This window comes from Protomyctophum parallelum (assembly GCF_964188405.1).
Source record: "Protomyctophum parallelum genome assembly, chromosome: 7".
Classification (NCBI taxonomy): domain Eukaryota; kingdom Metazoa; phylum Chordata; class Actinopteri; order Myctophiformes; family Myctophidae; genus Protomyctophum; species Protomyctophum parallelum.
In genome coordinates this window covers 5,153,422-5,225,510 of record NC_139705.1, presented here as the reverse complement: position 1 = coordinate 5,225,510, position 72,089 = coordinate 5,153,422, and the positions used below count along the sequence as shown (strand labels likewise).

The 72,089-nt window shown below is 43.5% G+C and overlaps 2 protein-coding genes across 6 annotated transcripts in view; one reads left to right on the top strand and one right to left on the bottom strand.

Annotated features, from left to right (window-relative positions):
- Positions 1-22,533, top strand: part of spryd3 (SPRY domain containing 3) — a 63,494-nt gene extending 40,961 nt beyond the window's left edge. The window contains exons 8-10 of the mRNA XM_083768848.1: positions 14,503-14,622; positions 17,888-18,033; positions 22,244-22,533. Of these exons, the coding sequence (XP_083624974.1) occupies positions 14,503-14,622; positions 17,888-18,033; positions 22,244-22,378 (401 nt within the window). The 3' untranslated portion in view covers positions 22,379-22,533. The remainder of the gene's footprint in view (positions 1-14,502; positions 14,623-17,887; positions 18,034-22,243) is intronic.
- A 17,212-nt stretch (positions 22,534-39,745) lies between these two features.
- On the bottom strand, positions 39,746-70,156 carry lima1a (LIM domain and actin binding 1a). Of its 5 annotated transcripts, none has more exons than XM_083769603.1 (11): positions 70,032-70,156; positions 67,694-67,892; positions 65,691-65,736; positions 60,373-60,813; positions 51,677-51,746; positions 48,306-48,400; positions 46,989-47,054; positions 45,449-45,497; positions 44,735-44,802; positions 43,401-43,534; positions 39,746-41,695 (listed from the first exon to the last, which is right to left on the bottom strand). In XM_083769603.1, the coding sequence occupies exons 2-11, from the start codon at positions 67,816-67,818 to the stop codon at positions 40,591-40,593; spliced, it is 2,199 nt and encodes a 732-aa protein (XP_083625729.1). In that variant the 5' UTR covers positions 67,819-67,892; positions 70,032-70,156; the 3' UTR covers positions 39,746-40,590. The 5 variants fall into 5 exon arrangements, with proteins under 5 accessions (XP_083625729.1, XP_083625730.1, XP_083625731.1 ...); XM_083769605.1 differs by having other exon boundaries at positions 39,802-41,695; positions 44,735-44,796; positions 45,446-45,497; XM_083769604.1 differs by lacking the exon at positions 70,032-70,156 and having other exon boundaries at positions 67,694-67,979.
- Between the last annotated feature and the right edge of the window lie 1,933 nt (positions 70,157-72,089).

Sequence of the window (72,089 nt, the reverse complement as noted above, 5' to 3'; positions counted from 1 at the left end):
ATCGTCAATAGATCAAATTCTATGTACCAAGGTCACTCGGTGCAGGTATAGTGCAGGAATATACACAATAATATAGTCACAGACACACACAGCTCCCCTCTACAGTCACAGACACACACAGCTCCCCTCTACAGTCACAGACACACACAGCTCCCCTCTACAGTCACAGACACACACAGCTCCCCTCTACAGTCACAGACACACACAGCTCCCCTCTACAGTCACAGAAACACACAGCTCCCCTCTACAGTCACAGACACACAGCTCCCCTCTACAGTCACAGACACACACAGCTCCCCTCTACAGTCACAGACACACACACAGCTCCCCTCTACAGTCACAGACACACACAGCTCCCCTCTACAGTGCTCTACTACTGAAAGTGACTATCATTTCTCTCCAAATCACTTGAATATGATGGAATATGACTAAAGCTCACATTCCACACCACACAATTCAATTTCAATTCAAAGGACTTTATTGGCATGAGAAAACATACGTTTACATTGCCAAAGCAGAAAGAACAATACAACAATACAACAATACAATCAAAACAAAAATGATGTACTTTGTCAGAATCTTCAATAGATCAACTTCTATGTACCAAGATCACTCGATGCAGGTATAGTGCAGGAATATACACAATGATTAGTCTTTACGGTGGTTGTGTTCCATTTGATATCCTTCTCCTATCACAGCAACTCACAAATCTTGCTGCTGTGTTTGCACATTGTTGTACTTCCCCCAGCAGATATGGGAGTTTTTTGTTATTGGTCATGTTTTCAAAATCTCCGTGTGTGGTTGTAATCTGTGGGAAGTATGTGTCTCTGATGTCTTGGTACAATGGACAGATGGTTAGGAAGTGTAGCTCGGTTTCCACTTCATTTAGTGTGCAGTGGGTGCATAGTCTGTCTTCTCTCGGGATACAGGTCTGCCTATGACGGCCTTTCTCGATCGCGAGACTGTGCTCACTGAGTCTGTACCTAGTTAAGATTTTTCTTTGTTTTGGGTCGGTCACAGTGCTCAGGTATTCTGCCACTGTGTATTCTCTGTTTAGGGCCAGATAGCATTCTAGTTTTTTTTTTTTTAAGATATTTTTTTGCGGCTTACGCCTTTATTGATTTTTTAAGGGATAGAAAGTAGGCTGACAGGAAACGGGAGAGAGATGGGGGGATGACATGCGGTAAAGGCCGTGTCGGGTCCGGGAGTCGAACCCGCGGCACACCGCGACTGGATCACCAGTCCGGTGCCCAGACCGTTACGCTACGGCCTGGGCCGATAGCATTCTAGTTTACTCTGCTTTTGTGTTGCTTCTTTCCAGTGTGTCAGATAGTTTTCCTTTTGCTGTTTTATAATTTGGTTTAGTCCAATGGGTTTTCTATCTCGTGGCTCTGTTTGTGTTTGTGCCCGGAGTTCCAGGGCCAGATGGCTGAGGGGGCATCTCTCTAGAGTTTCACTGTGTGTGAGTGCCTTGTTATGGAGTGCATCTAGGTCACTTTCTTTTAGGTGGTTGTAGAACTTAAGTGCTCTCTTTTTTATTTTGATTATGAGTGGGTATCGTCCTAATTCTGCCTGGCATGCATTATTTGGTGTTTTTCGCTGGGTACGGAGAATGGATTTGCAGAATTCTGTGTGTAGGGTCTCGGTTTGGTGTTTATACCATTTTTCAAGGTCATGGTTTGCTAATGGTCCCCAGATCTCGCAACCATAGAGGGAAATTGGTTCCCTCTATGAGTCCAGTATTTTAAGCCATGTTTTAATTGGGATGTCTAATTTGATGTTTCTTTTGATGGCATAGAATGCCCTTCTTGCCTTGTCTCACAGGTCCTTTACAGCTTGGTTGTAGTTCCCTGTGCTGCTGATGTTTAGGCCAAGGTAGGTATAGGTTTTTAGTTTGTTCTAGTGGGATTGTATTTAGGAAAAATTGGTGGTTTTGGCGGCTGGGCCTTTTTTGAAATATCATGACTTTAGTCTTGGTTAGGTTCACTGTCAGGGCCCATGTCTGGGAGAATTTGTGTAGGAGATCAAGTTGCTGCTGTAGTCCTTCCTTGGTTGGGGACAGCAGCAGCAGGTCATCTGCGTAAAGTAAGCATTTGATTTCTGTGTTTGCCAAGAGGATGCCTGGAGCTGTAGACTGTTCTAGCGTTTTTGCTAATTCGTTGATATATATGTTGAAGAGTGTTGGACTCAGGCTGCATCCCTGTCTAACTCCACGGCTTTGGGGGAAAAAGTCTGTGTGCTTTTCGCCTATTTTGACTGCGCATTTGTTGTTAGTGTACATTGATTTTATGATGTCATAGGTTTTCCCCCCAATGCCACTTTCCAACAGTTTGTACATCAGACCCTCATGCCAAATTGAATCGAATGCTTTTTTGAAGTCGACAAAGCAGGAGAATAATTTGCTTTTGTTTTTGTTTATTTGGTTGTCAATTAGGGTGTTGAGAGTGTAAATGTGGTCTGTTGTGCGATATTTTGGTAGAAAGCCAATTTGTGATTTGCTCAGAACATTGCTTTCTGTCAGGAAATTTAGAATTCTGTGGTTGAGGATCATGCAGAGTATCTTTCCGAGGTTGCTGTTTACACAAATCCCGCGGTAGTTATTTGGGTCATATTTGTCTCCACTTTTGTGGAGTGGCGTTATCAGCCCTTGATTCCATGTGCTGGGGAAAATCCCAGAGCTGAGCACGATATTTAGGAGTTTTAATATGGCCAGTTGGAATTTGAGGTCGGTGAATTTTATCATTAAAAAGGTTTAAAGGACCACTTTTCAACCTAGCTTCATATAATAGGTCCTCACACACTAGCCCCCCTAAAAAAAGTTTTTTTTATTTTTATTTTTTATTTAATTTATTTCAATGAATCGATTCATATCGTCGGGAATAATATCGATATACGATATATCATTACATGCCTAATCATTAGTCTTAAATACCTTTGAGGGGGGTACCAGAGACAGGCCAGACCAGCATGAAAGGTCTTAGTAAGTGTTTGAGTAGAGCCAAATTGACAAATCAAATTTTCAAATCACTTCAAATAAAGAGTTTTCCAAATGATGTGTACAACAAACAAAAACCCTTTCCAAACATGTAAAAATAAACAAACTTTGATTGTCAAACAAGAGAAATGACCTATGACCTTGAAACCCCAAAGGAGCAGTGGTTTAAAGGACCACTTTTCAACCTAGCTTCATATAATAGGTCCTCACTAATAATAATAATAATAATCATAATTGATCATCATCAATAATCAGCCCTCTCATATAGGAGGGCTGTAGGCAGTTCAGAAACCGTCTTCCAGTGACATCATCCATGGGGAATACAAGCTAATAAAAACTGCAGGCTTTCTAGTCCTGAAAAGTTGCGTTGCAAAAATGGAAGCCATCGTTCTCACGATAATAAAAATCTAAACATTTTTGTAAAAAAAAATTGTTTAAAAAACAATCTGCCTAATGATGATGTCACTGGAAGACTAACCGTCTTCCAGCCCTTAGTCAGGAGGTCTACCATTCTTTCCTCCCACCTTAGCATCATTTAAAAGCATCCCTCTTTTCCTGTGCTCCTTGACATTTTGTGTTTTCCTTCCTTTGTGATGGTTTTCCATTTAGTTCCTGATTTTATTTCCTTGATGCTTCCACTTTCGTTTCCTTGCATTTGAAGGCCCTTTGTCTTTCTTGTTGCCTACTCTCTTGGGTCTCTTGGTGGACTTCTTCTGGCCATAATTAGCTGCTACTTTCTTGGCATCGGGTTTCTTGGCTTTCTGTGATTTCTTTGTGGTTGCAGGCTTCTTGGCTTGCCACCTTCTTTGGCTTCTTAGCCGTTGCACGGTTGCACGTTTCTTTCCTGCAACAGGCTTCTTTGCTTCAACTGCTTCCGGAGCAACGGGTTTCAACCCTTCTGCCTCCTTGTTTACGTTGAAAGAGTCAGCAACACCGGTGCCCTTTGAGCTGAACCAGGGCACCTTCAGCGTCCAGGCTCACCATGGCGGGTTCCAGTTGCTGACATGGTTGCGAACGCAGTGAGCACTAACTATGAGACCTAGCAGAACATGTCTGTGTGTGTGTCTGTGTGTCACGCTGTAATACCACCCGCCCGACACCAGAGGGTGCAGCTGTATCACACACACACACACACACACACACACACACAAAAAAACTTAACTTAAAAAACTTTAAAGTAAAAAGAATTACAGAAAAAAAAAGCATGCACGCACGCACACACTAAAAAAAGGACTTAAAAAACCGTAACTTTAAAAAACCTTAACTTAAAAAAATATCTTTAAAAAACACAGGAGAACTTAAAAAAACCTCCTTAAAAGTAGGTAATTTATTGCAATTTACGAGCTGCGTTCTCTTCCCGCGTTCGCGCGTCTTACTTGTATGGTGTACGTATAGGCAGCAGAGCCTGTGTAGCAGCCAACCCTTTTTGAGCACCTTCCAAATGCTCAAGTTCCTGCCTGATTCTCTCCGTAGACTGTTGACCGGAGACACTCTCCGCTTCCGGCTGCTGCAACCTCTCTTTGTGTTGCTCTTGCTCTGCCACAATCATTAACCCATTCTGACCTGAGATCAGATTCTAAAAAATGTCTTCTACATCCTGACCGTTTTCTGAAAAAGCCATGTTTCTATGTCAGTCGTTCTTCGATTTTTCAAAAATAGCAGACCTACAAGCTCGTAGCGCGCCACTCGGTGGCGCGCTACGAGCTTGTAGATCTGCTATTTTTCAATAGCTAAAGCATAGCATAATGCTAACACCAAAAGGGGTTAAGTGCTCGTGTGGCTGTGAACTCTGCCGCAGCTTCGTTCTGCCACTTCTCTTCCTTTGCACGTCTTGGACGACATTTCTGTGTGACCTGCACACATGTGGCCATTTTGAGACGCGGGTCACTCGTAGGAGTTTCAATGGAATCATGAATGTCCTTTTAAAAAAATGTCTAAATCCGTTTCTACAGCATCAACATATTCTTGGAAGTTACAGTACACACTGGAGCCTTGTTTTAGAACGACACCTTGTTTTGCTCTTTTTGCTTGGCTTTCCCAGTGTGCAAAAGTTGTACAACAACCTCTCTTTGCACTCATTAATGAATTGGTTCCATTGTTGGACTGGTTCTCCAATCTGCCTGTGCAGGTTCCTTATTTGTGCAGGTCCCTTTTTAGATGCCCTTTGTCTTCTTTTGACACCGTTACCTTTTGACCTACACACACACACACACACACAACATTTTCCTTTTGGTGACACAAACACAACTTGTGCTTGTCCTTAACTCATTTGAGAGGAGGAATCCAAAACATCTGTGTCAATTTTTCCCTAAATTAAATTGGCGCTGAGGCGGTCTTTTAGTTTGCGCTGGTTCCTGGTTGTGCTTCTGGCCCTTTTTTTAGATGCCCTTGTGGCTTAAATTACCCGGCTTTGACATCTTTTCAACTGGCTCACGCACTTATTAACCACACATTTAAAACCCATTTAAAACGGTGCCATTAAGATACACACGTGCATTTCATTTAACACAGTATGCAATGAACCCTTAAATCAAACCAACAAAAAAATAAACGCTTCATCCGTTTGTTTTATAATTGCCGATTTCCTTCATTTTCCTTTTTGTTTCAAAGTCTCCTGATGTTAGCAGTAGCGCCACAGTCTTTGTTCCATTTGGAACGCTTAAAGTGTCGTGTGTGCAATGTTTACCCGTCGTATAGGCGACAAACAAACGTGTCCTTTCATCAGCAAGCATGGTTTCTTTTCTTAGTTCAATGGGTGGTTGACCAAGCAGGCAGCAGGTGGAGTGTAAAACACGGAACGCGGCGCGAGTCGCTGTGCCGGATCGGTATGCCGTCGTCTTGGTCGTAGCGTGCCACTCGGTGGCGCGCTATGAGCTTGTAAGATCTGCTATTTTTCAATAGCTAAAGCATGACATAATGCTAACACCAAAATGGGTTAATCACGTATGGTAAATTCAGGACTGCACAGAAAGTAGTAGTGTGGAATATAACTTACTTTTAATTCAAAGTTATATATATATATATATATATATATATATATATATATTTTTTTACTTTCCCCCAACACGGCTCCTCGCATCTCCTCCAACGCAGCCTTGGTTTTTCATGGAGCAGCTCGAGAACCTCAGAAATTGCACTCCTTGGCAGACCGTGAATACAAAACGTACACACACCCCAAACATTATATATGGCAAGGCAACGTAACCACAGGCAGGATCTGTTAAAGGAGGAACGCTTTAAGTTTATTACCTTACTTTTCCAATGCTTGGCACATGAGCCAAAGAATGCGAAAGCGAAAAAGGTGTTTCTATGCAGTTTGTTAGCTGACTTTTTATGGGTGGTTTTTTTTAGCTCTGTATCCATAGGTCTAAAAGGTCTGCCAGACTATCCCTTAGTATGGAATTTATCTATGTTGACCAAATCTCACAGGACACGTTTTTGTCATATGCTAAATGCATGACACTGCTTTTTGTCCAGGTATAGCTCTATCATACTGGCTTTTAAAAATAAAGGGTTGGTCTTTTATCCCATTTAGGCCTGACGTCGAAAAAAAAAAAAAAAGAGTCTTACAAAACCTGACAGTTTTCTGAAATACCTATGTTTCTATCTCAGTGGTGCTCAGCATTTCATGTCAAGGACCCCAAAAATTATATGTAATTGGCCACCGACCCCCATCTGAAAATATGTAGTCACAGGGACCCCCCCAGAAGCAAATATTTTAGTTAAAAATGTTCGCTCTGAAATATATATTCAATGATTTGTGCCACAAGCTCATAGCGCGCCACCGAGTGGCGCGCTATGAGCTTGTAGATCTGATATTTTTCAATAGCTAAATCATAACAATGTTTAAAACACCAAAAGGGGTTCCCGCCAAAAATGGGTTAAATGTATTTATTTTTTTATTATTATTAAATATATTATATTATATTATTGACTTCTAAGGCTATCATTTGACTCACAATAATATTCCAGATATACAGAACGCAAATGTCCTGCCAAGCATATCCGTGTGTTCTCTTATAGCTTCTGTAGTTTGAGCTTTTGTGGGCCTCTGGCTATTGAAAAATAGCAGATCTACAAGCTCATAGCGCGCCACCGAGTGGCGCGCTATGAGCTTGTAGATCTGCTATTTTTGAAAAGATCAAATAACGACTGACACAGAAACATAGCTTTTTCAGAAAACTGTCGGGATGTAGAAGACATTTTTTTAAATCTGATCTCGGGTCAGAACGGGTTATATTGGGAGCTTGGCCCAGTGAGGACCTCTAGTCTGTCCCCCGTGTGGCGGTGGTGGTGCTGTGGGTTGTGTTTCTACTGGTCAAATGGGCCGTGGTGCCCTGTCAGGAGCAGACAGACAGACAGACAGCCGTCCGGGCAGTGAGTGGTGGTGCTGTGGGTTGTGTTTCTACTAGGGGTAGCACCGATGTATAGGCCGACAATAGGTATAGAGCGTCGCAGTCCCTCCCCCTTTCAGAACGACGAGTGGCCCAGGAAATAAATCCCAATGCATTTTTCCCCATAGGCTTTTCTTAAAGTATTTATTTAAAGACGGTTACGCCGCAGACAAAGCCAACTCGGATCGTGACAAATCATGACAATGAACACAATGTCACAATGTCCCCCCCTCACAGGCTCACACACAGGCAGCGGGCACCGTTTCAACCAGGGGGGCAGTCAGCCAGATATTTCGTGAAGCCTCTTTTGAAATCGGGACTTCCTGAAAGTTCATATAATGGCCTGTTGTGGCGCGGGACTGTACCCAAAAAGCCCCATAGCTCCATAGAGGCCCATGTATTTGGGCCCAACTTCACCTAGACTGTATTACCTTAATAAACATGGTCATGAATACTTTCTGCTTCCAGTCACTAGTTTAAAGTCTCATTTCTAATGTCATAATATTCTTTTTGGAAAATTATGGTCCCATTTATAAAATAAATGACCATAAAGTCGCGCATGTTCTGAGGGGCGTGGCTACCGTTACAGTCTATGATCGGGATCCCCCACCCACTCGAGTCAAAATAAAAAACAACGGAGAAGAAGGGGGGAGGTCCCGCCTCGTTGTCTGGGCCAGCCAATGGCCAACTGGACCAGAACGGATCAAGAAAGATGGCGACTTACAGTGCATTAGAGTGCAAGGAATTTCAGGCTTCATTTTACGTTCATGTTAGACCCGGGGAACGCTTTGTCCATATTCTTTACAGTCTATGGTTTCAACTCGAGACAGGACAGACTTTTTTTCTTTTCTTTTTCTTTAGTTTCCAAGTTTACCAAACTATATAATCCACAAGTTAGTGACGGTGTGGGGGCGCTATAGTGAATAATACCCTTGCGCAGCGCGAAGGTAATTAACGCCAGCTGCAAACGATCAACGGTCTTTAATTGTGTGATTAACAGGATTATATATATATATATATATAAATCATTTTGGGCCAAATAAATTCAATACTGTTTCTACAGACAGGCCGTGGGCTCTGTCAGGAGCAGACAGACAGACAGACAGACATCCAGGCAGTGAGTGCTCCTTCCAGCAAGCATTAACCCTATCAACTTCCTGGCAAAAGGTCCCTTTTAGAATGCCCCCACCCCCCCCCCCCCATCAATGACTCACACATTGTGACTCAACACCCTTTAGCTCAGGGCTGGTGCACTGACTGCCACCGGCATGACGTGACGGCCACACAATCTTTGTTGCTCAATTTAGCGTATACAGTGTGTACGGTACAACAGTGGTTTCACCTGATCTTAAAGGTATATTCAGTGATTTCACTTAATTCAAATATCACTTATTTTTTTGTTTTGTTGTGATAATCCTCCCTACTATAGAGTGTGCTGACCATATAAGGAGTTTCTCCCTGTCCCCAGTTAACCCCTGGGGGTCAAAAAACCTTAGGTTTCGGTTTTTTACTCTATATCCTGATTGGACGAAAGGCTGGGTCCCACAGCCAAAAACGAAACCTAAGGTTTTTTGAGTGAAATCACTGAATATACCTTTAATTGAGTCACTGTCAAAGCAATGTCTCAGTGACTAAACCATTGTACTGGCAGCATACTGTACATGGTAAGATCCAAGAGTCTTGATTTGACTCTTGAATTACAAAATGGACCTGTATACAGACGGTACAGTAGGCTGACAGGAAATGGGGAGAGAGATGGGGGGTGGGGGAGGGGGTTGACATGCAGTATAAAGGCCGTGGGGATCGGGAGTCGAACCCGCGGCACACTGCCAGACTGGATTACCAGCCAAGGTAGCCTGGACCGCTGAGCTGTATTTTACAGCTAGGGCCTCCCAGCCATTATGGGCCCAAAAATGGCCGTCATTAACTCGGCTCGAATCTTTGATTGCAGTTTAAATCATATGGCAGCCGCACCATGGACTCTATAGTAAAGTGTTAAGAACATGTGCAACCTCTTGTGTGGTATTCTGGAATCATATATATTTTTATATTTCATGTTTTAGGAGTCTGTGAAGTCGACGTTCCCTGGGCAGGGAATGGGAAGCACAGTCTTTTCCAGACAAAACTCTCATGTTACGAAGGCCGGTGCATTTCCCCCCCCCCCCCCCCCCCATTCCCTGTTTTAGTCCATCCGCAGCCAGGTTTCTGTAACGGCTCAGGAGCCAGAGGGCCTGCCCTCCCTCTCCACTCCCCAGCCGGTGTTTCCTCCAGCCCTGGCTGGCCCCCAGCTCCAGTTCTAGCCCTCTATAGAGCGTCGCAGTCAGAACGACGAGTGGCCCAGGAAATGAATCTCCGTTAAAACCCATTCTGACCTGAGATCAGATTCATACAAGGTTTCCACTGGACAACACACTGGTCTGATTAACCCATTCTGACCTGAGATCAGATTCTAAAAATGTCAGTCGCTCTTCGATTTTTCAAAAATAGCAGACCTACAAGCTCGTATCGCGCCACTCGGTGGCGCGATATGAGCTTGTAGATCTGCTATTTTTCAATAGCTAAAGCACGACATGATGCTGACACCAAAATGGGTGCCCGTTCAGAATGGGATAATTTTCTCCATAGGCTTTTCAAAAAGTATTTATATAAAGACGGTTATACGCCGCGGACAAAGCCAACTCGGATCGTGACAAATCATGACAATAATTACAATGTTTTGGGCCGATCAAATGATTAGTAAGAAGAAAAACAAAACAAATAGTGTTGTATCCTGCATTTATTTCCTTCTTTCAAATTATTTGATCGGCACAAAATATTGTGTTTGTTGTCATGATTTGTCACGATCTGAGTTGGCTTTGCGCCAGGCCCAGGAAATAATAATAATAGCCTTGCATCAAACCCCTAGCAAAGTAGTTAACGTCATCTTCAACACCAGCTAGACATGCATACAGTCAAATGTTGTTTGTGTTAAATTTGTAAAATGTTACATTTAAACTCCAAATGTTACCTTTCCATGCCCACAGAGCAAACATTTTATCCCCATAATGATTTTCCTGTTTCCATTTTGGGCGGGAACCCCTTTTGGTGTTAGCATTATGTATGCTTTAGCTATTGAAAAATAGCAGATCTACAAGATCATAGGCCCATGAGCTTGTAGGTCTGCTATTTTTGAAAAATCGTTAAAATGTGCCTAAAATCTTTCCGAAAATGTTCATGATTTAGAAGACTTTATTTTTATTTCGACGTCAGGCCTGAATGGGTTAAGTCTAGTTCAACCACCTGGCTCCAACTTTTAAAGGGGTATTTCACTTTAACACTTCTGGGGTAATTTCTTTACGTTGTTTGATTCAATGTTTGGATATTTCATGTTTATTTTGTCAGACACCTTCCCTCCTATAAGCCCATCAAACCATGCTAGATTCATTTATTATATTATATGCATTTTTTTAGTAAGTCACCAGCACCTGGAATGTGTGTTTTCAATGAGGTTGAAGTTAAATGGGTTTGTATAGGCCTGTCTGATGAAGTAAATATTGAATGAGCAATGTAAAACTTGTCTGGTGTACAACTGTACATTAAACTAGATAAAGTGCCCCTCGGGGCACAGGTCTCCACCAGGGCAGGTCAGGTTGTGGCCTCCTGGTGGCGCTATAATAGGCCTATAATTGCCTTGGATGGCAATTGGATGATTTGAGACATTTTGTTCCAAAAATGTGTTTTGCAAAAATCCACCTGTTGGTGGCGCTATAACAGGCCAATGTGAAAAGGGTGGGATATATTCCACAGCCTAGTAGGAAAGTCTGTGAAAGATTTCACGTAAATTGCACGCTGCGTTCATGATTTCAGGCTTTTTGTTCAATCCTGCAAACTTTGATAGCCAAAGTTAGCCAATTAGGATGGAAATATAGGACCGATCCGGCTTAAACAACAATTTTTTTTTTCAAAAGTCGGCCCCCTTCTGGTGGCGCTATAACGGACCGTTCTGGAAAACCTGGGGAAGAGGTTCATCGTTGGCATCCAGGGAAGTGCGTGTGTACAAAAAGTTTGGCATCGACCGGGGGTTATAGGTGCGAGTAAACGTTAAAAATGATCCCATGCAGTAATCCTGGTCTCTAAAAATACCTCCCCCTGGCCAGCCGGGGCGCCTGATGGAGGGGAAAGGAACTGGTCGGAATAACGTGTCCCTTCCACGCGCTACGTCCGGCCGGGGAAATTCCCCCCTGTCAGGAGAAAAGAAGCAGCTTGGACTCCTCATGCATAGAAGGAGGCATGAGGTCAGTCCGCTGCCCCCCCCCCCCCAGGTTGGCAGAGGAAGTGTAGCGCCCAGGATTACATTAGATAATTGGCACTGGGTGAAAAGAAAAACTGGGTTACAAAATCGTGGGATAAGAATTTAAGAAAAAAAAAAAAAGATCCCAGAAGCGTTGTAAGTGAAATAAGAATTTCATTGTGTATTCTCAAAAACTTGTTTTGTATTGATTGATGAAGTGTCACTAAAAGTCTTGTCTGATACAGTGCCAGCCAACGTTGAGCTGAAGGCGCTTCAGCTCAAGTGATTACATCACCTTAGGCTACATGGAGAGTTAGCAAAAGATGTTCATCATTTCCTTTCAGTTTTAACGGTGTAGAGACAGAATTGGATATAAAGTGCAGAATGACACATCAATAACAACAAAGGGGACGTCTAAAAAAACTCACGCCGCTCTAATCCACCCCCTGACTTGACCCTCTGCTCTGCATTACTATCCAGTGAGTGCAATCATCTAAACTCACACACCTGCCTTAACTAGGCCAAATGTCACAGTGACCTCTTCTAATCAAGGAGGCCTTTTGATATAGGGGTCCTTAAATCTTTCAAAAATAAAGCCTTTCAAACATTTTAACACACAAACACCCTCCCCGATACTGCACATTTTAACGTCTGCGGGTGTCCCAATTATTGTATATTTTCCAAGCACGTGAAGTATTATTCTTAGGGCTGTCAAAGTTAACGCACTATTAACTAGTTAACTCACAATCCTTTTAACGGCCCTTTTTTTTTTGATGCGCGATTAATGCACTGTGAAGTTTGACAGAATGGTTGAGAGATGCATGGCAATTTTACACTGAAGAGTTGAATAATTGTTAAACAGCTGAATCACTTAAGTTAATTTAAGTCTACACAATTAGAAAATTTAGAAAACATGTTATTTTGATCAACATGGCCTGTTATCTCTAGTAATGGTACCATTGGCCAACATCAATACAGTTCTTTAGTTTGGGTCTGGAAGGCTAAATGTCATCAAATGGTGGTCCGTGGCTCAAATGCAGAATAAATAATGGGCCTTGATAAGAAAAATCTTGAAAACCACTGATTTAAGGTATATTTAGAACGGATAAAAAATATGCGATTAATTTGCGATTAATCACAGTTAACTATGGACAATCATGCGATTAATCAGATTAAATATTTAATCGATTGACAGCCCTAATTATTCTAAAAAAAAAAATTTATTGTACCGGTTACCTTCCAACGCTAAACACGTTTTAGACTCCAAAGCCCCGAGCGACCCGACTCGGGCTATTTTTACCCCGCACACAACCCGCTCCTGTGCTGGTGTGGCTCCAGTGTTTGCCTAGTGTGTGGTGGTGTTGTGACAGGGCCCCGCATGGGAGCGAGTAATGATACAGTGTCTCCGTCTCCCCCTCCCCCCGTGCTACAGATAGAGATTGTTTAAACAGTATCCTGAGCCGGTGGACGGGTCCCATGACAACTCCATAAATATTTACCACGACGCCGCTGCGCTCGAGGAGAGCAGTGTCTGCAGGCTACCTTCGGCAATGTTTTTCTTTTGCCTTTTTTTTCCCATCTCCTCCTCCATTGTTGTCTCTCGTCGCAACTCCTACGGTGTGTGTTGTTTTCGATGTGTTCCCACTGGATGATGATGATGATGATGTTGGTTTTTTTTTTGGAGGGGATGTCCTTGAGAGATGTTATACTGTAGGAAACCGGAGGTGTTTGTAAAAGAATATATATGGAATAGTGTTTTCACCTTTTTTTTTGGTAATTGGGAGTGTGAGGTTGAACGATTGTATTGTAAGTGCATTCAGGTAAATAGTTTTCAAGATGGGGGGGGGGGGGGGAATGTGTCTTATATACTCACCATGTCATGTTCAGTTGCGTTGGGAGTATTTTCTAAGCATGGAGAAATGCCCTCCATTGGAAAACCAAAGTAGTGATCTTGACGCTTGCCTGAAGAAACCGCTTCCAGACGCCAGAGTTCAAAATATTTTAGCTTTCGGGCAGGCAGGGGGAAAAGTGCTGCACATGGCGAGCACACGGGTAAAATTGCCAACGCAACACCAAAGCAGCCGAGTTTCCCCAAAACGCAGCACTCACCGTTATCCCATTTTTGGGGGGCGGGGAACCCCTTTTGGTGTTAGCATTATGTTATGCTTTAGCCATTGAAAAATAGCAGATCTACAAGCTCATAGCGCGCCACCGAGTGGCGCGCTACGAGCTTGTAGGTCTGCTATTTTTGACAAATCGAAGAACGACTGACATGGAAACATGGCTTTTTCAGAAAACTGTCGCGATGTAGAAGACATTTTTGGAATCTGATCTCAGGTCAAAATGGTTATAAGCAGGGGCTTAACCCATTTTGGGGGCGGGAACCCCTTTTGGTGTTTTAAACATTATGTTATAATTTAGCTATTGAAAAATAGCAGATCTACAAGCTCATAGCGTGCCACCGAGTGGCGCGCTACGAGCTTGTAGGTCTGCTATTTTTGAAAAATCATGAAAATGTGGCGCAAGTCTTTGAATATATATTCTTTCAAAAGTGAATGTTGGCCCAGGCCGTAGCGTAACGGTCTGGGCACCGGACTGGTGATCCAGTCGCGGTGTGCCGCGGGTTCGACTCCCGGACCCGACACGGCCTTTACCGCATGTCATCCCCCCATCTCTCTCCCGTTTCCTGTCAGCCTACTTTCTATCCCTTAAAAATCAATAAAGGCGTAAGCCGCAAAAAAAATAATATCTAAAAGTGAATGTTTTTATTTAATTCAGGTCTAAATGGGTTTAAAATCTATCTTATTATCTCTGTCTCTGTCTTTCTTTTTCTCTTCTGACAGACGACGGGAAGATCTTCCACGGTAGCGGCGTCGGAGATGCTTTCGGGCCCCGGTGCTTCAAAGGGGACATCATGGGCTGTGGGATCATGTTCCCGAGGGACTACATCCTGGACGGTGAAGGTGAGGACATTTTCCTTAAATGTTTATTCCCACGATTCTGTAACCCATTTTTCACCCCCTGTGTCAATCATCTAATGTGATCCTGGGCTCTACACACCCTCCACCAACCTAGTCCCCATTATATGGGGGACAAGGGGAGAGCAACGGACTTGAACTCATGCTTCCTTCATGCCTGAGTGTCCAAGTTGCTCCTTTAAGGAACTGTTATTCCAACCAGTTCCTTTCCCCTCCATCAGGCGCCCCGGCTGGCCAGGGGGAGGCAGTTTAGTGACCAGGATTACTGCATGTTTTTTTGTGAGGGTACCTACCCTAGGGGACACGGGGACGTCGGGGAGAACATGCAAACTCCACACAGAAAGGCCTGGATGGTGAAGTTGAGTACAGTTGGGTTCAGTTAGAGTATAGCCGGTTGGCACCACCTCACACCAAAGTTCAAACTTAGCTTAGTTAACCCATTTAGGCCTTTTTTCTGAAAAACCTCATGTTTCTATATCAGTGGCTCTCAATATTTCATGTCAAGAACCCCAAAAAATGTATGTAATATGCCACCGACCCCCCCCCCCCCCCCCCCCATCTGAAAATATTTAGTCCCAGAAGCAAAGATTTGAGCTAAAAAACCTTCACTCTGAAAGAATATATATTCAAAGATTTACGCCACATTTTCACGATTTTCAAAACTAGCACGCTATGAGCTTGTAGATCTGCTAATTTTCTATAGCTAAAGTATAGTTATAGCATGAATGGCCTTTATGTCAAGACTTTCCACGTTATTAAAATGAAAGCCGTTGCACTACTCCAATTAGTTGTAACGTATCTCTGAGTAACAACCAAATATTTACGCGAGCCTTTACGCTTCACTCACTCCTTACTTAACAACGGAAGACCGCTTTGATTGATTCTATCATTGAATTAGTTGAATATAACAAATGACCTCACTTCTCACTTCTATGCACATTGTGAGATCACGACGTTTGCGATTGATGTCATTGTTGGCATTTGTGCAAGACTCCGCTTCAAGAGAGAGAGAGAGAGATGGCATAGTGAAGAGAACAGCGGTAGGGCTTCTCCCAAGCCCTTTGTACCGCGCAAAATGGGTTAATGTGACTTAACCCATTCTGACCTGAGATCAGATTCTAAAAAAGGTCTTCTACATCCTGACAGTTTTCTGAAAAAGCCATGTTTTCTAGGTCAGTCGTTCTTCAATTTTTCCAAAATAGCAGACCTACAGCTATTTTTCAATAGCTAAAGCGTAACATGATTGCGCAATGTAATTGGTGATATCATACAAATCCGCCACGTTTTGGGCATCGCACAGGGTTGTGACGCTCGCACTGCAAGTGCATTGACAATTTTCTATACAAGCATAACCACTAGTATGATTATTTTTTTGTGATACTTGCTGCCTGTCCTGCACCTGATCTACGGAAAGTGCAACAACTCTAACCCTAACCCAACAAACCCTTTTAAAAACAGAGATGGGCAGTATTTGAAATACATGTATTTGAAATACGTATTTGAAATACTTTTTTGTATTTTGTCATTTGTATTTTGCTGGGATGGAAGAAATGAGATGTATTTTGTATTTAGATAAAAAAATTTACCCAGTATTTGTATTTTGTATCAAAATACATTTTCAATATATTTTGCCCATCAGAGATGGGCAGTATTTGAAATACATGTATTTGAAATACGTATTTGAAATACTTTTTTGTATTTTGTAATTTGTATTTCGATGGGGATGGAAGATGTATTTTGTATTTTGTATTTAGATAAATTTTTTGACCCAGTATTTGTATTTTGTATCAAAATACATTTTCAATGTATTTTGCCCATCTCTGTTTAAAAAACACTTCACTTCTTCACGACTGAACCCAAACAATTATTTTTAGCGACACGTTTTGACGTCTAAACACTCACACGTACACGCACGGGCATCTCGCATAAGCATTTAGTACGGAAAGCCTCAGTACTCTGCTCCAGCTTTTAACATTTTTAGTACAGTGTAGGTTAGGTATTAACTTAGAAGACATTTGTATTGGCCGCGTTATTAAACGTCCCTGTTCTCCCTTTGAGCTTCTTCGGTAGTGGGTGGGTACTGTATGTATGAGCATTGTATGTCTGTCCTGTTTTTTTGTTGTGTATTTTCTTTTGTTACTGGCAGAGCTGTGTCACTTCTTTTGCCTCTTGTCTTGGCCAGTTCACACTTGTAAAAGAGACTACAGTCTCAATGTGGTTTTTTTACTGGTTAAATAAAGGTTAAATAAAAACAAATAGTGTCTATAACTAGCTAGGCTATAACTAGCTAGGCGTCAGTGTGAACTTGGTGCCGGGTGGTGAAGTTACCCGAGGGCTCGGGGGAGACTGATTTCCTGGACGGTGAAGGTAAAGGCAGGGAGTTCAGGAGACATTACATTCTGCAATAGCGGAAGGTGAGGTCAGAGGGTTCAGCATCATCGGCAATTACATCGTCACTCATTTAGAGCGTTATTGTTGGCTTGGCTTTGCATGTCTGTGGGAGGTTTCACTCTTAAACCTGCTTAGAGGGGTTTAGCATCAGACAACTGTAGCAACATCTCACTTTTGGAACGTTAAAGGACCAGTTCACCACTTTTCAACCCATCTTCATATAATAGGTCCTCACTAATAAAATCATGATAAAATGGCACGATTTTTTTCTACTCAGTCTGTGTCTCATAGGAGGGCTGTGGGCAGTTTAGAAACCGTCTTCCAGTGACATCATCATTAGGCAGATTCTTTTTTTAAACAATTACATTACAATTACATTTTCATTATCGTCAAAACGATGGCTTCCATTTTTGCATTGCAACTTCTCGGGACTAGAAAGCCTGCAGTTTTTATTAGCTTGTATTCCCCATCGATGACGGTTTCTGAACTGCCCACAGCCCTCCTATGAGACACAGACCGAGTAGAAAAACATTTCACCATTTTTTCATGATTATTAGTGAGGACCTATTATATGAAGATAGGTTGAAAAGTGGTGAAGTGGTCCTTTAAAACCCATTTTGGGGTGGGAACCCCTTTTGGCGTTAGCATTACGTCATGCTTTAGCTATTGAAAAATAGCAGATCTACAAGCTGGCGCGCTACGAGCTTGTAGGTCAGCTATTTTTTTTTAAACCGAAGAACGACTGACACAGAAACATGGCTTTTTCCTGAAAACTGTCAGGATGTAGAAGACGTTCTTAGAATCTGATCTCAGGTCAGAATGGGTTAAGTATTTAACAAACGAACCCTCTCCTCCTCAGCCGACCTGGACGACTGGGATCAGCTCAACGTCCAGCCCAGGGGGCGGGGCAGCATCCAGAACGTCCTGTACCTCAACGACCAGGAGGAGGAGGAGGAGGAGGACAGCGACGAGCTGGAGCGCGGACCGGAGGGCAGGAAGGTCACGGTGAGTGAGGTCATGCCTTATTAAACCATTCTGACCTGAGATCAGATTCATACGAGGTTTCCACTGGACACACACACACTGCTCTGATGAACCCATTCTGACCTGAGATCAGATTCTAAAAATGTCAGTCGTTCTTCGATTTTTTTTCAAAAATAGCAGACCTACAAGCTCGTAGCGCGCCACTCGGTGGCGCGCTATGAGCTTGTAGATCTGCTATTTTTCAATAGCTGAAGCACGACATGATGCTAACACCAAAATGGGTTCCCGTTCAGAATGGGTTAAGCCATTTAGACCCGAGTTAAAAACATTCACTTTGAAAGAATATATATTCAAAGATTTGCGCCACATTTTTACGATTTTTCAAAAATAGCAGACCTACAAGCTCATAGCGCGCCACTCGGTGGCGCGCTATGAGCTTGTAGATCTGCTATTTTTCAATAGCTAAAGCATAACATGTTTAAAACCCCAAAATGGGTTAAGAGAATTATTATGGGACTAGTCCTGATCGGTTGCCCTCGTCTCTAAGCAACAGCATGCCTCTCTAGCCTATGGGACCAGTCCTGATTGGTTGCCTCGTCTCTAAAGCAACGGCATGCCTCTCTAGCCTATGGGACCAGTCCTGATCGGTTGCCCTCGTCTCTAAGCAACGGCATGCCTCTCTAGCCTATGGGACCAGTCCTGATCGGTTGCCCTCGTCTCTAAGCAACGGCATGCCTCTCTAGCCAATGGGACTAGTCCTGATTGGTTGCCCTCGTCTCTGAGCAACGGCATGCCTCTCTAGCCAATGGGACTAGTCCTGATTGGTTGCCCTCGTCTCTGAGCAATGGCATGCCTCTCTAGCCTATGGGACTAGTCCTGATTGACGGTAGCAAAAGCCACAGCAAAACACCAGCCATTGAACCGCGAACGGAACATCGCAAACAACGGTTGTGACACACAAACATACACGTTACTAAAAGAATAATACTAATATGGGACACACACACACACACACACAACGGAGACAAGAACACAACGGAGACGGTATTTTAAGTATTCATTTCACACGAGCGTATACCATAATGTCATCAACGCGATGTAAACGGGAAGATACAAAGATCCTGATCCTTTTCAGCCATCACGGCATTACATTTGACACGTTGACATTACTTTAACCCATTCTGAACGGGAACCCATTTTGGTGATAGCATCATGTCGCGCTTTAGCTATTGAAAAATAGCAGATCTACAAGCTCGTAGCGCGCCACTCGCTTGTAGGTCTGCTATTTTTGAAAAATCAAAGAAAAAAAACGACTGACATTTTTAGAATCTGATCTCAGGTCAGAATGTTGTTAATCAGACCAGCGTGTGTCCAGTGGAAACCTCGTATGAATCTGATCTCAGGTCAGAATGTTGTTAATCAGACCAGCGTGTGTCCAGTGGAAACCTCGTATGAATCTGATCTCAGGTCAGAATGGCTTATACCAGAGGTAATAATAGGTGTTTTTACCTTTAGTCTTTCCTCCCAACGTAGGTCGGAAGGGTCCACAGGGTACAGCTCAGAGGAGCAAAAGGGTATGGGAGTAGGATTTAACGGCGATAAATTCCCTAATACTTTCAAGTCACAAAACTATTGCACGCTTTCACATAGGATAGCACACCGTAGCATCACGGTAAGGTCTGTGACCTTTGAACCCTACTATTGAACCCACCCAACGCTCTCTCTGGCCTTCTAATGTGTCCCTTTAACACAAAATAGCAGACCTACAAGCTCGTAGCGCGCCACTCGGTGGCGCGCTACGAGCTTGTAGATCTGCTATTTTTCAATAGCTAAAGCATAGCGTGATGCTAACACCAAAGTGGGTTAATTACAGCGGTGTTGCCAGTGACGTGGAGCACTGTTTTACCCCTGGCCACACACACGTCTCCCTCTCGACATGCTTGCGACTGGGCCTGTTGGAAGTTTTGCAGAGCGAGTGCTATTATACTGTATATATACAGTATAGTGCCACGGAAACCCAAAGGGGTTGAGAATAGAAGGGGCCGGGTCATAATCCAGGGATTTGTCGATGTTTATTCAGCAGGACACATTACCCCAAAAGCTTTGTTCCTTGACATTACAGAGGGGTGTGTGTGTGTGTGTGTGTGTGTGTGTGTGTGTGTGTGTGTGTGTGTGTGTGTGTGTGTGTGTGCATGTGTGCGTGCGCGTCGATAAGGCTGTATCAATGTAGAGCCACAGCGCACAGCCTCCAATATTGCTCAGTTCAAGCTCAGCCTTCATCCGAGGCCTAAAATTGAATAGATGTTAAGCCTTTCTTCTTCGAGTGGGAGGCGCTCTAACTAAAATGTTTGACAGACTCGGGGAACAAGTCGTCCTCGGCATTGGTAGTTGAAAAGCTTTTTCGATGCTCCTCTGATTTGCTACTGTGCTCTCCCTTTCACGACAGGTTGATCACACAGACATGTACCACAACCCATTTTGGGCAGGAACTCCTTTTGGTGTTTTAAACATTATGGGTAACACTTTACAATAACGACCTGTTATAAAGCATTTATAAACATGTATAGATGTTTGTAGATGAGTAATAATCATGAACAATCATTGTTGACATCCGTAAATGTTTACCTAAACATTTATAACTATGTTTAAACATAATTTATACGTTATTAGTAAGGTATTAGTAAGTAGTAAACTATTCACATAGTTATAAATGTTTAGGTAAACATTTACGGATGTCAACAAACAGTCTGTTCATGATTATTACTCATCTACAAACTGCTTATAAATGTTTATAAATGCTTTATAACAGGTCGTTATTGTAAAGTGTTACCACATTATGTTATAATTTAGCTATTGAAAAATAGCAGATCTACAAGCTCATAGCGCGCCACCGAGTGGCGCGCTACGAGCTTGTAGGTCTGCTATTTTTGAAAAAATCGTAAAAATGTGGCGCAAATCTTTGAATATATATTCTTTCAAAGTGAATGTTTTTAACTCGGGTCTAAATTAACCTTTAGACATGATCGCCTATTTGTTTAAATCCACACTGCATGATTCTTTTGTTCACATAGTAAGTGGCATGTTGACTGCTCTTCTCAACCGAAGATTGTTTTAGTATCGGTATCTGGTATCTGAAAACTAAGCTATGATGACTAAAACTAAGACTAAATATACTGACAATTTCATCAACAAATAAAAAGTAGACTAAAATGTTAGGGAGGGACTAGTGGACAAGAGATCCAGTATAAGTCATTTTACACTTGGTTGCATGCTGAAAATAGCCGATCTACAAGCTCACAAAGCGTCGCAGCGCGATGCGCTGTGAGCCTGTAGATCTGCTATTTTCAGCAAATGTAAAAACAGTCATTACGACGCCATTACAAGGCCCGCCAAAATACATTTTAGTCGACTAAATCACCTGTAGATTTAGTCGACTAAAATCTTATGATATTTAGTCGACTAAAACCAGACTAACTCTTAAGACATTCCAGGTGACTAAAATGTGACTAAAACTAAATGAAAACTATTCAAGAGACCTATGACTAAAACTAAAATAAAAATGTGCTGCCAAGGCGCACGGTGGCACAGTTGGTAGTGCTGTCGCCTCACAGCTAGAAGGTCCTGGGTTCGATTCCCGCTCGGGGCGCTGTGGGTGCTGGCGGCGTGTTCCCTCCTCCGCGTCATCAGTGCCCATACCCGAAGGCGGGGTTGGCGAAAGGGCCTTTCTGTGTGGAGTTTGCATACATGTTCTCCCCGTGTCCCCTAGGGTAGGTACCCTCACAAAAACATGCAGTAATCATGGTCTCTAAACTGCCTCCCCCTGGCCAGCCAGGACGCCTGATGGAGGGGAAAGGAACTGGTTGGAATAACGTGTTCCTTCCACGCGCTACGTCCAACCAGGGAAACTCCCCCCTGTCAGGTGTAAAGGAGCAACTTGGACACTCAGGCATGAAGGAAGCATGAGTTCAAGTCCGTTGCTCTCCCCTTGTCCCCCATATATGGGGACTAGGTTGCTCTCCCCTTGTCCCCCATATATGGGGACTAGGTTGGTGGAGGGTGTGTAGAGCCCAGGATCACATTAGATGATTGACACAGGGGGGTAAAAATGGGTTACAAAATCGTGGGATAAAAAATATATATAAAAAGAAAAAACCTGCTGCCAAAACCAACACTGTACGCGCGCGAGATGGAACATTGACTCAGTGGCGCCTCCTTGTGGCTCTCCTTGCAGGTGTTCTTCACCAGGAACGGGAAGCTGATGGGGCGCAGGGAGGTGGTGGTGCCGCCCGGCGGCCTCTACCCCACCGTGGGCATGCTGAGCAGCGGAGAGAAGGTCAAGGTGGACCTGCATCCGCTCAGCGGCTGAGCCACAACAACAACACAACAACAACACAACAACAACACAACACGACTGTGAACGGACTACCTTTTTGCAGACGAAGACTCTGCATGTTGCCAATAGCCGCCGCCTCCACACTTGAGCTGATCAAATGAACTGGTATCGTTTTTTTTTTTTTTTTTTTTTAAACCAGGCAAACTTAACTCCCCTTCTTCTAACCGGGTCACGCTGCAGCCCCTCTTAGTGCACGTTTGCTCTTGTCTTCCTAAAAAAAAAGAAAAAAAGCCACCTGGCTTTTTTATTTACATGACTTTCACTTGTATATATATATATATATATCATGACAATGCGAGCACGTCGGTCCTCCTGGTCGTAGGAGCATTGCACGAGAACCTCCACTGTGGGCAGCGTTAACCCATTCTGAACGGGCACCCATTTTGGTGTCAGCATCATGTTATGCTTTAGCTATTTAAAAATAGCAGATCTACAAGCTCATATCGCGCCACCGAGTGGCGCGATACGAGCTTGTAGGTCTGCTATTTTTTGAAAAATCGAAGAGCGACTGACATTTTTAGAATCTGATCTCAGGTCAGAATGGGTTCATCAGACCAGTGTGTGTCCGGCGGAAACCTCGTGTGAATCTGATCTCAGGTCAGAATGGGTTAACATATTATGGTCTGTGTGGGACCGGGCATAGCCTCCGCTGTACCGTACCAGGCGCCAAACACCTCCTTTTTTTTGGAGACATAAAGAAGTCCATATAATTCTATGCAATCTCTTGAGCCATCATCATCATCCAAAGTAGCTTTTTTTTTTTTTTTTTTCTCCTTCTCCTTCTTCTTCCCAGACCTGTATAAAGCAATACGGTTGTATGTCTCTGAAAAACAGTGAGCCCTTAAATCCCTCTCATGAGGTCTGGCACACTTAGTTTATTTCATTTGTCACGGCCCCAAGCATAGCAGAGCGGGGCCAACGGTTGTGTCGAGTCAGAGAACTAGTTGGCAGTTCATATCACAGGCACCATTCCCCACCACCCCCCTCTCTCTCTCTCTCTCTCTCTCTCTCTCTCTCTCTCTCTCTCTCTCTCTCTCTCTCTCACTCTCACTCTCACTCTCACTCTCACTCTCACACTCACACTCACACTCACACTCACACTCACACTCACACTCACACTCACACTCACACTCACACTCACACTCACACTCACACTCACACACACACTCACACTCACACACACACACACACACACACACTCTCACACTCTCACACACACATTCTCTCACACCCTGTGTGTTTCTCCATCTCACACTCTCTTGTCTTCTCTCTGGGAAAGGCTGCCCCCCTGTGATTGATCGTTGACCTACTGGTGAGGGCACACTACCCCTCCCTGTCCGTTTGTTAGTTCCACTATCTCAGAAAAGCATCCATTTTTGTTGTCGTCGTTGCTGCTATAACCCATTCTGACCTGAGATCAGATTCATAATACGAGGTTTCCGCCGGACACACACTGGTCTGATGAACCCATTCTGACCTGAGGTCAGATTCTAAAAAATGTCAGTCGCTCTTCGATTTTTTCAAAAATAGCAGACCTACAAGCTCGTATCGCGCCACTCGGTGGCGCGATATGAGCTTGTAGATCTGCTATTTTTTAAATAGCTAAAGCATAACATGATGCTGACACCAAAATGGGTGCCCGGTCAGAATGGGCTTCCATATCCACTGTTGGCAAAATCCGTGTCGGATAAAGTGATTTCTGAAAGAGAAAAAGCACAGACTGATGATGATGGACACGTTTCAGATCCGAGACTTTATTCTTCAACCCCGATCCTTTTTTGTGATCCATATCTCACCATGTCGCTGTGGCGCGAAAAGGGCAAATCAGGCTTTGGTCTACAAGTGCAACAACCATGGCAGCATGTAAAGAATCCACTTCTGATCTATTTTCTGCAAAAGATTGTATATTATGATCTCCATAACATTTAGTTTTTTTTTTTTTTTTTATACCTGGCATTAATGTAACTGAGAATAATGAGGTAGTCAACATGTGAAGGAGACTTGAGTTAAAGCAGGGGTTTAAAGTATTTCTCAAAGGAGGAATGGTTGATATCTACATGGTCGAGTCAGTTGTCCAAAGAAACTGTTAACCATTACTGTACCCCCAAGTACATTAAGGATCCTTTTTTTTACATATTTGTTTTAGGGCTGGGGGGGGGGGGGGGGGAGGAGACATCCGATTCCAAGTGCCATTTTTTTTTAGGGGAGTTGAAGGGTGTGTAACAGAACAGAAGGGAATACTGTTATGATTACAGTTTTATCTGCTCATGAAACAGTGCATTTGTTTTATTTTCAAAAATCAGCAATGTAAGTCGGGGGGGGTGGGGTGGGGGGTAGTCTGTTGTTTAACCTGGTGTTAGCGTCATGTCATGCTTTAGCTGTTGAAAAATAGCAGATCTACAAGCTCGTAGCGCGCCACCGAGTGGCGCGCTACGAGCTTGTAGGTCTGCTATTTTTGAAGAATCGCGAAAAGTGACATGAAAGTGTTTTGAGAACGACTGACGTAGAAAAACACAGCTTTTTCAAGAAGACAGTCGGGATTTAGAAAGACATTTTGCAGAATCGTTCCCATCGTCGAAATGGGTTAATAACCCGCTGGATATATAGCTGAAACTGAAGACAATAGACTTTTTTTTTTTTTTTGTTTTTTTTTTTGGGTCTGCCGACATCATCTGCATGTGAAAAAAAAAGACACAACGTACTGTTTACTGTATGTATATGTATAGCCACACGCACTTTAAGCCTAATTAATCCACACTTTTCAACTTCAAGAAAACAGTTCTTTAACCGCAAGTGATGTGGTTGTAGTACAATGAAGTGTAAAAGTTATCTGTTGACCTATGCAGCATATAATACAACAGCAGCAGCAGCACCAGAGCCATAGCAATCTTAATGTACTTGGAAGTGAGACTGGTGTTCACATGGGTAAGGAAGTGGGGCTTGATTGTCATATTTTTGTTTTGTTTTGGGTTTTTTTTTTTTTGGGGGGGGCGGGTGTATTCTCTATGCCAAATGATTGTGGTTTGGCAGCTACTGTGATTATATGCAATGTGTGTATCCCTCCCTCACTGTCTTAAAAGGGACTGTTATCAATCCATATTATACTATTCATTATTTAGTTTAGTTGGGGAGCCAACATTTTTTTTATCGAATGTATGTCTTGGTGCTTTTCCCACTGCGTGCTACCTACCACCAGCTCAACTGAAAATGGCAAAAAGGTCCATTTATATATAATGCTCATCGGGAGCAGTCAGGGACACTTCGGCACTAGACCAGGTGGAGCTATATAGGAATCGAACCGGGAACCTTCAGATTCCTATTAATGGCCACTCCACCCCCTAATCCACTGCCACGGCGTCCCTCGCAACTTGGCTCCAGTACCTGGCGTCATTTGGGTATCGCGTTCATTTTAACCCATTCTGACCGGGCACCCATTTTGGTGTCGGCATCATGTCGTGCTTTAGCTATTGAAAAATAGCAGATCTACAAGCTCATATCGCGCCACCGAGTGGCGCGATACGAGCTTGTAGGTCTGCTATTTTTGAAAAAAATCGAAGAACGACTGACATTTTTAGAATCTGATCTCAGGTCAGAATGGGTTCGTCAGACCAGCGTGTGTCCAGTGGAAACCTCGTATGAATCTGATCTCAGGTCAGAATGGGCTAAGGTTCAAAAGGAGTCACTGCAGGCCAACTTGTTTGTCAGAGAGAGAATAATAATCACTACAGTGATGGATTGCATCACAATGGACTCCCAGTCTCCCACACAGCTGCATGGAAGCTCCCTAATGGTGTAGGGCTGCAACTGTTAAACTCAAACTAATTGATTTAACTGATAATAAAATATTGATTCTGAACAACAATTTGGAGCCGCAACAATCCCATAGCAGGCTGCAGCCTGCAACAGTTGGCCCCATATATATATATATATATATATATATATATATATATATATATATATATATATATATATAATCAAGTACTCGATTATCAAAAATCCCACCCGTGTGAAGTGAGGGGCGCTAATATATTAAAGTCTTAACTCATGTTGCTATGGTTAGGTGATTGTAATGAGGATATAAAACAAACTGTGTCAAAACAAACATTTAATGTTTGTGTTGGGGACGTAAAGATGAAGTAAACTTTCCCTTCATTGTCAATGGCGGGAACCATTCTGGGCGGGAACCCCTTTTGGTGTTTTAACTAAGCGTTATGTAATACTTTAGCTATTGAAAAATAGCAGATCTACAAGCTCATAGCGCGCCACCGAATGAGCTTGTAGGTCTGCTATTTTTGAGAAATCGTGAAAATGCGGCACAAATCTATGAATATATATTCTCTAAGACTTTATTTATTTATTTCGACGTCAGGCCTAAATGGCTTAAAACAAACATTGAACTAAAAACAAGCATTAAGGACGCCCCTCAAAAGGTTATAGAGGATAATGGCTATGATTGAAGGGGTATTATCTTCAGTGGTAAATGACATGGCTGGTACCAAAACAGAGGACCGTTCCGTTGGGCAGAGTCTGTAGCATACAGTGGGGGGAAAAAAGCACCATTTGTAATACTGTATCAGTTGTCCATTAACAATATCACAATTCTGTCGGGTTAAATACTACAAGCTGTTCGATATACATTCCTTTGCCTCTTCATATAAGCTGCATAGAGCAATCTTTTGGCATGTACGTTAGCTTTTACAATAGATAGTTACACTAGGATAGAGTAGGATACTATGCCGACAGCAATGTTAGAATCGTCAAATTCTCTTGTATTAAAAGAAATTGCTAATTCACATGCTGGAGAGCGACTGTTTAAACGGCAAATGTAGTGACTATGTAAGCTATTACCTGATCGACGGGTATGTATGGCGCAAATGTACAAATGTAAAATGTAAAACGGAGACAAATATGTATTTTCCTGCAGGGCTATTATTATCCGAGACTGTTGGAACAGGTTATCAATGCTGAGAGTATCTACGATGTCACTCTGAAACGGTTTAAGATTAAGATAGTGTTTTTACTTTTTAATCTACTGATGTGGCACATCTTGTGTTTTTATTTTTGGGAGGGGTCAGGGGTGTTATGATCAAGCCATTGGTGATGACAAAACTTAGAATTATGTACAATATGCTGGGGGGGGGGGGGGGGGCTTTTCAACAAATTCATCTGAATTTGATCAATTCAGAGCTTAAAATGTCTAACTTGTCCAACCCTCACCTGGATCAAGGACTGTTGATTTATATCACGTTGACTTGCGGTGTAACTTATATGTTGAATAAAGGTTTTACATCATGTCGTACAAGTCCTGTAGGTTTGTCCTGGGACAAATGTACATACTGCCCTGATACCTTTTGATTATTAAAACACAACACAGATGTTTGGGGCACCCTGGTGGCTCAGTCTGTTAATGCACTGACGAATGCAGCTGAAATGAGGTAAAATGGTGTTCAAAAGGATGTTCTTACAGTGTGCATTTCCATTATGTTCATACACTCGTATGAACATCATTGTTATCAGAGCCATGCATCCATGAATATGTTTAATGCACATATTTAGATCATATAAACTCTGATTATTGCCCATTCTGCTGTAAACTCCAATGTGCTGCCACTACCTGCTAGTCATTTGCCGTTAACTTCAGGGATCTGGTGGTGATGGTGATGGCCTACAAAGGTAACAAAGAGCATGGACACCCCCATACCTTCAAGGCTCCAACCTGGCAACCATAACCGCTCACTCACGGTAGATCAGCTAATGCAGGAGTGCTTCTTCAAGCCTTCCCTTAACCCATTCTGACCTGAGATCAGATTCATACGAGGTTTCCACTGGACACACACTGGTCTGATGAACCCATTCTGACAAAAAAACAAAAATAGCAGACCTACAAGACTTGTAGATCTGCTATTTTTCAAAAGCTAAAGCATGACATGATACTAACACCAAAATGGGTTCCCGTTCAGAATGGGTTAAAACACAGGTCAAACGTAGTTCAATGTTTGTTTTGTAAACGCCATTGACAATGAAGGGGAAATGTACGTCATAATGTAACTGATTATTACGTCATATTGTCTCTTTTACTGTTAATTGCGTTAGATGTTTGTGTTGGCACAGTTTTGTGTTACACCACCATTACATCACCTAATCAACATGAGTTAGACTTTAATATATTAGCGCCCCTCACTTCACATGGGTGTGATTTTTATAATTGACCGAGCTACTGTATATTGAAAAATAATGTTTTAAACAGTGTACACATAAATATAGAAAGAAAAGCAGGTGTTCTTCCTCTGGATACAGTGGGTAAGTAAGTAAGTAGCCTTGCCGAGCCATGAGGCCCATATAGGGGCAGGAGCCTATCTCCTGTTTCTGTAGAGTGAGGCAGCTCGATGTACAAGTACACCCCCTGGACATGACGCTAGTATGTCGCAGGGACTTACACCCCCAATCCAACCCTTATGATGCTGAGTGTCAAGCAGGGAGGCATTGGGTCCCATTTTTACAGTCTTTGGTATGACCCGGCCGGGGATCGAACCCCGACCTCCCAGTCTCAGGGCGGACACTCTATAAACCACAAGGTAGTGGGCAGTGGGTGCTCAGCTATAAATACAACTTAACTCATAAACCACCAAAGTGGGAAAAGCTGTACTGCAAGATTAGATCCAAGATTGGCTCACATGCAATTTCTCATATTCTATTGAGAACGCTAACGCGGTTCATGTATACATACATACATTATGAATGCATAACAAGTCAACTGAGATGGGGAAATAATAAGAAGAGATGAAACAAAAAGGACAGATCCTCTTTTAGGATGCGTTCAGACTCAGGAGTTTATGCCGGAGTGCACCCTGAGTTCCCTCCGAGTGGTCGGAGCGTCACCATATTCAACACGCGTCAGCAGCAAGTTGACCGAGTTGTCCATCATAGGCTGTGTTCCTTCCTGCTGGGTCATAGTCCTATTATTTATGTGGCCAACCAGGGCAAATGCAGCAGGTTTTGCCCCCCTTTTTTACCTCCTTTATGATGCATTCCTGTTCTGTTCTTTGACTATATAGAAGTGTCTATTTGTACGTCTCTGAATGTTTTGATGAATTGGAACATGTGGTGCTTAATTGCGTCGTCCACTCACAGTTAACAGACCTTGTGCTTGAAATGTACTGTAATTCTGCAAACTGTTAATAAATATTTCAATCAATCAATCCCTCCGTAGGTTATAGTAGGCCTAATCATGATTAGATGGGGCTGAATTAATTTAATTTCACATCACTTGTTAACCGGTGTAAAACAGTGGACGAAATTGTTCAAGCTCCATCATTTTTGTTATTTCCATAATAGAAAGGGAAGATGAAGGGGCACAGGGGACGAGAGATCAATAAAAACAAACACCGCTTGGCCTAGTGGTCCAGTCCAGGTGCATGCCACACACAGGCTTTGGCCTTCCATAATGGCACCATCGATAAAGGCAGAAATGCCCCCAAAAAAATAAAACATTATCGACATAATTATTTAGAACGTTAGTTAACTGTTATCAGGGTGCTCTTTGATGTAAAAGTCGGAACGCTCTGAAATCAAAGCAGCACCCTTTAGTGTGTGTGGAGTTCAAAAATAGACTTTTTCGCCTGGCGCCCCCACGGCCAGATGCTAATGCTATGTGACCGATTCCCTACAGCGAGCCGCAGCGAAGAGGGAGGTCACAGATTGGGCAGTTGTGACTGTTTAAATCAGCCGTCATCCACCCCTACTGTTGCCAACCAACAACCTCGCCACCTTTCTGCTGTGAATTGTAGTTATGTCTCTGTTATATTTCCATTTTCTTATTCTTCTTCAGAATTGTATATTATTAAGTGTTGTATTATTGTGACTGAAGGGGCCCTGTCAAAACAAAACCACAGTCATTTGCAATGGCTTGGACAGTTGTAAACCAAAACATGTATGCATATTGCACTGTTAGGTGTGACAATGGCAGCATCCCAGCTAACATGTCCATCTGGGCCCAATTGGGTTTTGACATGGGCTATGGGCATGGGTTCCAAGTGGGCCGTGCACCCAGTTTTCACAAAGGGCCCACCCACGTTAGCCCATATGGGCTTACGTGGGTTTCTAACTGGATCTTAGGTGGTATCCAAATGGGTCATTTTATTTCAGAACCATGTGTGCGCCACCTGTGTTTGCCTATATGGGTTTGAACTGGGATCTGATTGGGCCTTAAGTGGGTACCAGCTGGGCGAATTATATGTGACCCATGTAGGCCACACTTGTGTCCGCCCTCATTGTCTTCCGTCCTGTTTCTGTTGTCACCTGCTGTCGATTGTTCATTCCTACGGATAGGATGCAGTGCGCCACATTGGCGGTGTTTCCAGTTTTCTGTAGTAGTTTCTTCAAGTGTTCAAATGTTATGACTGGATAGCACTCGATCTGTAGAGTCCTACATTACTATCTCCTACGATCAAGGGTTAGGGTTAGGGTACTGTAGCATGCCGTTTTTCTTCATTTTTGAGGACGAAAATCACTCCGACACCATGGACTGTAGCCCATGGTCTGGAAGTGATTTCGTCTTTTTTCAAATCCTCGTTTTTCATAGTTTTTGACCATGGATTATAGCCGGGTTAGGGTTAGGTTCCACGGGCTAATAAAGTGTAAATTCAACCACTGTTGTAGAGGGTCTATAGAATAGATAGATGTTGATAGTATTAAGTTAGTGACATTGACCGTGTACAAATGGAACCGGTTTTCAGCAGGTCAAATGAGGTACAGAAAACCGTATGACTCCCAGGCTGATCTCACTGGGGGAAAACTGTATGAGTTTGTTTGTTTAAGAACTAACAATACATTGAAAAATATATTCTGGATGTGACACTTACAAGCCGAAATAGCGCAGTTGGTAGAGCATTAGACTGAATATCTAAAGGTCCCTGGTTCAATCCAGGCTTTCGGCAGTTGAAATGAGGTACAGAAAATCCTATGACTCTTAGGCTGATCTCACTGGGTTAAAAACTAGATGAACAAGACCAATTTCAGGTGAACAAAACGAACAAAAAAGCAGTGTGAATTGTCTGGAACCAGTGGCTCAGTGTGTTAGAACATTGGCCACATCATTGGGAGATGGTGAGTTCAAACCTCACTCAAGTCTTTACTTTCAAGACCGATTTACAGAAGAATAAAACAAACAAAAAAGCAGTGTGAATCATCTGGAACCAGTTGCTCAGTGTCTTAGAACACTGCCACGTCATTGGGAGATGGTGAGTTCAAACCCCACTCAAGTCTTTACTTTCAAGTCCAATTTCAGAAGAATAAAATAAACAAAAAAGCAGTGTGAATTGTCTGGAACCAGTGGCTCAGTGTGTTAGAACGCTGCCACATGATCGGGACATGGTGGGTGGGTTCAAACCCCACTCAAGTTCAAACAAAAAAATTAAGGGGCCAATCCCACCCCAGTCTTTACTGTGACACTTTGCATTCCACACTAACATCAAGTAGCACAGAAAAGCTGTGTTGTAGTAACCAGCAGTTAGATCAGTGTGATGAGTGGCTGTGCTTGTGATCCACAGGTCCAGGGTTCAAATCCCACATTAGTCATGTGGCTCTGTGACACTTTGCTTTGCACATTGATGGCCCCAGGCAGGAGGAGAGTAGGTGAGGTGAGGTGGGGTCAGGCAGGAGGAGAGTAGGCGAGGGGGCCCCAGGCAGGAGGAGAGTAGGCGAGGGGGCCCCAGGCAGGAGGAGAGTAGGCGAGGGGGCCCCAGGCAGGAGGAGAGTAGGCGAGGGGGCCCCAGGAAGGAGGAGAGTAGGCGAGTGGGCCCCAGGCAGGAGGAGAGTAGGCGAGGGGGCCCCAGGAAGGAGGAGAGTAGGCGAGGTGGCCCCAGGCAGGAGGAGAGTAGGCGATGGGGCCCCAGGCAGGAGGAGAGTAGGCGAGGGGGCCCCAGGAAGGAGGAGAGTAGGCGAGTGGGCCCCAGGAAGGAGGAGAGTAGGCGAGTGGGCCCCAGGCAGGAGGAGAGTAGGCGAGGGGAGGTCAGGCAGGAGGAGAGTAGGCGAGGGGGCCCCAGGCAGGAGGAGAGTAGGCGAGGGGGCCCCAGGAAGGAGGAGAGTAGGCGAGTGGGCCCCAGGCAGGAGGAGAGTAGGCGAGGGGGCCCCAGGAAGGAGGAGAGTAGGCGAGTGGGCCCCAGGCAGGAGGAGAGTAGGCGAGGGGGCCCCAGGAAGGAGGAGAGTAGGCGAGGTGGCCCCAGGCAGGAGGAGAGTAGGCGATGGGGCCCCAGGCAGGAGGAGAGTAGGCGAGGGGGCCCCAGGCAGGAGGAGAGTAGGCGAGGTGGCCCCAGGCAGGAGGAGAGTAGGCGAGGGGGCCCCAGGCAGGAGGAGAGTAGGCGAGGGGGCCCCAGGCAGGAGGAGAGTAGGCGAGGGGGCCCCAGGCAGGAGGAGAGTAGGCGATGGGGCCCCAGGAAGGAGGAGAGTAGGCGAGGGGGCCCCAGGAAGGAGGAGAGTAGGCGAGGGGGCCCCAGGCAGGAGGAGAGTAGGCGATGGGGTCCCAGGCAGGAGGAGAGTAGGTGAGGGGGCCCCAGGCAGGAGGAGAGTAGGCGAGGGGGCCCCAGGCAGGAGGAGAGTAGGCGATGGGGTCCCAGGCAGGAGGAGAGTAGGCGAGGGGGCCCCAGGCAGGAGGAGAGTAGGTGAGGTGGCCCCAGGCAGGAGGAGAGTAGGCGAGGGGGCCCCAGGCAGGAGGAGAGTAGGCGAGGGGGCCCCAGGCAGGAGGAGAGTAGGCGAGGGGGCCCCAGGCAGGAGGAGAGTAGGCGAGGGGGCCCCAGGCAGGAGGAGAGTAGGCGAGGGGGCCCCAGGCAGGAGGAGAGTAGGCGAGGGGGCCCCAGGCAGGAGGAGAGTAGGCGAGGTGGCCCCAGGCAGGAGGAGAGTAGGCGAGGGGGCCCCAGGAAGGAGGAGAGTAGGCGAGGGGGCCCCAGGCAGGAGGAGAGTAGGTGGGGGGTCCCCAGGTAGGAGGAGAGTAAAAAATCACTTTCACCTAGAAACTCCATTCACACTTTTTATTATTCAGCTTACTGTGGAGACACATTTACTTTGAAATGTTTGTGCTATTGCCATAGAGAATGCATTGGGCGTTTAAGTTAAATAACTCAGAAACTACAAAACATTTCAAAGTAAAACGTTCCAGCATGTGTCTCCACAGTAAGCTGAATAATAAAAAGTGTGAATGGAGTTTCTAGGTGAAAGTGATTTTTTGACGTGCCAAAATCTGCCATTGAGCCCCATTATAAAAGTCTCAAATTTGAAAGCACTATAATTCTAAAACTATGACACCTTTCAAAGATTCCTTTTCAGGCAAACATGTCCACCGTAAGATGAACCTAAGTAGGCTAGAATGGGGTTGGTAGGTTTAAGTATGTAGGACTAGTAGCATGCCAAAGTTTGTGCTATTGCCATAGAGAATGCATTGGGCGTTTAAGTTAAATAACTCAGAAACTACAAAACATTTCAAAGTAAAACGTTCCAGCATGTGTCTCCACAGTAAGCTGAAAAATAAAAAGTGTGAATGGAGTTTCTAGGTGAAAGTGATTTTTTGACGTGCCAAAATCTGTCATTGAGCCCCATGTTAAAAGTCTCAAATTTGAAAGCACTATATTTCTAAAACTATGACACCTTTCAAAGATTCCTTTTCAGGCAAACATGTCCACCGTAAGATGAACCTAAGTAGGCTAGAATGGGGTTGGTAGGTTTAAGTATGTAGGACTAGTAGCATGCCAAAGTTTGTGCTATTGCCATAGAGAATGCATTGGGCGTTTAAGTTAAATAACTCAGAAACTACAAAACATTTCAAAGTAAAACGTTCCAGCATGTGTCTCCACAATAAGCTGAATAATAAAAAGTGTGAATGGAGTTTCTAGGTGAAAGTGATTTTTTGACGTGCCAAAATCTGCCATTGAGCCCCATGTTAAAAGTCTCAAATTTGAAAGCACTATATTTCTAAAACTATGACACCTTTCAAAGATTCCTTTTCAGGCAAACATGTCCACTGTAAGATGAACCTAAGTAGGCTAGAATGGGGTTGGTAGGTTTAAGTATGTAGGACTAGTAGCATGCCAAAGTTTGTGATATTGCCATAGAGAATGCATTGGGCGTTTAAGTTAAATAACTCAGAAACTACAAAACATTTCAAAGTAAAAAGTTCCAGCATGTGTCTCCACAGTAAGCTGAATAATAAAAAGTGTGAATGGAGTTTCTAGGTGAAAGTGATTTTTTGACGTGCCAAAATCTGCCATTGAGCCCCATGTTAAAAGTCTCAAATTTGAAAGCACTATATTTCTAAAACTGTGACACCTTTCAAAGATTCCTTTTCAGGCAAACATGTCCACCGTAAGATGAACCTAAGTAGGCTAGAATGGGGTTGGTAGGTTTAAGTATGTAGGACTAGTAGCATGCCAAAGTTTGTGCTATTGCCATAGAGAATGCATTGGGCGTTTAAGTTAAATAACTCAGAAACTACAAAACATTTCAAAGTAAAACGTTCCAGCATGTGTCTCCACAGTAAGCTGAAAAATAAAAAGTGTGAATGGAGTTTCTAGGTGAAAGTGATTTTTTGACGTGCCAAAATCTGTCATTGAGCCCCATGTTAAAAGTCTCAAATTTGAAAGCACTATATTTCTAAAACTATGACACCTTTCAAAGATTCCTTTTCAGGCAAACATGTCCACCGTAAGATGAACCTAAGTAGGCTAGAATGGGGTTGGTAGGTTTAAGTATGTAGGACTAGTAGCATGCCAAAGTTTGTGCTATTGCCATAGAGAATGCATTGGGCGTTTAAGTTAAATAACTCAGAAACTACAAAACATTTCAAAGTAAAACGTTCCAGCATGTGTCTCCACAATAAGCTGAATAATAAAAAGTGTGAATGGAGTTTCTAGGTGAAAGTGATTTTTTGACGTGCCAAAATCTGCCATTGAGCCCCATGTTAAAAGTCTCAAATTTGAAAGCACTATATTTCTAAAACTGTGACACCTTTCAAAGATTCCTTTTCAGGCAAACATGTCCACCGTAAGATGAACCTAAGTAGGCTAGAATGGGGTTGGTAGGTTTAAGTATGTAGGACTAGTAGCATGCCAAAGTTTGTGCTATTGCCATAGAGAATGCATTGGGCGTTTAAGTTAAATAACTCAGAAACTACAAAACATTTCAAAGTAAAACGTTCCAGCATGTGTCTCCACAGTAAGCTGAAAAATAAAAAGTGTGAATGGAGTTTCTAGGTGAAAGTGATTTTTTGACGTGCCAAAATCTGCCATTGAGCCCCATGTTAAAAGTCTCAAATTTGAAAGCACTATATTTCTAAAACTATGACACCTTTCAAAGATTCCTTTTCAGGCAAACATGTCCACCGTAAGATGAACCTAAGTAGGCTAGAATGGGGTTGGTAGGTTTAAGTATGTAGGACTAGTAGCATGCCAAAGTTTGTGATATTGCCATAGAGAATGCATTGGGCGTTTAAGTTAAATAACTCAGAAACTACAAAACATTTCAAAGTAAAACGTTCCAGCATGTGTCTCCACAGTAAGCTGAAAAATAAAAAGTGTGAATGGAGTTTCTAGGTGAAAGTGATTTTTCGTGCCAAAATCTGCCATTGAGCCCCATGTTAAAAGTCTCAAATTTGAAAGCACTATATTTCTAAAACTATGACACCTTTCAAAGATTCCTTTTCAGGCAAACATGTCCACCGTAAGATGAACCTAAGTAGGCTAGAATGGGGTTGGTAGGTTTAAGTATGTAGGACTAGTAGCATGCCAAAGTTTGTGCTATTGCCATAGAGAATGCATTGGGCGTTTAAGTTAAATAACTCAGAAACTACAAAACATTTCAAAGTAAAACGTTCCAGCATGTGTCTCCACAGTAAGCTGAATAATAAAAAAGTGTGAATGGAGTTTCTAGGTGAAAGTGATTTTTTACTCTCCTCCTGCCTGGGCCTCAGCATCCTACTAGGAGTTTGTGGCCGGCATACTTCTACTAGGATATGGATATGGACAGTATCGGTGATCTATGGATATCAATTATCCACTGTCTGTGATTTGAATATCACAGATAACTACGGAACTACGGATAACATTTTACTTACCCGTTGGGCCACTGAGGCACACAATCATGGGGAATTTCTGTGCTGTTTCAAAGTTGTCCTTCTGAAAGTGCAAAGTATAGTTTCACAGAGCCGCATGACTAATGTGGGATTTGAACCCTGGACCTGTGGATCACAAGCACAGCCACTCATCACACTGAGCTAACTGCTGGTTACTACAACATTGCTTTTCTGTTCTACTTGATGTTAGTGTGGAATGCAAAGTGTCACAGTAAAGACTCGGGTGGGATTGGCCTTTATTTCTTTGTTTGAACTTGAGTGGGGTTTGAACCCACCATCTCCCGATCATGTGGCAGTGTTCTAACACACTGAGCCACTGGTTCCAGACAATTCACACTGCTTTTTAGTTTGTTTTGTTCTTCTGAAATTCGGACTTGAAAGTTAAACACTTGAGTGAGGTTTGAACTCACCATCTCCCAAACATGTGGCCAGTGTTCTAACACACTGAGCCACTGGTTCCAGACAATTCACACTGCTTTTTTGTTTGTTTTGTTCTCCTGAAATTGGTCTAGTTTTTCACCCAGTGAGATCAGCCTAAGAGTCATATGACTTTCTGTACCTCATTTCAACTGCCGAAAGCCTGGATTGAACCAGGGACCTTTAGATATTCAGTCTAATGCTCTACCAACTGTGCTATTTCGGCTTGTAAGTGTCACATCCAGAATATATTTTTCAATGTATTGTTAGTTCTTAAACAAATAAACTCATACAGTTTTCCCCCAGTGAGATCAGCCTGGGAGTCATACGGTTTTCTGTACCTCATTTGACCTGCTGAAAACCGGTTCCATTTGTACACTGTCAAAGTCACTAACTTAATACTATCAACATCTATCTATTCTATAGACCCTCTACAACAGTGGTTGAATTTACACTTTATTAGCCCGTGGAACCTAACCCCAACCCGGCTATAATCCAGGGTCAAAAACGATGAAAAAACGAGGATTTGAAAAAAGACAAAATCACTTCCAGACCATGGGCTATAGTCCATGTTGTTGGAGTGATTTTCGTCCTCAAAAATGATGAAAAACAACATGCTACAGTACCCTAACCCTAACCCTTGATCGTAGGAGATAGTAATGTAGGACTCTACAGATCGAGTGCTATCCAGTCATAAAGTTTGAACACTTGAAGAAACTACTACAGAAAACTGGAAACACTGCCAATGTGGCGCACTGCATCCTATCCGTAGGAATGAACGACAGCAGGTGACAACAGAAACAGGACGGAAGACAATGAGGGTGGACACAAGTGTGGCCTACATGGGTCGCCCAGCTGGTACCCACTTAAGGCCCAATCAGATCCCAGTTCAAACCCATATAGGCAAACACAGGTGGCGCACACATGGTTCTGAAATAAAATGGCCCATTTGGATACCACCTAAGATCCAGTTAGAAACCCACGTAAGCCCATATGGGCTAACACGGGTGGGCCCTTTGTGAAAACTGGGTGCACGGCCCACTGGAACCCAGTCTATGGGCATGGAACCCATGCCCATAGCCCATGTCAAAACCCAATTGGGCCCAGATGGACATGTTAGCTGGGATTGGATGCCAGTCAATTTAACATACAGTAGGCCTACTGTATATACTTAAGTGGTTAACTTATGTTTAGGTATACACTGTCTATTCATAGCATCTACGTGGTTAAACTGAAGCGATATTAATTTGCTACATATAGAGGAGTGAAAATCCAAAATGTCTTTTCAACTACTGGTGGTGACATGGCACCAACCCATTTTGGGCGGGAACCCCTTTTGGTGTTAGCATTATGTTATGCTTTAGCTATTGAAAAATAGCAGATCTACACAAGCTCATAGCGCGCCACCGAGTGGCGCGCTACGAGCTTGTAGGTCTGCTATTTTTGAAAAATCGAAGAACGACATAGAAACTGTCAGGATGTAGAAGACATTTGTAGAATCGTTCCCAGGTCTAAATGGGTTAAGAAGCCCTGCTCTGCCATACACACTGGACAAAATGTAATTGTATTAGTTAAAAAGGTGACAGTGTTTAAGTAGATTTGATGCCAATAGAGGGTATGCATGTGACATCATAAAACCCAGAAGTTATGCGGAACACCTGAGTGGCAAAAAAACGACTTTCTGGCCATACATCCAAACAAAATTTGCATTAACCCATTTTGAGTGGGAAGTACCCCTTTTGGTGTTTTAAACATATAATTTAGCTATTGAAAAATAGCAGATCTACAAGCTCATATTGCAGGTCTGCTATTTTTGAAAAATCGTGAAAATATTTATTTCAGAAAACTGGAGGAATTAGAAGATTCTTTTACATTTTTGAGGTCGGGTCAAAATGGACGACGTCAAACTCACTTTGTCACTCGATTTGCCACTCCCTTCATGCATGTGCATACCCTCTATACCGGACGTGTCTTGTAACAGTGATTCTACATAGCCGTATTGATACTTGTAGAAGAATGGGAGTACAAGTTTGCTCCCAGACCTGCACTCGTACATTTTTCTTCTCCCAAGAGAACAGAAACATGTATCCCATTGTCACGTGACAACCATCTTAGCCTGAAGAAGGCAGTCATCTGCCGAAACATTGGTTTCCTTTTACTCTGTCAAAAAAAAAAAAGAAATATTGGCACTTTGGCTACCAGCGTGAACGACCAACTTCTTGTCACTTGAAGACTATTTACAACATTTTAAGAACCACCACAGAAATGTGTAGATGAATATTTCATATCCAGGATAATTAGTGGTTTTAGCCCAGCTTATTTTACTTGCTTGTCGCCAATTGCATTCCAATATCCTCTGCCGTCTCACTACAGGTTATGAGAATAATGTACATCGAGAGCACTTTATATGAAAACATTTGTATATTTGTTGTGCAAGTCAACGCAGAAAGACTTTGTGTGTATATCAATACTTTATTTATATGAACAATAGTAACAATCCAGGATTTTTGGTCCCCGATACAAATAAAAAAAAACTACTTTATATATATCAAGATAATTGTGACATTCGTCCTAATGCAACTATATGGTGAACAGAAGGGTAGATGCTCTGTACTGTACAGTATGTACGGTACAAACAGTCAGAATAAAGTGAAAGATTCATACTCGAGAGCTCACACAAACCTAAAGCTGTAGAAATGGGACTTATTGACATCATCTCCATTTACTTCATCGTTCCAATCCACTTTCATGCTGTCGAGTAATGCTTAAAACCCATTTTGCATCATGTCATGCTTTAGCTATTGAAAAATAGCAGATCTACAAGCTCATAGCGCGCCACCGAGTGGCGCGCTAAGAGCTTGTAGGTCTGCTATTTTTGAGAAATCGAAGACATGGAAGACATTTTTTAGAATCTGATCTCAGGTCAGAATGAAAACTGTCAGGGTGTAGAAGACATTTTCAGAATCTGATCTCAGGTCAGAATGGGTTAATTACTCGGGGATGCGTCAGGCTGTGAGCCTGTCGACTTGCTACATATAGACGAGTGGGAAAATCCAAAATGTATTTTTCAAACTGCCGGTGCTGGTGGTGGTGGTGACATTAAACATGACATTTTAAGACGAGAGCGAGACCATTGTAGCTCGCTCCCCCTCTATGGGATTTAAAAACATGAATGGTGGTTTGAATCTTCTCTTTCTCAAACAGGTGGCCATGCTGGGAGACCTCCTGGAAGAGGTGAAGATCGCCAAAAGGCGTCATTAACATAAATAGAATCACTTTCATGATTTCATAAAATTTAAAATAAGTGTTAAATGTCACATGGAAGTGGTGTGGGAGGGAGGGAGGGAGGGAGGGAGGGGGGGGGGGACGGGCTAGATGACCTACTCTGTTAACTCTTAGAACTTGTGTCAGTGTACCAAATGCACTTTACATTCATGAAAATCAAGCTCAGGAAATGGAATGTATTTAAAAAAAAAAAGAAATGTTCTGAAAAGGATTGGAACATTACTTAAGAGGCACAAGCAAATTGCTCAGTGTTGAGAGTGCAGACACTGCAGTGAGGAAGTGTTTATATCAAAGAGGACATGAAGAAACCAAGTCACCCCGAGGAGACGGGGAAGGCCGAGAGAGGACAGACAAAGGCGGTCGGAGATCACACGATCTCTTCTTCGTCCTCCTCATCCTCGTAGTAGCGGTTTCGCTTGATCATTTCCTCGACGGAGAGTGCCTCCTGCTGGTCTTCCTCCTCCTCCTCCCCCGCCCTCTCCTCGCTGTCCCAGAAGCCCACGTCTTGGGAGCTCCGGCTGACCCCGTCCTCGCCCTCGGGGGACGAGACGGGCATGGCCTCCGCCGTGTTCACAGGGGGCAGCTCCTCCTCCGTCGCGTCTCCGTCCGTCCCCTCTTGCTCCATCTTCTCCCCCGCTCCGTTTTCCTCCTCTCCTCCTCCTCCTCGAGTGTCGTCGCATTCTTCCTCCTCCCGCGTGAGGCCAGTGTCCGACGTTTCTCCTTTCTTCGTGGCGGCCTCCCCTGAGCAGGCGTGCACGTCGTCGGTGGGTGTATGGCTCCCTGAGGACTGGTCCATGCCGGTGGGCTCGGGGCCGGTCTCGCTCTCGTCCATGGCCTGCAGGTCAGAGGGTGGAGGGCTCCGTTGCCTGGCCTCGGGAGCAGGGTTAGCAGTACGGGCCGGGCTGGCCAGAGTGAACGCCATGCTGCGTTCCTTGAGCGACCCGGTCCGACGCAGGCTCGACAGCTCTTCCTCCTCGGGCTTCTGCTCCGGAGAGGACGAGGGAGAGTCGTCCTCCGGGGGCCACTTGGCACGGACGGGCCTGTTGTTGCTGCTCGAGCCGCCGTCCGCGGCCGAGACGGGCGAGCGGTTGGCCGCGTCGCCCCCCGGCTCGGTGCGCGGCGGCCAGGTGACCTTCAACCTGCGGGTCGCCTCGGCGGGTCGGTCGGCTTTCTCCGCCGATCCTTGGACTAGAGTCTCCATGGTGGCCGTCACGACGTTCACTTTGGCCAGCGGTGACTCCTCCACACTGGGGCTCTCCAGCTCCGAGGACGGGGAAGGGCTTTGACTCCTCGTTGGCTTGTCCTCTTGGCTCTTGGTCTGGGGAGAGGCCGCCTCCTCGCCCTTGGTCTCCCACAGCTCCTTGTGGGGCCGGTGGCCAAAGCCCTCGTCATAGTTGCCCTTGGCCTTGAAGAGCTGGGAGAAATGGGGCTTGCAGTACACGTTGCTGTGCAATGAGGCGTAGTTCGCCAAGCTAGCCAGGAGAGGGAGACAAAACACCATTAGAAAAACGGTAACACTGGAAAAAGTTCACCCCAAGAAATGACTTTCTATAGTTTACCTACTCTGTGTTACCTGGTTGTTTTTGGCACAAATAAACATAGCGTGCCTGCATTCATTAGCCCCGTTAAATTAATGTCTGTACTAAGCCCCTGAAGGCCTCCGATTGGACAACAGAGACCCACATGACGGCAATAGGGAGCAGAGTTGGTAGGAAGTGAATATGTCCAGAGAAATAGACACCATGTGAAGAATCTAGTCAGCAGTTAGCTCGTTCGCTCCCCTCCGGAAATGACAGCTTTATGGCTTTATAGAGATTTATGATTCCTTGGAAACGGTGGTCCCAAAGTCCCAAACAAATAAGGGCAATCTATAAGCTCGTGACGCATTGTGGTGCTTGTAGATCTGATATCTATGAGCGCAGTGGCCAATAGATGACCTATAGAGAGAGACGGCATTTTTACACAATGCCGTTATTGTTCTAAATGTTTGCAGCACAGAAGAACAATCTTAACCCATTCTGACCTGAGATCAGATTCATACAAGGTTTCCGCCGGACACACACTGGTCTGATGAACCCATTCTGACCTGAGATCAGATTCTAAAAATGTCAGTCGTTCTTCGATTTTTCAAAAAATAGCAGACCTACAAGCTCGTATCGCGCCACTCGGTGGCGCGATATGAGCTTGTAGATCTGCTATTTTTCAATAGCTAAAGCATAACATGATGCTGACACCAAAATGGGTGCCCGTTCAGAATGGGTTAAAAACGGCCTACGTTGTAACACTGTGGGCAAAACTACGTTGCTGTGTTTACATTGCATTTCTGACCAAGTTTGGATGTGTGAACGGCATCTTTAAAAAGGAATGTTTTAAAAACTAAAACTCTGCATGAGTCAAAGGGTAGATAAACAATAGAAAGTCATTTCTTGGATGAACTACTCCTTTAATTCACTAGTTGACAGTTTGACGGCCGCTAATTGTTTAATCAAGTGTTCCACCACGCGTAAAACGCGCTATATATATATTAATGCGTTTTAATTCGCCGTTTTAAAATAATTAAAAAGAAACGGCGGATTTATCCGGGACCCGATGACGAGGCCGTCGCGTTATGATGACGAAACCAGGAAAATCAAGTCATCATCTGGGCTGCTAGGGCTTCTGGGAAATTTTGCTTGTTTGGACTACAATGCCTCATGGAGGTGGATCCTGTTCCGATTGTCGTCGCTGGAAATACTACTTAAGAGTGTATGCTCGGCCCAGGCCGTAGCGTAACGGTCTGGGCACCGGACTGGTGATCCAGTCGCGGTGTGCCGCGGGTTCGACTCCCGAACCCGACACGGCCTTTACCGCATGTCATCCCCCCCATCTCTCTCCCGTTTCCTGTCAGCCTACTATCTGTCCCTTAAAAAATCAATAAAAGGCGTAAGCCGAAAAAAAAAAAAAAAAAAAAAAAAAAGAAAAGAGTGTATGCTCTAAAAGGTAATAAAACAATCTCGGCAGCGTGGAATAATTCGATTAAATAGCGGGTAACCTCGTTTTATGGAGTCAAATTGAGTCACACAGGAGTTTACTAGAATAGTTTGCTTGTATATGAATTATACATTATATTTTCTCTGTGTGTGTGTGTGTGTGTGTGTGTGTGTGTGTGTGTGCGCGCGCGCGTGTCTTCCACCTCACCTGAGTTTGGTGTTACAATGCGAACAGCGGAAGCAGCTGCTGTGGTACACGAGTTGATTGGCCACCAGCTTCTCCAGTGGATACACCGTCTTCACACACGACACACAGGTCTCCCTCACTGCTGGATGGAAGCTCTGCACACCATTCACACACAATATATGGACAGGAGGAGTGTGAGAGAGAACAAATCAAGGAGTATTATGCGAGTCAACCAATAGTAAATCATTGGATTCTTTCAGAATAGAGACGTAGAGTGCCCAGCGGTTTTTTTTTTTACGATTTAATACTTTTTTTAAAGCAAAAAACAAAAGGCCACAAAAAAAACGTCTTTCGGCACCATAGGGGGGGGGTTATTATAAAGACGTCTGGAGATGTCCTGGGCATACAATGTGTTAACCCATTCTGACCTGAGATCAGATTCATACGAGGTTTCCACTGGACACACACTAAACAGAACATTTTCATCCATTCAGAGACTAAACATAATTATACTGTATTTGTAGTCTACTCTGCTGCACGCAGGTAGCCTAAATCAGTGGTTCCTTTTCAGGCGGTGACCCCCCCCCCCCCCCCCCAAAATAATCACATCTGAACTCTGGGGACCCTCCCACTGTGAGTTGAGCCTCGCACAACGTTTTAATTTGAATGTTGTACGGGTCACTGTGTGCCTTTGTTGTATTGTATTGTTAATTGTATTGTATTGTATTGTATCTGTATGCTGCAGTGCAGGTCCTTGGGGTCCAAGACACATTTCTCAAAATAAAAAAAAACCTTGGCACGGTGAGCTTGTTGGATGGGCTATTTTCTCAATTTTGCCTCCTCCTTATATTATTTGACAATTTGGATAACGTTTGATCAGTTTTATAGTAGCTTGTCGCTTACTTTTGATGCAGTAATTTTTCTTTATAAAAACAAAAAAAAGGCCTTAAAAATGTGCCCCCCCCCCCCCCCCCCCCCCACAAAACAAAAGATTTGCCAGGAACTACCACTGGTTGTGACTCAATGACCTTGTGAGACCGAGTGAAATATTGACTGACCAGATACCAGCGGTGAGCAGGGTTGCCAAGTCTGCTTATTTCCCGCGACTTTTGGCTTCTTTTTTTTCCCCCAGAGATCCTTTTCTTTTCTTTATATAGGCCAATTATTAGTATAATAAGTTACTAAAACATTAATTATCATAGACGTACATAGTATTTATAATGATAAATGCATCAAATCTTTTTTTTAGGATTATAATGGTCATATTATTGGGTTTGTTTTGGCTTGTTTTTTGGAGGTGGCTTGGCTTATTTCTCTCTCACGAGAGTTTGGCAACACGGGCGGTGAGGACTCACCTTGGGGGTCTTGGGAGACGGGTCTTTCTGAGGGGTGGACACTGTGACGTCGGTACTGGAGCCTGCATGGATAAAGACTAGTTTGAGAACGAGCAGCACGCAATACACTGACCACTAGAGGGAGCCTTTGTACATGTATAATATAATGTTTAACAATGTACATTGGCACAGTTTACATGGAGATGATGTACAACAGGAAAGTCCACTGCAGGCTTCAGGGGCATTTAACCCATTTTGGTGTTTTAAACATTATGTTATAATTTAGCTATTGAAAACTAGCAAATCTACAAGGTTGTAGCGCGCCACCGAGTGGCGCGCTACGACCTTGTAGGTCTGCTATTTTTGAAAAAATCGTGAAAATGTAGCGCAAATCTTTGAATATATATTCTTTCAGAGCGAACGTTTTTAACTCAAATCTTCTGAGAGGTTCCTGGAACAACATATTTTCAGATGGGGGTCGGCGGCCAATTACATATATTTTTGGGGGTCCTTGACATGAAATATTGGAAACTACTGACATAGAAACATAGGGATTTTTCAGAAATTTGATATAGAAGACATTTTTTAAATGTCGACGTCAGGCCTAAATGGGTTAAACATCAGACAGGGAATACAATAATGACTACAATTAGAACCACAACAAGACAGTATAGTGACAGCTGACTGTACAGTATATATATGAGATAAGAGAACATGGACGGTAAATCATACCATTGCTCTCTGAAGTGGAGGCTTTCCTGCTGTTGGGCTCAGAGGATGGACCCTGGGGGAGACATGATGAGACAAGATCTGGTCACTAAAGTGGGATTTCATTGATCTCCATCTTCGTGCGTCATGCCCCGATAGGGTCACAAGATACTCTAGCTCTGGTCCATAGCCTTCTACTGCTTCAGTATAAGGCTATGGGACTTTGGGTTTTGAATCGAAAATCGAAAATCAGAGCAGCCTCTCCTCTTCGGCGTAAATAAAAATTACGTTTTTGCTACTCACCAAAACAAAGGCGGGTTGTGTCATTAGAAAGCCTACTTTCCTTAGTGGACGCACTCTGACCCCCCCCCACCACACGTATAAACGGTACTTGTTGGCCAAAAGGGGATTTTGTTTCCACCAGGAAAAAAATACTTTGTTACTCCGCTGCGCCCTGTACTGATATTGCCCAGAGAATTGCCTCATAGAGAATATTTTTCCTCCTGTGAAAAAAAATCCCTTTCTGGCCAAAAAGTACTGTTTATACGTATGGTGGGGGGCTCAGAGTGCTTCCACTAAGGAAAGTAGGCTTTCTAATGACACAACCCGCCTTTGTTTTGGTGAGTAGCAAAAACGTTATTTTTATTTACGCTGAAGAGGAGAGGCTGGTCTGATTTCGATTTGAGATTCAAAACCGAAAGTCCCATAGCCTTATACTGAAGCAGTAGAAGGCTATGGAGCAGAGCTAAAGATACTCCCACACCTCCCTCCCCCCTCTTTATCCATCTTTCTGGGAACAAAATGACGGAGCTTGCACACAAACACTTTTCACACTGTTTTGTTTTCTAGTGTAGGGCTTATAGGTATCAAGCATGTATGATAGGCTAGTCTTTTGTATTATTATCTTAGATTTGACAGAAAATATCTACAAAAAAAAAAACAGGTGATCCTCCGCATCAAACGGGAAAATAAAAGAAAGGGAAACATAACCCTACTTTGACACCCTTTCTTGGATTCAACTGTAGTGCTTTATTTTTTTATTATTCTCCTCCCTCCTCCCCCCCCCTCCCATTATCTTGTACTGTACATTGGAACGAGAAGATTGATTTAATCTTAGCAACAAAATAAATGGAATACCGATTTAGTATAATTAATTATCATGAACCCTGTAACTGAACGAACGGACTAAGAAGAACTCAAACTGCTCAAAGAGGGTTCCCTTACTCTCCTGGAACTGTACGACCCGTAACACGATGAATGTTAACCCCTTTTGGTGTCAGCATCATGTCATGCTTTAGCTATTGAAAAATAGCAGATCTACAAGCTCATAGCGCGCCACCGAGTGGCGCGCTACGAGCTTGTAGGTCTGCTATTTATTTTTTTAAATGACTGACGACTGACATAGAAACGTAGCTTTTTTAGAATCTGATCTCAGGTCAAAATGGGTTAATAATAGAAATGTAACAACTATGAAATGTACTGTGATGCCCAACATGACCCACCTGTTTACCGAAAAGAGAAAAAAAAGTAAAAAAAAAAAAAAAAAAAACCCAACTGTAGTGCTTACCATGTCCAGCGTGCCTGGAGGAACGTTCTCCTTCTGTTTGCCACAGTAGGTGTCGAGGTGATCACTCTGTGAGAGGCAACACAAGATGGAGAGAGCAGAGGTTATTGATGATTTCTGTGTGTGTGTGTGTGTGTGATCTCGACAGCATTGTAAACGACGAGGGTAAACTTCAATGCTCTTACCGAGAATAAGGAAAAATAGACAAAAGATCATATGCAAAATCTAAAAACAGGCCAGATACACACTTGGAAGTCAACTTCTTGTATTTTAAGTGTTGCAATAGTTGGTGTGAGAGAAGAGGAGGCAAAGGACAGGGTGAGATGGAGGGCAGGGTGAGATGGAGGGCAGATGATTCGCTGTGGAGACCCCCGAAGGGGAAAAGCCGAAAGGGAAAAAAAAAAAAGAAAAGAGTAATAAAACACGTTACTTGTAAGCTTGTAAGAGATTTTGCTGTAGGCAACAACGGAAAAGTGGACCAATCATGGACGCGTTATTATGTATCCCACCAACGTTCTAGGAAAGCCCTGCTGTGATTGGCCAGTAGTCGTTGTGATTGACAGTTCTCGTTTTTGCGACCAGTCATTAGCCCTACAACTAATCTCAAACCCTCACCCTAAACCTAGCCTCCCACGGGGCAGCACACCTAAACCTAACCCTAACCCATGTCTAACCCATGACTAGTCTAAACTGCACGCCCTAAACCTAACCCGAACGGCCTAACCTCAGTAAAACTATGCCTTCCCGGGAGCCAATCAGACACATGGAGAGGCGGGTCTACCCTAGAATGTTGGTGGGATTCATAATCACGCATCATGGACCAGTGGGGGAACCACAGTCAAAGAAGTATACGCTCTCTTTACAGCTACCACTATATGTGACCAAATTTGACTGAGGGACTGCCATTGGATTTTTTTGTTTTATTCACGTCGTATGGAAGCAGGGAATCATAGCTTCAAATTGACATATTGGTTGTTCAGTTTGACCCCACCAGTTTTGGAGATATGGCTTACAGAGTAATGTCTTGCGGAAAAACAGCGAGTTGAGAAAACAGGACCTGAAAGGTTCACTTCTGTGTTCTCTAACATTACACCTATAGCTACATGTTCAAGCATTTATTTCATATTTACATTTTCAGCTCCGACACTTATTTCAGACATGCTCTAGTATGTGAAGAGTCTGCCTTGTGCTATTAACTCACTTTGGAGAGAAGAACAACAACAAAAAAGTTCTCTCCTGGAATTTGCGCGATGGCAGTCTCTCAGTCAAATCTGGTCACACGCATATATAATACCACTAAAGAGGAAGGAGACAACTCACACTGACTGAGTTGGGGAGGACTTCCTGTTTGGAGATGGCAGCCTGGTAGAGAGCCATCCTGTCACGGAGAGGAGTGGAATCCACAAGACTTCCATCTGACACAGAAGAGAGAGAGAGAGAGAGAGAGAGAGAGAGTCATTGAGTTATACTAAGAAACGCCTTGATATACCTCCAACTCACTGTGTGTGTGTGTGTGTGTGTGTGTCAAAGTTGTTGGATTCAATTTATACTATTGTGAATTCCATCACCATTCTGGGTGGGAACCCCTTTTGGTGTTTTAAACTAAGCATTATGTAATACTTTAGCTATTGAAAAATAGCAGATCAGGTCTGCCATTTATTTTTTTTAATCGTGAAAATGCGGCACAAATCTTTGAATATGGACTTTTTTTTTTTTTTTTTGACGTCAGGCCTAAATGGGTAAAAGTAATTCTGCTGTCCAGATATTAACTAGTGAAACAGCCCAGTGCTTCAGTATGTGCGTCACCCCCCCCCCCCCCCCCCCCCAGCCCAGTCAAATTAACCAGTGGGCGGGAACACCTTTTGGTGTTAGCATTATGTTATGCTTTAGCTATTGAAAAATAGCAGATCTACAAGCTCATAGCGCGCCACCGAGTGGCGCGCTACGAGCTTGTAGGTCTGCTATTTTTTGAAAAATCGAAGAACGACTGACATAGAAACATAGCTTTTTCAGAAAACGGTCAGGATGTAGAAGACATTTATAGAATCTGATCTCAGGTCAGAATGGGTTAAGTCAACAGAGCTGTGGTTGGTTGGTACACAACACCAGGTCGGGTCAGTTAGTGTGGTACAGTAAAGGGGGGGGGGGGGGGGGTGGGGGGGAAACCAGAGTCCGTCCCTTTCCCGTGCGTCGTCGCTCAGCGTTCTGCTGAGCACAGTCATTCCTCCATGCTCTGGTCATCACTTTGAAACACAGGAAGGATGTAATCCATCCCAGAAGATGTCAGAGACTTTGTACATTTGGGTAGGTCATGGGTTATGAATGAATGAATGAATGAATGAATGAATAGTTTATTTCGATCTTACAGAGGGAGACATTACACAAAAACAGTTTACTTTTTCTTTTGTGATCAAAAAGGCATAGGCAGAAGCTTAAAGCTTATAAGTGCCTATCCTTATCTCAACTTGCTCCAACATGCTGTTGAAGACATGCATAACAATCAACACAAAAAAACAAAAAAAAAAAAAATTACATTTATAGAAGAATAGAAAATTAAACAAACCAAAAGCAAAAACAGAAAATAAAAACAGACACGACAAAGACAAAAGAAAAAAAGACAGGAAAAAAAAAAGACAAAAACAGACAAAGCCAAATGTTATACTAAGTCCAACTCTACATACATTGGCATTTTGGGTAGGGCATTTGTAACAGTATAAAGACGGCCTCATTCACAAACATTTGTTTCTTAGGTCTTGTGATCAACTAGATTAACCCATTCTGAACGGGGACCCATTTTGGTGTTAGCATCATGTCGTGCTTTAGCTATTTAAAAATAGCAGATCTACAAGCTCATATCGCGCCACCGAGTGGCGCGATACGAGCTTGTAGGTCTGCTATTTTTGGAAAAATCGAAGAACGACTGACATTTTTTAGAATCTGATCTCAGGTCAGAATGTGTTAATCAGACCAGTGTGTGTCCAGTGGAAACCTTGTATGAATCTGATCTCAGGTCAGAATAGATTAAACAGGGGTGCCCACACTTTTTAGACTTGAGAGCCACTTTTAAAATGACCAGCTCAACCAGATCTACCCACCAAAAAGAATATATAGGCCTATTATCCCATTGCTGAAAATAGTTACCGTAATTTCCGGACTATAAGCCGCAACTTTTTACCCATGATTTGAACCCTGCGGCTTATACAACGGTGCGGCTAATCTATGGATTTTTACAGCTAACGCAGAGCCATCTAAGGCTCTGAGCTAACGAAACGGCCACTAGGGCTTATAGTCCGGTGCGGCTTATATACGTACATATTTGGGATTCTCCCTAAATTTGGCTGGTGCAGCTTATATCCAGGTGTGCCTTATAGTCCGGAAATTACGGTACATATTAGGCAAACGCACTTGGAATGGGAAATAGAGAGAGAAAAAAAAAAAAAAAAAAAACTAAGCATTTTGGGTTTGAGCTTCCCATTTTGTGAAGTCACTTTAATTCAAGTGGGAGATGACAAAAAATAGTTTTTGTTTTTATTTAACTCCTTGATGGCCAAGGCTACGTCAAGCCCATAGACTGCCATGTTAATTGACGTAGTAAATCAACAAATCCCTCCAAGCCAATGACGTTATCTGCGTAGTAGACGTACTGCCCTGTCAGTACGTCTTTTTATAACAAAATATTGCAATTGTTTGACATTTTTTTAATTATTTTTATGTAATCTACCAAAAACCGGCCGAAACCCGCGCGATCGTGCACTATCGTGCACGCGCGCCGTCTCTATGTGATCCGCGGCAAAAAATGTGATATTTTGGGATGTTCCTGGCCGTTTTTAAGCTTAATCTGACTAAGTTATGACAAAGCTAATGTTAGCTTAGCAATCCGGACGGACAAGCTATAAACTAGGGGTCAAATTAGCTTCCTTTGTTTACCTCGTTTGACAGGAAGTGATTTAGCCAGATTTAACACTTTTGTCAAAATCAGAATAATGGAACGTTCCTGCCATCAAGTGGAACTTCTGGGTATTACTTTGAAATCGAAAGTAAGACGTGATGTATTGTATTTAGATCGCTGATCCCTCTTATTGCATTAAAATGACGAATTAAGAAATGGGGCATTGGCCAGCATTGGCCAGATTTGGCGACTTTTTGAATGGCAATCGAAAAATGTGAGATATGACCACAATGTCATGAAATGTCTCATTTTATAGCTCCAAGTCACTACTTTACAATGAAAAAATAATTATGATTATAGCTTGTTCCATCGTTTACTTATAAGCTTTTTAGTAGACCTTGGTTTCAGTGATAAGTCAAACCAAGGTGTACTAAAGTGCTTATAAGTAAACGAAGGAACATGCTAGGAACATATTTTGTTTTTCGGTGTAAACTAGAGATGTGCAGCTTTAAAATGAGATATTTCGTGACATTGTGGTCATATCGCACATTATTCTATTGTCATTCAAAAAGTCAGCCAAAGCTGGCCTAAGGCACAATAAGATGTTATTAAGGTTGGCAACTTGGCCATTAGTGGGTTAAGTTATATATTCTTTAGGGGCATGTCATGTGGTCTATACCTGCACAGCCTGTGTGATGTACTGGTAGATCACGATCTACCTTTTGGGCAGCCCTGGAACTAGAAGAACTAAGAAAGTACCCTCTACTAAACATGCACCATTTGCGCGTGCATGCGTGCGTACCTTCGAGCAGCTGGTCCATGTTGTCTACGTTGCTGCTGTTTCCTCCACTCCTTGTAGGCTCTCTGGTCACCTGTTAAAAAAAAAAAAAAAAACACACACAAACAGGGCCTGGTCAGAGTTATGAAACGCATTCAACACTCACACACACACTTGAAAAGTGTACCTAAACCTACAGTCATGTGATTTATCACATGGCACACAGTCGTTTAGCACAAACCACCGGGCGAAGATCAAAGGGGGGGGGGGGGGGGGGGGGATCAAAACGTGAATCCAACAGGGCATCAAAGGGAGGAAAAGAGGTGCGCGGGTGGCGTGCACCCTGTCTTAGCATGTTTTAATCCCTTTATGAGCTCAGGGACAGACAACCCTGTCTGAACACAGCAGCTGGACAAGAGACAAGTGAGCCTGAGCCTGTAGTAGGTGCCACGCATAGACAACCATCTTCACAGAGATTAGCAAAACCAGGCCATTTAGTCGCATGTTAATGTGTTCCAAGTATATTCTGCACAAATCAGGACTGCTCGAGTATGGCAAATATACTCACTTTGGTCAATATTGAGATCATGATTATTTGACACGAGTATTCACTGACTTTAGAAACATCATTTTGAAATCGAAGAACGACTGACATAGAAACATAGCTTTTTCAGAAAACTGTCAGGATGTAGAAGATTTTTTTTTTTAATCTGATCTCAGGTCAAATTTGGTAAAACAAATTGGTAGTATTGCCTTCTGGACAGTGCAGACATCACGGTGTAATACATCTTGCACGTTATTTGTTGTTCCTTGCTAGACTCCTTTCTAAAACAGCTGAATTGGTTTTACCCTTCTTGTTGAGCAAAAGCTTTGTTTCCTTCATCTTGGGCTTGAGCTGAACTAAACTTGCCCACAGCCTAACGGAGTGAGTTTGGGCTTTTAGGGAGGTGCTCTTATTTATAACGCCGGACAAATTGAGAGCATCCTTGTCTAATGGAATGCGATACAATACTTAAAGGGACACTTCACCCTTTTTGCAAAAAAATATATGTTAATGACGTTTAGAAGCTTTAGAACACTTTCCCGGGGGTCTTTATGTGTGTAATATGTGGTTTTAGATATTTTAGATTGTAGCAGTGAGACACTGGGCTCACTTCCTTCCTGGACTACAATTCCCATAATACTTTGGTGCACTGCTCCTCCTTGTGGATGGGGAGGGCTGTCTTACTACACATGAGTACACATGTAGTCCAGGAAGTAAGTGAGCCCAGTGTCCATGACATCAGAGACACTGGGCTCACTGCTACAATCTAAAATATCTTAAACCACATATTACACATAAAGACCCCCAGGAAAGTGTTCTAAAGCTCCTAAATGTCATTAACATATTTTTTTAGCAAAAAGGGTCCCATTAACTCATGTTTAACAAAATTCTTCACTTTAATAAAATGTCAATTGGAAATCAGATGTATTGAGCAGGCTGAGGCAAGCAGCCCTAATACAAATGTACACTTGTACACTCTCAAAACGTCTCCAGGTCATGCTCTCCAGACAATAGGTTCTTGCAACAACAAAACATGGCCTGCAGTCACACACACACACACACACACACACACACACACACACACACCTGGCCCGGGGGCCACAAACACTTCCAACAGTCTTCAATCTAATTCTAACGAGGTATAAATTAGGCTCTCACTCTTTACACCTGGACCAACACATTCTCTCGACCAATATACGCTGGCCTGTAATTTGGTTGAGTGGCATATTTGACTTTCAAAAGGTTTTTTTTTTACAAGCCTGTGGAGTTACCAGCACTGAGCCAACTTGTTCACCTGATCCCCAGAGGCTGCTGGGTCTTAAAGCGTCCGGTCATGTGCAGGTTTCGGCAGGTTAGCCTAGTCGGAGGGTCTGGTGAGACATTTATAATGCACCGTACACAGTAATGCCCCCCGTGTTCTTTTTTTAAACCCATTTTGACCTGGGAACGATTCTACAAATGTCTTCGAAAATCCTGACAGTTTTCTGAAAAAACCTATGTTTCTATTGCTGCTCAACCTTTTTCATGTCACGACAAGGACCCCCCAAAAATGATATGAATTTGGCCGCCGACCCCCGTCTGAAAATAGTAGCAAAGATTTGAGTTAAAAATGTTCGCTCTGAAAGAATATTCAAAGATCTGCGCTACATTTTCAAGATTTTTCAAAAATGGCAGACCTACAAGCTCGTAGCGCGCCACTGAGTGGCGCGCTATGAGCTTGTAGGTCTGCCACCGGACGCTTGTAGATCTGCTATTTTCCAATAGCTAAATGATAACGCAATGTTTAAAGCACCAAAAGGGGTTCCCGCCCCAAAATGGGTTAATTTGGTGGTTACATTTGTAAACGTAAAGATGTGCAAAAAAGGAGAAATGATCACTGATGATTGTACTGTTCCAAGGAGGGGATTTGGAAGAACGGTTTCATTAATTAAAATACAATCGCAGAACATAGAAGCAACAAAAAAAAGATGATGGTCGCCATTAATAACTTTTGACTAAAGTATATCATACCCATAAAGTAGCTAGTATGCAACCCAAGTTTCAACAAAGTACCCAAAGTTCACTTTAAGGAAGCATAAGCTAGGTGTGTGTGTTATATAGTCTGCCTGGGAGACCATGAGAGAGAGAGCATAACGAGGGGCTAGGTGTGTGTTACAGTCTGTGTGTTACAGTCTGTGTTACAGTCTGTGTGTTACAGTCTGTGTGTTACAGTCTGTGTGTTACAGTCTGTGTGTTACAGTCTGTGTGTTACAGTCTGTGTGTTACAGTCTGTGTGTTACAGTCTGTGTGTTACAGTCTGTGTGTTACAGTCTGTGTGTTACAGTCTGTGTGTTACAGTCTGTGTGTTACAGTCTGTGTGTTACAGTCTGTGTGTTACAGTCTGTGTGTTACAGTATGTGTGTTACAGTATGTGTGTTACAGTCTGTGTGTTACAGTCTGTGTGTTACAGTCTGTGTGTTACAGTCTGTGTGTTACAGTCTGTGTGTTACAGTCTGTGTGTTACAGTCTGTGTGTTACAGTCTGTGTGTTACAGTCTTCCTGGGAGACCATGAGAGAGAGAGAGAGAGAGAGAGAGAGAGAGAGAGAGAGAGAGAGAGAGAGAGAGAGAGAGAGAGAGAGAGAGAGCATAATAATGAGTGGCACATAAAACATGCAGTCACCGAGGAGGGAGGCAGTCTGATGATGGTTCTACCCCATGCGGTTTAAAGATGGGGGGGGGGGGGGGGGGTGGGCGGTTGCATTGTTTGGTGGCGCTTCATAACACAAGAGTGTGTGCGACTGTGCGTGTGAGCGTGCGTGCACACAGTTGGGGGGCTGGGGGGGGGGGGGTTAGTGGTAGCAGGATGTAAACAAGAAGCAGGGCCTACACAAGGTCGGGCTGGGTCTCAGGGGGTTTGATAAGCAGACTAGACAAAGAATCTGCCTCTAAGCCAGATACTATAAGCTTTGCAGACCTACATAAGCCCCACCCTGTGCCTGGAGTGACCCCACTCACACACACACACACACACACACACACAGAGAAATGAAAAGGAAGTCTTATGTATTGTGTACTCACCTACAGCAAGCATGGGTCACAGAATTTTAGAGAGCAGCCTTCAATATAACCAGCCGAAAACACACACATTTCCGATGTTCAAAGAGAGTTGATTTACTTGATTCAAGGCGAAAAAAGGAACCATTGACACAGTGCTAAACTGGCCGATGAAACGGTCCTTGAGAAGCCAATTTGTCTTACTTTCGTGCCGCAGAAAAGTCAGCCAGTGTGAAGCTGAAAAACAAGACCTCATTCAAGCCTCAATGAAACCATTTTTAGCCCCAGCAGAGAAGTCAGTGGGGAAAAAAAAAAGACAAAGTGGAGAGTGTTTTAAGACTAAAGCAGTAATAAAACTACGTCTCGGTCAAAAGGGGGGGGGGGGCCCTGTTCAGAGGCACAAAAACAAAAGAGTCACGCAGCAAACACCATATGGAGGTCAAAACTGAAACAAAACCAGTACCATATCTACCTCTGGGTGAAGGAGGAGGATCCGTTAACAGAGAGAGAGAGATGAACGGATGGAGGGAGGAACCTCTTTGCAATGAAGAGAGTCAATAAGACGGGTCTCGTCAGGGCCCTAGTTCTGAGGAGGCATGCTCTAATCTACTCCTAACTCAATTCCACCCATTAGCACAATATAACACTGAGTCCAACTACAGAGCAGAGACAGAGAGAGAGAGAGAGGGACCAGTGTGGCTGCTATGTCCCTGAGTCAGAAGAGAGGAGAGCGAGCAAGGGGCAGGGCCTCTAGGGATGTGGTGGGAGGAGGTTGCGTGAGGGGAGGATACTATGGATTTGGGGGGGCAGGGCGTGTGTGCGCGCGTGTGTGTGTGTGGGGGGGGGGGGGTGGGGGGGGGGGGGTGGGGGGGGTGTCTGGATCCATGTTACCCACGTTGGGAGCAGGTGTTTCGGGTGGGAGGGATGATGACGACGTGCAGTAAAGGGAGGGGGTAAAGTGTGTCCCGTGTGTTGCTATAGGGTTTTTGTTTTGTTTTTGTTTTGTTTTTTGTGGGGGGGGGCTTCTTTTTCTCTTTTACCGTTAAAATCCACTAGCCATGGAATAGAGACAGGCACGCGACGGGGCACCATGTGAGGGTGGTGGTGGTGGTGGTGGGGGGGGGGGGGGGGTGTTGATGCAGAAGAGGAGCAGCTGGTAGAGGGGGGGGGGGGAGCTGTGTGAGGAGGAGTATATGGGTGGAGCTGGGGCCAGTGACTGGGGGGGGGGGGGTTTTAGGGGGAGACGTCACGTAGGGAGGCGAAGGTTGGTTGGTTGGTCTGGAGGCGTCTTAGGTCAATTAATTTCAGAGCACGTCTGCTTCATGACTGCACGAGTCTCCCCCTTGGGAGTTCAGAGGGGAGAGGGAGGGAGTGTTCAGACAGGGGGGGAGAGAGAGAGAGAGAGAGAGAGAGAGAGAGAGAGAGAGAGAGAGAGAGAGAGAGAGGGCGGGTGAAAGAAGCAAGACATGAGGAACAGGGGCTTCCATGATGGACCCAGAGAGAGGAAAGCAAAGGGATGAGAGAGGAATTAGGAGAGAGAGAAGCAGCGAAGCCGACAGAAAGGAGAGCAGGAGAGGAGAAAAGGGAGAAGGCCGGCGATGATGGATGATGGGGTGGGGCATTTATCTTTTGATAGCCTTTGGGGGAGACGCCGGAGTCATCTGAAGTGGATCAGCTGTCTTTAAAGTCATGAGCCTTTGCGGGCCTACCATTACATCAGCGTTCTGGGGGAAAGGGGGGGGGGGGGGGCCTCAACAAGAGGAGCACGCGGGGCACAGGACTGTGGGCACTTGACTGCCGCCACAACCACAGTCTAGCCCGTTCTGACCTGAGATCAGATTTAAAAAATGTCTTCTACATCCTGACAGTTTTCTGAAAAAAAAAAGCTATGTTTCTATGTCAGTCGTTCTTTGATTTAAAAAGAAATAGCAGACCTACAAGCTCGTAGCGCGCCACTCGGTGGCGCGCTATGAGCTTGTAGATCTGCTATTTTTCAATAGCTAAAGCATGACATAATGCTAACTAACACCAAAAGGGGTTCGCGCCCCCAAAATGGGCTAGCACAAACTCTGCAGGCATTTTTAGCCCCGAACATTTTACCCCCCACCAAAACAACTCCCTCTGATTTACAGAGAGGAGGAACAGTCGGACTCAAGTCACTGGGATACGAAACATTATATCAAAATGATCTCAAATCCCCTCTATTTACAGCACTTAAAAAATGTCCCCCCCCTTGATCAGTCAAGTCAGGAAATGGTGTGGCGGCATACGTATAATATTTTCTTTGTGATGGGATTATAGTCCTTGCATTAAGTCTTGGATCATTCAAAGGCTCAAAACAAAAACCATCCCTGTCTCAATATCCAAGATTAACGGCGTACTTTCTAGAGCATAAACCTATAGGCTGCAACAAAAATACACTCATTTGACTCGTAGCCCGACACTCAAGTCTGAAATTTTATTTCGTTTCACTTGAATCACCAGGAATTATTTTTTTAATGGCAACGATTAGAGATGTCCCAATTCTCTATCGGAAACGGAAAAGTACCGATATCGGCCCTCATTTGTCATATTGGTATCGGCAGAAATATGCCAGTCTAACCGCCGATCCGACACAGGGATAAGGGGTTGGCAAGTAAATACAATATTGGTTGGCGCATGTGGAGTTTGCTTTGGAGTTGCCCAAACTGCAAGTGCACGTTTGAGTGAGGAGTCTGCTATAAACACAACACGAGACATATAGCTATATGGCTATAAACACAACACGAGACATATAGCTAGATGGCTATAAACACTACACAATATATATAGCTAGATAGCTATAAACACAACACGATAAAAGATAAAAGATTCACAATAACGAATAATCAAATGAGCGGTGACATGTTGGGACAGCGGATCGACCAGCAGTCTTATAACTACCAGCGATACTTTTTACACAACTTAATTTGTCTGCATTTTCTGTTTCAATAGGTCGTTTCCTTCATGTTTTTGTATTTAGTTTTATCCTTTTATTTTATTTTTTATTTCAGTGTGGTGTTAACAGTGTCTCTAGGTGAAAACTGAAAAGTCTTGTTTAACCCATTTTAGGCGGGAACCATTTTTGGTGTTTTAAGCATTCTGTTCTACCTTAGCTATTGAAAAATAGCAGATCTACAAGCTCATAGCGCGCCACCGAGTGGCGCGCTACGAGCTTGTAGGTCTGCTATTTTTGAAAAGTCGTGAAAATGTGGCGCAAATCTTTGAATATATATTTCAGAGCCAACATTTTTAACTAAAATATTGGCTTCTGGGGGGGGGGGGGGGTCCCTGGAACTACATATTTTGAGATGGGGGGGTCTGTGGCCCAATAGAGATAATTCTGGGGGTCCTTGACATGAAAAATGTTGAGCACCAACTGACATAGAAACATGGGTTTTTCTCAAAAATGTTCTTGCTGCTCCATTACCGTTGTGATAACGAATAAGCTAACGGATAACGTTTAAAGCAGGAATTTCACACAAATCACATCAGGGAGAGCAAGTGGGAGGAACTGGGTCTGACTCATGGTTCAAAGGGGTGAGGCCGAGGTGTGTCTGCTCAGTGCTAGGCAAAGCTCCTCAAAAGGAGAACATGAACATCCTGTGAGTTATTTACTCCACATTTCTGGAGGCGGTTTCTCAAAGCTCCACATATTGAATAAGATTGTTACTGATATTCAATGGCAGTGTGTGGTGATACAGTATGCAGATTTCTTCCCTTTAAAACCCATTTTGACCCGAGATCAGATTCTAAAAATGTCTTCTACATCCCGACAGCTTTCTGAAAAAGCTATGTTTCTGTGTCAGTCGTTCTTCGATTTTTCAAAAATGGCAGACCTACAAGCTCGTAGCGCGCCACTCGGTGGCGCGCTATGCGCTTGTAGATCTGATATTTTTCAATAGCTAAAGCATAACATAATGCCAACACCAAAAGGGGTTCCCGCCCCAAAAGGGGTTCAAATAAACTAAATCTTTGTTTCAATTTGATCCCGAGACGTGTGCACATAAAACAACATCTTATGAAGGAAAAGCCAAGGAATCTGAAGATGTTCAGTTAAGATTTTATCAAATGTTATTTCTCTGAACATTATGCATTGTTCCTCCCTAGAACATCTCTGATGTTATAGCATTTAAAAAAAAAAAGCATTGCTCCGCTTCTGAAAACCTCATAATGACTCCTTCTGTTCTCTCCTCGTCATCATTAGTAAATGAAGCCTCTGTCTTGGCCAGCTTCAGGGTGCAAACCACTCACATGGCCGCACCGTGAAGCATCCTCGCCTTACATGTAAGCACGACCTCCCGGAACGTCTAGCCTAGCGGAGCACCGCTTTGGTGTTTGGTAAAAAATAACCATAGCAGCCTGCAGGGTGTGAAATGAACAATGGGGACGAGAATGAGTTCATGTTATTGATATTTGCCGGGGGAGGATGTTAAAAAAAGGTCCAAGTTTCTTCTAAGTCAGCTGAGGAAGAGAAATGTGTTTTGAGGGCTAGTCAAGCGAGGCAGCAACCATGTGACTGGTAGCATGATAGCACTTGAAGGGGGAAGCTGACCTGAAGAACAAGCAAGACACTATTTACATGATGATGATGATCCAAACGCCATCAGAGACGATTTATGTTTCAACTGTGTAGTATGTACGTAGTATGGGCCATAGGAGGCCTCTGCTATGTTTCATCAGTTTCAATTGAAACGGGCCTCCACCCTCAGGGGGGCCTCCGAGCTCTGACTGCATCAGTCAACCCCCCCCCCCCCCCACCCACCACCCTTGGCCCTCTCTCCCTCTCTCTCTCTCTCTGCCTTGCTCTCCTCCACAATGTTAAGTTACACCTATTTCATGTTATTAATCTGGGTAAAATGTGCAGCATTTGGAGGTAAAAGGGACACACAAAAATTGTGAAGGGACGACAGGATGAGAAGAGGTGTTGTTGCTGTAATTGTCGATAGAAATGGCTGCGCACAATATTGAACGGTGAAAACTATTTGCCAGAGTATGGCATTAGGGTCAGCGCTGCAGGCTTTGTGAACCTTTTAACGCATCACACAATGCGAGCGGTAGTAGTGCCAGCAAATGAGTACAATCATGAGCATTTCTGCACTTATGTACGGAAGGTGGACTTGCCTTATTGCTCAGGTGCTCTCCCGTCTCAAACATCATCTTGAGGCTGTTAAGGGGGACGTCGGGCTTCTCCAAGGCGGGCACCTCGACCGCCGTCGCTCCGTCTCGGTCCGAATCTCCCCTGGGCCTTTTCTCCATCTCTGCCCGGTTGTCGGTTTCAAAGAGAAGACGGGATGACTCGGACTGAGATTCAGCGGTCCGGGTCTGGGAGAGAACTTCCGGGAGGGTTTGAGCCCTGGTCAGGAGTTCTTGTCGCCGGACCTCAAAGCAAGCCTTCGATTTGGGGGTTAGAGCCTGGAACTCGATCCAGGAAGAGGGTCTAGGCTTAGGGCTCGCCGTGTTGAAGACGCGGGTCGAAGGTGGCTTCTGCTGCTGCAGCTCCCAGCGTTTCTTCAGAGCACTGAGGTTTCCACCGAGGGCTGTTGGTGGCAAGGGTTCCACTACCTGGAGAACACCAGTTGGTACCCGGTTATTAAAGGACAACTTTCGGGGGTTTTTCCAACCAAGGTTCATGTTATAGGTTGTTATTAGAGAAAGTAAAAGATGAGTGTTATTTCTTTTTCATTTGCTGCTTTCTTTCGTTTTAGGGATTTTAGCTGTTTTTGACAGGGGGGCGGGGGCATTCGAGCATAGGGCTAAATATGTATTTTTTTATTAACATTTTATAGCGATTTCTTTAATTATTTACTATAGTCTTAATAAACCCCGGGAAATTTCATCTGGCCACAAAAGATCACGAGATCTACTGAAAGTGTCAAACTGACATATTGAGCCTATGACACACAGTGTGGCTTCCCCCCAGTAGGCTACCTTCACATTCAGTAGATCTTGTGATCTTTTCTGGCCAGATGTAATTACCTGGGGTTTATTAGGACTATAGTAAATAATAAAAAAAAGAAATCGCCATAATATTTTGTAATATAATACATATTTAGCCCCATGCTCGAATGCCCTAAAACAAAAGAAAACAGCAAATGGAAGAAAAAAAAATAACACCAATCGTTTACTTTCTCTAATAAAAACCTAAAACATGAACCTTGGTTGAAAAAAAAAACTAAAGTTGTCCTTTAAGGTTTTTTACCACCTAGGTTTCTAGGCATTTTAATAATTTGATACAATATCTATTTCTATAGTGTGCTTGGTTTTATTTTTAAGGGCGCTAGCCACTCCGATACATGGCTTTTCAAGAGGACATCAAATCGCAGCCAAGTCTATGGGACTTTTAATGTTTGTTTAGAGCTCTTATAACCTAAATCTTTAAGTCTATGGACTATGAGGATATTACAATGTTTGTTTAGAGCACTTTAGAGAATACTATAAAGCCAGCCAAGTCTGTAGACTTTAATGTTTGTTCAGAGCCCTTACGACGTAAATAGTTTGCCAGCCAAGTTGTTTATGGAATGGATCCCCATTAGCTGACGCCGGGGCGACAGCTAGTCCATATAAAATGCATACAAAAAATACATACAAATACATACAAGTCTATGGACTTTAATGTTTGTTTGCGTTTAGGGCACTAAATGACGTCATGTAGTGCCCATGTCAGGCCCTCACGTCACACAAGTGACGAGATTCTTTTTGTTTTAACTTCATGGAGCACCCCTATGGTATAGGTGAGGTTCAAACAATCAGGATGGAGCATTTCAGAAAAAACACTCAAAAATTCAAACTCAAACTCAAAAGGTTTTCTAAACTCTGGCACACATTGCATTGTATAGTGTGATCAACACCAAATCATCTGGTAAACGATAGTATGCTAAAACAAAAGCATGCCGTATGTTTGCCGAATACAGGTTTATTGTACCATTGAAATGACACTTGTTAATATGGCAAGGGTGTACTAATGTAGCCCCCATAGCCACATCACCACACTTGGCTGCAGCCGCGAGAAGGAAGGAGGAAGAACAGATAACTATCATTCTGTATCACAAAGTGTCACACCCACTCACAGAAATAGTCACACACACACAAGTCCTAAAATATGACTAACTTTTTTTCGAAATCCCTTGGCATTACGTCTAAACCTGTTCTTCATTTACTCTATGAATTCCATCATCGTTGAATCCATGCCATTTGAACCTCGACCAACTGTTGAGTGAGGCTAGCAAACAGCTAGCAAACTCAATGTAAAAATGTTCACACACACTGTGACACACACACACACACACACACCATCCAGACATCTATAGTAGCATTCATGAAAGTAAACCAAACAAGAGGAAACAACACAATAGAGGGGAAATGGAATGGGAATAAATGGAAATAACAGAGGCGACAAGGAACAAAGAACCATTAGCAAGTCAGCATGCATTCTATTGACCTGACTGTACTGGATATTGATAAAGAAGAGAACACATTTGTTGCAAACCCAATATATGAAGAAAAACTTCCTTTAGACAAAGGACAGTATACAGCATAAAAACCTGAATAAAAAGGCTGATGACCTGGCTGTCCAGTTGGCAGAGAAGCATGTATGTGTGTGTGTCTGCTGACCGGCTGGAAATGTTACAAGCTGTCCCAGATGTGAAGCCTTGAGAAGTGATCAGATCAGCATGAAGGAGCTAGCCCACCCCCTACACCACAGAGAAACACAGAGAGAGGAGAGGGGAAAGGACGGAGGGAAGGAAATACAGAGGGAGGGTGGGTGGGACGGAGAGAGAGAGAGAGAGAGAGAGAAAATCAGAAACAGAGAAAGTCAGCGAAGGAAATGGTGGGGGGGGGGGGGGGGGGGGGGGGGGTAGTGCAGGAAATGAGAAAAAGGTAGAAGGAGACTGCACGAAAGGAAAGCTTCCATTTTTAGCTGTGAAGAATGCTTTGGTTCTCAAAACTAGTTTTAGAAAGAGCTTTGGAAAGCAACATCTTCGTGCTCCGGCAAGACCATTATTATATAAAATAGTCCCCCCCCCCCCCCCCCCCCATCTCTGAAAGTTAACATTGTACTCTCTCATCTCCCATCCCCGTTTTACAATGTTTCTTTGCTTAATTGTAGCCAATTCGTTCTGTAATGCAGTTTTGGTTCGTGACGGCATTGGCACTAAAAAGGGTGAAGAAAAACAAAATCACCAAACCCCCTTTTAGAAACTGCGGGCGCCCGCTGGTCTAGCGGTCCAGGCGCATCGTGCCACATATAGGCTCCGGCCTGACAGCGCGTCGCGCGTTCGAGTCCCGTTCATGACAACCTTTGCTGCATGTCTCTCCCCTTCTCTCTCTCCCCCCCATTTCCTGTCCGTCTTCACTGTAACTATCAATAAAGGCACAAAAGCCACAAAAAGAAAAGAAACGGGGTAATGTAAGTGAAAGTTAAGTTTGCACTTAACGACTCATAAGGTCAAGGTAGAACCTCCACCCCAAATCGGCCTCATGGTGGCGCTACAACAGTGGGTCATCAGACAATACAAATATTTGTTTCCCTGGATTCCTTGGATCACCACTCTCCACATATAGGCCCAGGCCATGTGTGCCAATTACATTTTGTGTCATTTTCTTCAAGACACACCTTTTGCTACTACTCCTACAAGTTTTGTCCAAAACATACATGACCGACACCACATACCTCTGGGGGTCATGTAATCAGGATGTAAAAGTCTTTATTTTTCTGATGCCATTCTAATCGACTGCCTTCCGGAGACAAAACACAGACAAATTGACAAAACACAGATAAAGCAGCAGCAGTACTCAAAGAATCCAGAGGGGGGTAAGAAATCCGGTTAGATTTATTTTTCTGTCTGCCATTATATAGAGTCCAAAACTCCTTAGAACTGAGCTCCCTGCCTCCCTTCGGTCAGTTCAAAGGAATGCTCCAGAACATCTTTCACCGCGATTGCTCCTGCTTCAATTGATTTATTTTACTGACGGTTGTTCTGTATATAAGTTCCTTTGTAATTTACCCTGATTTATAATGTCGTTTGATGTATTATCTTGCGACTGTATTTGATGTATTGTAACCTCGGCTACGTTGAGAATGAGGGCTTTCCCTCGACTGTATTCAGAGTATAAATAAAGGTGAGAAAGAAAGAAAGAAAAGTCCCGCCGCAGCAGTGTTGTTTTCGTCGACTAAAACTAAGACGAAAAATGTTCGTCGACTACCTTTTTTCACTGGCAAAACTACATGGAAACTACATGAAAACTAAGCTACGATGACTAAAACTGAGACTAAATATACTGACAATTTCGTCAACAACAAATAAAAACTAGACTAAAATGTTAGGAAGGGACTAGTGGACAAGAGATCCAGTATAAGTCATTTTACAATTATATATTTATGAAAATAGCCGATCTACAAGCTTATAGATCGGCTATTTTCAGCAAGTGTAAAACTGTCATTAGGACGGCATCAAAAGGCCCACCAAAATACATTGTAGTCGACTAAATCAACTGTAGATTTCGTCGACTAAATCTTATGACATTTAGTCGACTAAAACTAGACTAACACTAAAACATTCCAGGTGACTAAAATGTGACTAAAACTGAATTAAAACGATTCAAAAGACCATGACTAAAAGTAAAATCTGCTGCCAAAAACCACACTGCGTCGCAGTCCCGCCGCAGTCCCGTCCCTTTCATGGTTTAACAAATAAGTGTTGGTTTCCGTTTTTCTAATTATTTGTTCGGCCCAAAAACATTTGTGTTTATTGCCACGAGTTTCACTCACCATCCGAGTTGGCTTTGTCAGAGGCTTACAGGTCTTTAAATGAAATCGGAATACTTTCTGAAAACGTCTAATGGGAAAAATGAACGGGAAATTCTCTTCCAGGGCTCCAGGCCGCTTGTCGGGGGTGGGACTGCGACGCCCTTATGTACACGTTGGCAATTCTTCCACCGATTGATGGCATGACTAAGGGCCGATTCATACTCCTATTTTAGAGCCGAATAAAAGTCGGTTCGGCGCTGCAGAGCCTACAATGTGACGTCATTTGAGGTTCGGGGGGGGGGGGGGGGGGGGGGCGGGTACCGTCCTAAAGTCGGCTCTTCGGTGCTACTGAAAATTTCTGACGAGCCGAAATCATTGGCACTACAGCGCCGAAACAGCGGTAAAATAGGAGTATGAATCGGCCCTTTCCATCAGACACCGTTGTGAATGTTCCGACTAGATTGGTCTTTTATTAATTATTGTGTTAGTTTTACTTATATTACACCTCGTCTAATACCAATACAGTATCTTGTTTCATGCACTGTTAGAACAGCCATGGCAATCAACATTTCACAGCACAGTGAGTGATTGACAAATAAAAACTAATTTAATCAATCTGGAATATACAGTAGGTGTATGTGGGACAGAGACACACATTTCATATTCTATACGTGGCACATACTGTACATACCGCTTTCTTCCAGTCAGCGTTGCTCTCCTCTGCAGCCATCTGATACCTGAGGAAAGACATTGGGGAGACAAGAGGGTGAACGCTAATTGCATGACCATTTTGTGTGACCTTTTCAAATGTAAAGAAGGAAAACGATATGCACATCCCAGTTTCAGAATACGGTGCTGGACCCCAAATAAATGACTGAATGGAGGAGAAAGTGGAATGTCCGCAAACGATATAGTTCTGCTCCCCGTCTTTTTTATTTCAACCTAAATACGACAACGTTTCACCCCTCCGGGCTTTGGGGCGAAACGTTGTTGTATTTAGGTTGAACCGTTGAAATAAAAAAGACGGGGAGCAGAAGAAAGCCCGGAGCCGGGGCGCATGATGGAGGGTAAAGGAACTGGTTGGAATAGCGTGTTAATTCCTTCCACGCGCTACGTCTAACCAGGGAAACTCCCCCCTGTCAGGTGTAAAGGAGCAACTTGGACACTCAGGCATGAAGGAAGCATGAGTTCAAGTCCGTTGCTCTCCCCATGTCCCCCACATAATGGGGACTAGGTTGGCGGAGGGTGTGTAGAGCCCAGGATCACATTAGATGATTGACACAGGGGTGAAAAATGGGTTACAGAATCGTGGGATAAAAAATATATTTAAAAAAAAGAAAGCCCGGAGGTCGTATTCATGTTGAAATATAACCAGACGGGGAGCAGAACAATATCGTGTGCGGACATTCCACTTTTTTTTCTTTTCAAAAAGACAAAACATCTTCCTCACTCTGCAATTGGAAATCTTCCTTCTTGCCCAAAAACATTTTACACTCAAAAGAGTTAAATGTACACTCTTGTACCGTGTATGACGGAATTCTCTAGCTCAGTTTCTACTTTGATAAAGAAACTTAAGGAAATGAATGTGTAAAATGGGAAGGCGATATTGTTTAACGTCAAATGTCTCAGTTTTACTACCACGTACATCTCGTCTCAAGTAAGACTTCTACAGAGGTGTGCGTGTACTTTTTTATGGAGGGCTTAACTGGGGGACAACTTCATAGTGTCTACATTGTTTAACATCCAAATAAATTATCCAGCCGTTTCACTTACAGTTCCTTCCTTTCTTTCTTTTTTAAATATTTACTTTTGGAATTGTATGCTTTATTCAGATAGGATAGTGAACAGAAATACAAGACAGGCGAGTGGGGGGCGACATGCAGTAAAAGTGCCTGTCGGGTCAGATCCGAATCACGGTCAACTGCAAGAAAGACTAGCCTTAACCCATTTTTAACTAAGCATTAACTAAGCATATTGAAAAATAGCAGACCTACCGAGTGGCGCGCTACGAGGTCTGCTATTTTTTTAAAGTTGTGAAAAGGTGGCACAAATATTTGAATGTATATTCTTTCAGAAGACTTTATTTATTTCGACGTCAGGCCTAAATGGTTTAATTATGTGGTATACTATAATACTATGCTCTTACAGCTGTGATCCACTGGGACTTATTCCTTACTTTCTTAAACAAGTAAACTTTGCACATGGCAGACACTCTATGACAGAAAATACAAATACCCATCGTCCTCCATCCACAGAAATGGAACAGCACTAACGCCTAGTGGTGAGATAGAGTAAACACAGGCATTTGGCACTGAACCATCTCGGTTATGAGTCATTTCAATTTGATACCTTTGGTTAGCAGATAAGGGGAAACTGTCAGCCCTCAAAACAAAGCCCAGTCATTAAAAATATATATGTGTGTGTGTGTGTGTGTGTGTCAGATAGAGTATATATATATATTAGCAAATTATGGTAACTCGAGTAACTGGTTTGGGCTGATGCTAGCATGGATAAACACTTCTGTGGAAACTAGGAATCAGCAGAGAAGCAAGAGCATGTTGCCAGGAAAAAACAAAATTGACAAAATGCAAGCATCAGTGGGTGAGTGAGACAACATGAGTAAGTGAGTAAGCCGTTTATGAGAGTGAGGCAGAGAGACAAGAGGTTGACGTTTGAGTGAATTTGGATTCTTACCTGGAGAAGCGCTCTGCGATGGCATTATTTTTACCCCTGGTGCTGATAAGTGACAACTCCCTGGCAGTGACTCGAAGGGACTGGGATTGCCAGTGCCTGCGGCTGAACGGAGCTACAGATGTCATCTTGATTGTCTGTGATGTCTTATCTGTCTTTTGGGGTGGTGGTATAGCAATAACTCACTTGTATGTATGCAGATCTAGAGCAGGAGGAGGGGGAAAACAACAACGTATATGACAACAAACAAAGAGACTCCTAACAAACATTGAACCCATTCTGGGCGGGAACCCCTTTTGGTGTTAGCATTATGTTATGCTTTAGCTATTGAAAAATAGCTCATAGCGTGCCACCGAGTGGCGCGCTACAAGCTTGTAGGTCTGCTATTTTTGAAAAATCGAAGAACACTGACATAGAAACATAGCTTTTTCAGAAAACTGTCAGGGTGTAGAAGACATTTTTAGAATCTGATCTCAGGTCAAAATGTGTTTTTAATACCGAGTGGAAGATTTCCCCAAGCATAAGGACAACTCTTGACTTTACAGCCGTTTACAGTACATCAGGTAAACAGCATACAGTAAAAGTAAAACTCACTGCATACCATTACTCGCAGACTGCATGACACGCACAGGCCACCGCAGGGCAACAGCACAGAGACAAAGTAAATGTCCTGTATAACTGTGTACCTCATCCACATACCTACTGTAACTTAACAGTGCTACATGCATCGCCAAAGGCATAAGTCAGACTCAACTCATCATCATCATCATCATCATAATGTCAACACAATCAGTATAAGTAGTAATAGTATCGCCATGACTGTGCAGCCAGTCAACAGGTTGTGTCCACCCACCATCTGTTGCCTCTTCAAAAAACCTCTGGGGAAACGGATCTATTCATGAGCTCACACGAGACTCATTTTGCCGTACGACCAAATATACAAGTGCCATTTCCCCAGGCCATGTCCTAGACAAGGGGACTACATACGTACATGCTTTAATATATTACATCACTCAGAAATGTGTGATGTATAGTTTTTGTATACAGGGACAACATGTCCCTACCTGTGGCCTGATCACGTCACAGCCAGGAAGCCGACTACGAGCTGACACAAGCAGCAGCGACAAAATAAAAATACATTCGTCAACAGCCCCTCTGGGGTTGGTATTATGGGCTACTCGTTCCTTCCCGTCATAAAACAGGCGGGTGAATGACAGTCTGCCATGATTGCATGCTGGATTGTTAATAAGCTTGTCTTGTTGTCTCAGATCATAGCCAAGAATGTGTGAAGGTGTTGACAGTGCAAACAAGAGTCACTAACAAATCATTACAGTCCCAACTCGTATAAGAACAAACTTAGACCATCAACTAAACCCAGGTATATTTTACCCCAAGAAATATATGCCATAAATAATATTTATCAGGAAAATATACATTAATAGGCCTACATGGCAATTTGATTTAGTTACTCTTCTTTAATATTTCAACATGAAATGTCACAAAAATAGATCATCATGGGGTGGCCCTATGAGCCCCATCCTACGCAAATCTGTGAAAAATGTGACGTTTTTTACAAATATTCCTAAAAAAAGAAAATATAAATGGGTTCTCCTTTGGTCCATGCACTCCTGGGACATGTTGCAGTGGTCCAGTGGGAGGTTTTGTTTAACCTCTATCACTAATCTGGGGTGAAATTCACCCGAACACCTGCCTGTAGAATAAACCAGGGATCTGGGCAGGGTGCCTTATTTATACTGTAAGCATCATGAAGCTATACCTAAGGACCACCCACCCACCTTAGCTACACCTGCAACTGCAACATGAAAATCAGCCGGGTTTATATAGGGGTTAAAATAAATGACCATGAACATCTAGGATTTCCAGAACTATCATGTAGCCTAGCTCTGGTCCATAGCCTTACTGCCGTTGCATAGAGCTATGGACCACCAGAGCTACATGTAGCTATATAGCCTAGTCCTAGACCTAGACTACGAAGACGAGAGCTTTTTACATAACTATGTAAAACACTAGCTACCGTATGCAAAGCTGTAGCAACCATATGCAAAGCTGTATAGCTACCATATGCATAGCACTGGACCAGGGCTACCCCATATGCAAAGCTGTGTAAAAAGTTTGCCAACAAGAAACATATAATCTGACCGACGTCACGCTAAAAAGGTGTTTGTAAAAACAAAAGCCCACGATTTAAATAAAATACAGGTTTCAAAAACAGTGGTCAAATAGAATATTCTTTCTCTCTAAAACAGTGGTCAAATAGGATTCTCTCTCTCTCTCTCTCTCTCTCTCGACACCGTAATTGTCTTGAAATAATGTTACCCACCTGTCAAGGTCTTTAATATTGCTTGTCGCAGTGGGTTTCCCTCCTGTCTAGATGTGCAGTACTTCTCACTCACTAGTCTCCAGTAGCCCAGCTGCTCCTCTTGATGGCTTGGCTTCTCTTCTTACAACAGTGTCAGTGCGCTTGAGTAGGTAGTGTTATGTGGGAGTAGTCAAACCGCCACCCCTATTATATTGAACTCCACTTGACCAATAGCGACTCGGCATTCACGTACACCTTGCAGGTATGGGGATTTTCTCTTCCAATCAGCGGCTTCCTTTCTGTGTGAAAGGTATTTTGCAAGTCAAGAACAGTAGCCTGTGGGCTTGTGGTGTTGAACAACATGGCAGACAAGCAGTAGAAGAGGGGGGGAATCCCACACTGGATTCCTGGAAAATGAGCCATGCAGCCCCAGACTCCTGCCAGCCTGTTTTCTCATGAGGTCAAGGGTTTAGAGACAGAGGATGTGACTCAGTCATTCACAATCCTTACAGAATGCACCAAAGAAGGGGAGGAGAAATGGGTGCTCTCAGACAAGAGGTTGTTTATTGCACAAGGCAATGAGAATGCTAAAACAGCTGTCCATGGTATATGGTGTATTATGTATTTATTAAGTGTGTTGGTGTTCTAGCTATATGAGATAAATATTTACATACGTGAGATAAAAAAACTTGTTCGACTAGTTGGATAGACTGTACATAATGTTCACTCGTGTTATTTTATTTTATTTGTATTCAATATAGGCTAATGTTGTTTTCATTCATTCTGCAGCAGGTCGCTTGAGAGAATAAGAGCAATTCTAGTTCGCTGGTGGTACTGGGTTTTTCAGCTCCATCAGTGTCACATCCCTTTGCTTAGACAGTTTAATCCTAAACACATGATGGCTGTGATTCTTCTAGTGTAGCGGTGAGCCTCCTGCACCTTGCCTCAGTGTTCCCAAAGCTCACCCTACCAGACTCTAATCTTAACAAGTCAGCAGCACTCAGGATTTCAGAGAATTTCATAGTAAAGGCAGAAGCTTCTTTGATTTCTTGTTTCAGCCAGGACTTAGGTGATCAGGCGCCTGGAACTTTTCCTCTTTCCCATTTTTTTATTAGGACTGTATCAAACAACATGTCAATTCTTCATGTTTGTGTTAAGGATGGCAGTGTTGATTCCATCCAGAATTTTGGTCCCAAATAACTTATTCTCAACTGGCTGTATTTCCACGGATGAAACCTACTGATTTTGGCAATTCCTCTAGTGCTACATTTGGGCCCAAAATTGTCCATTTCCTGTTTTATATAATATAAAACAGGAGATGTTGAAGCTGTTATTTGAAATCAGTCAGGCACGTGCATAATAATTATGATATATGACCCCAGGAGGACTAGCTGACTGCCGCGGCATCAGCTAATGGGGATCCTTTTCAAATAAACAAATCCTTTTCAAATAAGGCAGGCGGAGAGAGTATGTTTTGTTTGTGTGTGTGTGTGTGTGTGTGTGTGTGTGTGTGTGTGTGTGTGTGTGTGTGTGTGTGTGTGTGTGTGTGTGTGTGTGTGTGTGTGTGTGTGTGTGTGTGTGTGTGTGTGTGTGTACAGCTAATCTACGGCATCGTTAACCCGGTCAATGCCACATTTTGCACACACACACATTTGTTTTTAAATATTACTCCTCCAGATTCTGTCCAAAAAATCCCGCTAATTATTACACAGTATCTCTATAGTCATGTGTTCAAGACAGATCTGTCCGATATTTCATATTCCATCCTAATTGGCTAACATTGGCTTTCAAAGTTTGCAGGATTGGGCCGTTTTGAAGAAAAAGCCTCAAATCATGTATGCAGCGTGCAATTTACATGAAATCTTTCACAGACCTTCCTACTAGGCTGGGGAATATATATTTTTGGAACAAAATGCCTCAAATCATTCAATTGCCATCCAAGGCGTAAGAAGAAATGGCACCCTTTTCACATTGGCCTATTATAGCGCCACCAGGAGGCCACAACCTGATCTGGCCTTTTGATTGATTGATTGAAATATGTATTAACAGTTTGCAGAATTGCAGTACATTTCAAGCACA

What these genes read in the sequence shown, in the direction of transcription:
- lima1a (XM_083769603.1), bottom strand. Translation starts at nt 67,818, where the DNA reads ATGACATCTGTAGCTCCGTTCAGCCGCAGGCACTGGCAATCCCAGTCC. An exon ending in ATCGCAGAGCGCTTCTCCAG is followed by an intron (nt 65,737 to 67,693) that starts GTAAGAATCCAA and finishes GTCTTTCCTCAG; the next exon opens with GTATCAGATGGCTGCAGAGG. An exon ending in ACGCTGACTGGAAGAAAGCG is followed by an intron (nt 60,814 to 65,690) that starts GTATGTACAGTA and finishes GGTGTTCTCCAG; the next exon opens with GTAGTGGAACCCTTGCCACC.